The sequence below is a fragment of the Tachysurus fulvidraco genome, chromosome 10 (assembly GCF_022655615.1).
Source record: "Tachysurus fulvidraco isolate hzauxx_2018 chromosome 10, HZAU_PFXX_2.0, whole genome shotgun sequence".
In the NCBI taxonomy this organism is placed as follows: Eukaryota; Metazoa; Chordata; class Actinopteri; order Siluriformes; family Bagridae; genus Tachysurus; species Tachysurus fulvidraco.
In genome coordinates, this window is record NC_062527.1 from 17,578,592 (window position 1) to 17,639,539 (window position 60,948).

The 60,948-nt window shown below is 36.0% G+C and overlaps 1 protein-coding gene across 1 annotated transcript; it reads left to right on the forward strand.

Annotated features, from left to right (window-relative positions):
* Positions 1-16,694: 16,694 nt before the first annotated feature.
* Positions 16,695-49,820, forward strand: trpc3 (transient receptor potential cation channel, subfamily C, member 3). The gene is made up of 12 exons (XM_027165128.2): positions 16,695-16,950; positions 24,988-25,753; positions 30,818-31,003; positions 36,401-36,565; positions 38,646-38,862; positions 40,471-40,704; positions 41,092-41,356; positions 42,409-42,604; positions 43,729-43,938; positions 45,418-45,501; positions 48,361-48,436; positions 48,743-49,820. Exons 1-12 carry the CDS (start codon positions 16,799-16,801, stop codon positions 48,868-48,870), a joined length of 2,679 nt encoding a protein of 892 aa, XP_027020929.1. The 5' UTR covers positions 16,695-16,798; the 3' UTR covers positions 48,871-49,820.
* Positions 49,821-60,948: the final 11,128 nt, after the last annotated feature.

Below are 60,948 nucleotides of genomic sequence, written 5' to 3' on the forward strand. Positions count from 1 at the left end.
AAACTTGCATATCTCTGTTTTTGTGATTGCTGTAACACTTGCATGTTCCTATATGGTGACTTGTGTCTAGGTTGAAATGAGCTGGCATGGACTACTGACCTGACTCAAACTGAGCATGTATGAGATCGGATATTCATGTGCAACCTGTGGGATCCCACAGCGCAAGTATTTTATTTACATTTTATTTAGCTTTTATTGTAGAACAAAAAAAACTGCAGGAGGATTTCCTTAGAAAGTTAGTCTAAACTTAATGCAAAGGGTTAATAGTCAAAATAAAAATATGCAAAATAAATACAAACAAAAAAAACAGACTAATAACATACATGGATTGTTTTCGTACCCATCTGCCTCTCTGTTTTATCTTCTGCCTTGTCTACTCAACTCCAACATAGCAGCAACTACTGAACATATTAGACAGTGCGTCTATGCACCTCCTAACTAAAAGTGCAGAAAACAAAACATCTCAGTCTTCATACCCAGCTCTGTGTTCCAATTAACAGCTCTGTGTTTCCTGCTTTCTGTTTGAGCAAATGTACAAGTAGTGTCGAAATATCCAGCAAGATTCAATTATTCAAACAGAATTATGCATCACAGTGCTGCCTGGGCATTTCATGCCATCTGCTCTGATATACCACGTGTAAAGGAAACCAATGCTGACTGCAGAAAGTGTGAATTTACAACCACAACACAGTATGGAGCCAGAAATAAATCTCTAAACTCTTCACGTACCCAGGGAAAACGTATGGTATGTCCAAGTAAGGTTGAAATGTTCTTTGTTTTCACACACAGCTTTCTTCTGAGTATACAGAAGCGTATATATATAGGGCTAATGATCTAATCTTGATAAGATGCACTAAATAAAACAGTGGTGGCTCAAGTGATTAAGGCTCTGGGTTGTTGTTTGGAAGATCAACAATCAAGCTCTAGCACTCCAACCTCCAAAGTTGGGATATCTGGTGACATTTTTTTATGCTGTAATGTATATGTGAAAAAAATAAAGGCTTTTATTCTATTTTATCATGATGTTAAGAAATTATTCAGAATCTGTCTCACAGAACTTTTCCTTTTGTCATGTTTTCTTATAACTCCTTTGAAATCAACTAAAATTGAGACTCACTGTATGAATTTCCCATGAGCTCAGAGTAATTGGAGATGCTTCATGTGTTTCCTTGCTAGTTTTTCACCTGCTAGTCTCTTTTCCTTCTTAATTTCTTGATGTAGTGTATTGTAGTGTATGGCCTCAGCTACAAATGTATATGTGTAACAAATGAGAAATCAACATGGGTGAGATTCAGACACCAACGGGTCATGTTTATTGGTTAAACAGTGACTGAATTCAATTCAAAACCAAATTGTTCATCGGTTAATAGAATCAAAATTGAAATAAAAATGAAATAAAACTAAATACACTAAGGTTAACACTAAGCTAAGAAAAAGTAGTTTAAATTAAAAGTGTATGTTTTTAAAAAAAAAAAAAAAAAAAAAAAGGTCTCACCCATGTTGATTGAGCTAAGAATGAGCTGTTTTATCAGACACAGGTAGTGGGAAAAATCCAGAAGGATGAGAACCAAGATCTCATGCTAACATCAAAGAGGTATGGCTGGCAAAGAATGAGCATAGCTACTATGTTGGATTTTCTGTTTTCTACTATGTTTGCAAGATTTTGAAAGTTTTGCATCAAACTTCAACCCCATAACACACCCGTCCCACACACACACACACACACACACACACACACACACACACACACACACACACACACACACACACACACACACACACACACACACACACACACACACACACTTTTAACTACAGGGTTGTACATTAGTGGTAATATACTATAGTGGCTTAAAGGTATACTTCTGCAACACACTATTTGATAATGAGAATGCTCATTTTATATATAAAAATATGGGAAACTAAGGATGTGGTAGCTTAGTGCATAAGGTGTTGGACTATTGACCGGAAAGTCATGAGTTCAAATCCTGGGTCCACTAAGCTGCCACCCCTGGGCCCCTGAGCAAGGCCCTTAACCCTCAGTTGTACAAATTGAAATAAAATGTAAGTCACTCTGGATAAGGGTGTCTGGTAAATGTAAAATATCAGTTATTTGCTTTCCAATCAGGTTGAAGCAGCTTCTTAATTAAAAAAAAAATTCTGGGTACTTCAGTGTACTTCAGTTGAGTTCATTACACATTTTTATGACCAGCTTTGTTGCAGTAGATCTATATGTCCACTATGGGGCACTCTTCAGTGTTAATCCTGTCTGTCTCATTCAACAATTTCGCAGACCTATCTGACAGTGTTTCCCTTTGTTATCCTGGGTTTTACTAACTAAACACACCTGGGGTTAGTCCAAGTACAATGTTGTTGGAATCACACAACCTTCTTCCCGCTCACTCCATAAGTGTGTACCAGTTAAGGTTGTGTTTGGTCCTGTGCCATTGTTTGTCTGAAAATCAAAGCCATCTAGGCAGAACAGAAGTACATTCACATCTGTGTGATCTTCAAAAGCTGTGAGGATGCTCACTTCAAAGGATACAGCAAGACAACGCTCCGTTCTATTGACACTGGTAAAATAAAGACAGACATAATATACTGTAGGCTGATGGGAAGTTGTTGTTTTGTTAACATACTGCATATTCATTTGCATAATTCTTATTGTTCATTAACAATACTGTGATATCTTGAACCCCTTAAGCAGAATATAGACTTAACTGATCTTTATTTTCTTTTTTTTTCATGCTAATTTAAAGAAGACTGATATTATAAAACAGATAGTTCTGGTTCTTAAATCTGATCCACATCCACAGCTGTGACCCCAATCCAGTAATTGTTACAGTCATTTTATCAGGGATAAGGAGGTTTTAAGCTTGCTTCTTTGCACAGCTAAGGGCACTTTTACACATGATAACCTAAATGTAAGATATACTCTTGAGTCTCTTTACTATATTTCAGACAATCATAAAGTTGTAAATTGTAGATATCTTATATTTACTGTATATTATACACTGACTGCAATGCTAGCAAGCAACACATCATTGCTTCATAGACACATAATCTGCTTAAATCGATTAACAATTTCTCTTTCAATACTGTATTTACTTCATATGTCTATGACATACAGTAGAAAAATTCCAAAATAGTTATTCAAATTGAAATCTTCTTTATCATTTCACTGGTCAAAAATATCTTTCTTTGCCAAAGAAACTAAGAACATGAAGATTACTTTTGCTTCTGTGGAAAGTGTCATTTATTATTATTATTGTGTTTCTAGTTCGTTCAACATAAGAAAAAGAACTAATTCATTAAACATCATTTTCAGGTACATTGTCCTTGACCTGTTTACAACATGGATATAACTTCAGGCAAATATCTACAAAAATAGTATAGTAGGTTTCACATGAATTACATTTTAAAAGCATTTCATATGATGTTCTTCTTATAGCTTAGATGAGACTTGTCTCTTTCCGATCAGTTTTTGGTGTACCTTGGTTCTCAGAAACTGTCCTGGACTGCTGATGTTGTGAGTCCCAACGATTTTCCCGTCTTTTAATGTTTTGATGATGATGGTGGAGAAGGTGTGCTAACACATCATTTCAGAATCTTCCATAGATGTTCAATCATCAATATAATCATCAGGATATAAATGTTTTAATCACAGAATTATGGTGATTAAAGCCCTTAACCCTCTCTGCTCCATTGGTGGCATATCATGGCTGACCATGTGCTCTGACCGTAGCTTCTGTACATGCTTGGATATGCAAAGAAAGAATTCCACTGTACTGTAATGTACATGTAAAGGCTTCTAAAATATTCATCGAAAAAATGAATTAGGAAAGGTTCATCCAGGGGTAATCCAAATCCTATGAGGCTGGTCACATGATGGAGCATGAGGTCCATCGACTCACAATGCAGTTTGCCTGCTTGGAAGTACAAGAAAAGGGTAATGATGCTAACATGACGTGTGTGTGGGTAGCATATGTCTAATTGTGGCTGTGTTTTTTAAATGATGTCATGGAGTTTAATACGCTTACATGGGAATCCTTAATGCTTGGTACACAGCATAATGTTTCTGTTCTGTTCTTAATAGTTATTCAAATAAGTGCATAGATAGATAGATAGATAGATAGATAGATAGATAGATAGATAGATAGATAGATAGATAGATAGATAGATAGATAGATAGATAGATAGATAGATAGATAGATAGATAGATAGATAGATAGATAGATAGATAGATAGATAGATACTTTATTCATCCCAGTGGAAAATTCAGATTGCTTCTGAAGCTGATCAAACATCCAAATATTCTTGAGAAGTGCAAGCAAATATTTTGTATGCAAATGATGTCCATGATGCTGAATCTAAAGGTAGAACAATAAGGAGTTTAAAAGTGTAACCTTGCAGAACACCATAGTGCACTTTTCAAAACTCTGAAGAATCTTCCTTCCTGCTTAGAAACTGGCAACAATCTGTCAGGGAAGATTTGAACCAGACACGACTTTAGCTTGCACATCACTCAGTCTTGGCCTGGCTGGCGCAGGCCTGAAGAGGATATTAAATCTTTTAATAGAAGAAGGATTGTTTCCATAATGAATAAATACTTCAAGTGATTTGCTTTTTCTAATTCACAGAAATGTCCCCTTAGTCACTGCTGCTTCTTGTTTTAATTTCCTGCGTCCTTCATTTAAAAAAATTGTCTTTTTTTTCTCTCTAATTTCTGTTCTTGACCAAAAACAAATCATTTAATCAGTAAGTTTATTCCTTATTGCAACCTGCCCCATGAATTAGCCTGAATGAAACTAAGCAGCTGAAAAAATCGAGTCTTGAATGTATGGAACCAATTTCCCTTTTCAGATCCAATGTGTTTTTCCCCTCCTGGAGAACAATTCCAGTCAATGTCCACTTTTTCTGAATTATGTACCATGTAATCCCCCGAGGGTATAAACGCAACCATGAAGGGAATTAAGGAAAAAAAAGGAATTTGTTTTATCTATTTGTGTAATATCAATGCATGAAAGGGTGTTGCATTGTCCCTGAAGGTGAACACTATTTGATTAAACTGAAAGTATGTGTCTCTACTGGCTAGTTTACATAAAGAAAGAATGGAATCAGCTTATTATCAGCTTTGCCTTGCTACCCAGTGGACACAGTATGAGCTGGCAGCATATAATTGACTTGACTATAATGATATCAAATCCCAGTATAGAACCAGCATAAACAGACAGTCTTTAGCTCAGCAGTTCATTTAGTAGATCAGTACACTATCATTGGAATGGAAAAACACTGATTTGTTTGACTGAGAGCCATTTTAGACGAATATAGTGTTAGAAATGTGAATACTGAGTAACTATGGCTATGGATGAGTGTAATATAGACTAGAACATGTTTATTGAAACATGGAAATCATACAACATTTTTAATACTGTGGAAGTAATGAGCTACAATTAGCTGAGCTTAATTACACTTTGAATAGAAAGTATTAGTAATAGAGATATGTACAGTACAGTATAGAGGCAAAGTTGGGGCAGATTTCAGGTTCGAACCTGGAGGATTTTTTTGCAGGTGGAGAAAAAGTATGGTTGAACTGGTAAAGTAAACGTGTCTATAAAGTGACTTTCCATCTATTTAAGTAGAACTGTTATCTGGTGCAGTATTTATTTATCTACTAAAGGTGGTAGAGCGTTTCTGTATTTAGCTCTCGAACTTTGAAATAGTCTTCCTGACAGTGTTCACTGCTCAGACACACTCTCGAAGATTAAATGTAGATTAAAGACATATCTCTTTAGTCAGGCATACACATAATACATTTTACAACCATGTGCTCCAGTAGATCCGATTAAATACACATTATCATCTAGTGCTGGTTAATATTATGAACAGCAGCTACACTAATTCCTCGCCACTTGCTTCTCTTTTTATACCCATCCTGAGACATCCAGAGATCGTACCAGCTCCAGTTGAGTTCCGCTTCATAAAGATTTCGGACCTTCAGTGAGAAGACATCAGCCCTGTGAGGATCCTGAGGCATCTATAGATTGTACCAGCTCCAGTTGGATTCTGCTATATGTAAATTTCAGACAGTCAAAGAGAAGATGCCAACTACATGTGGTCTTTGAGGACAACAACCTCCTAATCAATATACAGTTGTCAGACTGTATATGACTGTAGTAAGGAAATCATTTATAATCACACTATCTTGTGTTTATAACAGTTTATAATCACACCCTCCAGTGTCATGAGGATTAGGCTCTCAAGGTTTCTTCCTCTTCCATCTATGTGTTTCCTTACCACAGTCACCTCAGTCACCTCAGGCTTGTTCATTAGGAATAAATACGAGCACATTTAATATGTCTCATATTAATCTTGAACTTTTGTATAATATTAATCTTGTAATATTAATTACTGATCCTAATGCTGTCACTATCATCTACCCAAAATGAGCTTCTCAATGTCACACTTCTCAATTTCACTGAAGGTCATACTGTGATTTTATTTTCTATACTTCCTCATCCCTCCCTGGAATGAATTCCTGGCTACACGACTAGAACTGTAGCATCAGAATTGTTAAAATTGAACGAATTCAGCTTTTGATCAGTAAATCATCCTAATTTCTATTTTGAATTGTACAAAATACGCAACTATTTAATCCTATGTTTCTCACTTAAAGCTATGGATATACTAGAGATTATACTGTATATTTAAACTTTATTCATATAACATAGAGTAAAGCCTTCCTGAATGATTTTTGAGACTAGTTGTGTAGAGTTATTTCTAACAGGGAGAAGAGTTGACCCTATGAGACTTATCCTCATTTTTACAAATCCCTGTGCTGGAAACCCATTGAGCATAAGACAGCAATTGAAGTGATGAATTGCAATTGGCCTGACCTAACTTATTAAAATAGCCTTTAAGCAAGGGTGGAGATGGTATAAAATACAAAAAAAAAGTATTTAAGCATGCTTAGAATTGGGCATAATTTTCTATGGAACTCAAAATTAAACTTAATTATTTTTTTGATTACTGAAAATCTCAGAAAACAAACAATTCTGGGAGAACTGAGTTGTTGTACATTTAGGATAATGAAAAGGGGCTGAAAATGGACCAAGGATGGCAACCTGGTTTTACACAGCTTACGTTGTGCTAGCCAAATTCCCAGGAATTTATCAGCATCATTCCACGTAGTATCCTCAGATTAACGTGGTATTGTATGTTGATCTCAACAACTAGACAAAATGCCCCAAACATTCAGCCATTAGAAAAGGAAGACTTTTTTTCTCTTCCACTGTATGAGAAAATAATGGCACAATTGTGCATCTGCAATTCTGATGGAAGAAAATGATCTATTTCTTAATTCCCCTTTTACTTTCACAATATTTGCAATATAATTTACAAAAGAAATATCAGCCTTGTCTTTAACTGCCCTGTCCACTGAGTTTCCTCCTCTGAAACTGTTCATAGTGTAAGCATGGGGCAGCATGATTCTTAACCCAGTGAGCCTTTATTAATGTTGTTTCAGTCGCTGTTTAAGAGCACTAGATCGTCTAGTAAGTTTGATTGTACTGTTTTTTTTTTTGTTTGTTTGTTTTTTCATTTCCTGCATGTTTCATGTAACATATGCAAATGAATGCTGATAGCCTTGCAATAAAACTTAATAGCCATTTATTCATTTCTGTTATCGTTGTTTTGGACTAAAAATATTAATAAATATTTAAAAAACTATGCAATTAAGATGCGTAATTAAAAATGTAAAAACAATTTCTCAAATTCAATTTTTGCTCTAAAACCATAGAAAATTCCATCAACCAAATTAAACCTATTTGCATAACATTTTTATAAATTTGCATAAATACATGTTTTTTCACTACATAATCTTAATAGTATTTTAGAAATGTAGATGAAATAGATATCTATAGGGTTGATTTATACCACTTTCAAAGATTAAGATTTTACAGTTCTAAGCTAAATTCATCTACGTAGATCCAGATTGTTATGCTCTGTGTGCCTTGGGTTTAAAATCACTCTGTTTTTTATATATTGATTATGGACTTAATCTGTGTTAGACATTGAAATTCGTAAATATATCACTGCAACTGGATCCACACTGGTCTTCTTAGAGTGTTCACTGTGTCACAGCAGAATAATCACTTATTATACCATCTGGAGGTTATAAATACAATGACTGGCTACAAAATTCTTACAATCTGTTGTGTTCTGCATTTCTTTTTTTCACTGAATGTAAGTGTGTGATTTCCTCACACAACCATTTTTCAGTTTTTCTTAATATTGTAGTTTTCATGCTGTACAATTTTTTACAAATTTTTTCAGTTGTTCCTTAGGGTACGTTTCGTATGTCTTGTACGTTTTCACATGTAATCTGTCCCTTTCTCCTGCTGTGTCTCTGTAACTCGAATTCATTCATCAGTCTTACTCCAGAGGCCCAAACCTAAGCCAAATATAAGCCAATGTAAGCTTATAAAAAAGTTATATCCTGAGGTAAAAGCATGGAAATTTTAAGATATTTTTTCCTTTTCTAATGTCAGACCAAAACCTTGCTTGTACGTTTTCATTTATTTTTAACCTGACATGCAGAATTGGAGCTATTAATATCACCATCTCTACCAGCAGATGTGGAGTAATAACCTTGAATTCTACAAAGCTATTGATCATGGAGATTTGAGGCTGCTGTGGTGTATTTGATTATATACAGTCATTTACAGCTCTATTTCTTGTTGGCAGTGACACCTGCATGATGATATGCCACCTGGTGCCATCCAGGCAGGCCAAGTTTGTGCTGTTTACATCATGCATGCGAGCGAAATTTTGTATTCGGTTTTGCATACACTACATTCTCCATAAAAAAAAGTATTAACTACACAAAAGGGTTAACATAAAGCAAATGTTATTTACAATATCATGGTTGCTCATAGTTTGTACTTGCATGATGGCTTGTGTGTTTATTTATATATATATAAATAGATAGATAATGGTGTACTGTATAAGTGTGGCTTGACTGTAGCATCACTCACATGACTCTTTTTTAAAGCACTCGTGTCTTCGAAAGCATAATATTCAATCCAAACTTTGAATAGTTTCGCTAGAATAAATTTTTTTTTTAAATAAATGTAAGGATAGGCTTAAGATGTTCTTTGAATTGTTTATTTACATTGAAACGGGCAAAAAACTGCTGAAATGCTGTAATGAAATGAGAGTATAGTTTGTTTTGTTAATGAGAGTATAGTTTGTTTTAATCTACTTACAAATGAAGCTCTTTAACGGAGACAACAGCAATACAGTGTAGTATAGTCATTGTTATGTCCTTATACATATACTCACTTATTTCTGTTGTTTTTACTCTATACCTGTATACCACAATGATTTATATTCCCACCATCCGAGTTACTCAGAAGAGGATGCTGCTCTGTAACAATGTCTATTTTTATAAGAGGATAAAACATTTTTTAATAAAATAGAATAAAAAACAAACAAAAAAAATGTTGGGATGTGGTAGTTTAGAGGTTATGGTGCAGGACTATTAATCAAAACTTTGTGAGTTTGAATCCCATGTCCACCAAGCTACCAATGCTAGGCCTCTAAGCAAGGCCCTCAACCCTCAATTTCCGTATAAAATGAGGTAAAATGTAATTTGCTCTGGTTATGAGTGTCTTCTTCTACTTTCAGCTTTTACCGTTAGAGGTCGCCACAGCGAATCATCTGTTTTCACCTAACTCTAACCTCGGCATCCTCTACTCTTGCACCATTTACCTTAATGTCCTCATCCATATATCTCCTCTTTGGCCTTCCTCTTGACCTCTTACCTGACAGCTCCATCTCCAACATCCTTCTAGTATAACCAGCATAACAATCTCTCTCCTCTGTATATGGCCATCTAAATGTCCACTATCACAGTCTAGTCTCTCTGTCCTTGTCCCCAAAACAGCCAACCTGAGCTGTCCCTCTGATGTGCCTAATCCTGTCCATCACTCCTAAAGAGAACCTCAAAATCCTCATCCCTGCTACCTCCATCTCTCCCTGATGTCTTTTCCTCACTGCTATAGTCTCTATCCCATACATAATAGCTGGTCACATTAATGTCTCGTACACATTTACTTTGAATATGAGTGTCTGCCAAATGCTGTAAATAAAATAAAGTAGGGCCACTAATGGTAGCTGGAAATAATAAAAATCAAAGGAGTAGCTAGAATTTATGGAATGAGACATACACTGATCAAGCTACATTACTCAACAATATGAAAATAAAATTTGGAATGCTATTTAAATTATTCAGCAGTAATCCATTTTATAAGCATAGCCCATTTTGTTCAACACCAACCCATGACACAAAATCTGTTAATCACACACCAATGAATTTAAATGAACCTTTTCATTATGGAATAATGGTTAATATACTGCCTCCTTTCCTGCACCCCATTCTATCACATTTCCATCTACTGGGAAATCTGTATCACAGGAGAAGGGATAAACAGACTATAACTTCAGTCCTGGAAGAGTCAGCTTTAAAACTAAAATGAAAATCATCTATCTTCAAATAGCCTTGAGCACAGTAAAGCCAATCTAGCAATAAAATGCATGTGAATCGTCTGAACAAAAGAGTAGTGCAAAAAGAAAATGAATATCCATTAAACTATCAATGATAAAGATTCAGTAGTAGCTGGTAATGATGCTTTACTGTAGGTAAATTAGCATATGTACAATAAGATTTGTCAGTGTCACTGTTGCTGTCTTTATTCTCATTAAATCTGGTATTGTTCTGTCAAGAAATCTATATTTGCTCAGTAACTTCATGGCAGTAGTGACATGGCTTTTTTCTTTCTGACAATCTTCTCAGTTTCTCTAACACTTATCCTGCACAGGGTAACAGGGAGCCGGGATAGGACACAGTATACAGGGTGGTAATTACACACACACACACACACACACACACACACACACACACACACACACACACACACACACACACACACACACACACACACAGTCATACACTACAGACAATTTAGAAATGCCATCAGCATACAATACATGTCTTTTGACTGTTGGAGGAAATCAGAGTACCCACAGGAAACCCCCAAAGCACAAAGAGAACATACAAACTTTTCACAGGAGGTGAGAGTAAACTGTGCCAACAACTAAGCTCCAATATTCAAAAAAATCATTTCATCATTGTCCATTAGTGAGGATTGTCAACAGGCATAATTGCAAGCAAAAGCAAGCAAGTTTAGTTATTGAGCTATAATTCCTGGATACAGTGGTCGCAATGAACCAAGTGCTAAGCATTCACGGCTCAACCTTTTATTCTGCTAATGATATACATTATTTCGAGGTGCATCATTGCATTTCTTCAGATCATTGTAAGCTATCCGTAGCTAATGATATTAGATTTGTGATGCTTGCATATGGTTACAAACATATGCACAGATAATGTATACAGTCATGAGCGTGAATACTACAGTGGTTCATTGAAACGACTTATTTTACTTAACTGTCTTATTCTTAATAAACTACTACTTATTCTAATAGACTGTCATCACAAATCATGATAGTATGTGACCTCTGCCATGATGCAATGACATGTTTGAGACTTATGTCAGACTTACAATGCAGGTTTACTGTAAGTGCAGTTTTACTGTGCTCTTAAATCAATCAATAGTTGAGTAGCAAAAAGATCTGTCAATACCCATAACCTCTACTGTGTGTGTGTGTGTGTGTGTGTGTGTGTGTGTGTGTGTGTGTGTGTGTGTGTGTGTGTGTGTGTGTGTGTGTGTGTGTGTGTGTGTGTGTATGTATGTATGTATGTATGTACATATAGATAGATAGATAGATAGATAGATAGATAGATAGATAGATAGATAGATAGATAGATAGATAGATAGATAGATAGATAGATAGATAGATAGATAGATAGATGCATTCTTGTTTGAGATTGGAAAGTTTTAAGGATCTTAAGGACAAAGGATCTTAAGGATCTTAAGGACCTGTCCTTCACAAAACCATACATTTTAATAATTGTCAAATTCCTGTGCTATAATAAGATAAAACCCATCAGGGCATGCTATTATAGAAAAATAGTCCACTTTGAGAAAGGAGTCAAGGTTTTAGCCAAACAAAATACCTGGAAACAGTATAATGTGGAAAATGAGTTTTCATTCCATCAGTTGAAAAAATGATATCCAGTGTGTTGAGTCTGTGTTCATTTTGGGTTGATTTCTTAGACACCTCATGTCATTATGTACTTCAGGTTAACAAAACCAATAGGAGGTTGTTACTTTCTCTTCCTGGAAATCCATGAGGTTGATAACATTGTGCCCCGCTTTTATTTTCTTCTTTTTTTTTAAAGTTTAATTTTTCCACCTATGGCTGTTGCAGGCAGGCAACACACAGGGTTTTGCATCGACAAGGCTGGACTTCTTCACTGGTGTTCCATTCAATACTGCTGAAGAAAACCAAGCCTTACTGAACCTATTATTAGACCTCACATCAGGGAGTTTGTACCAGTCACTGTTATTGAAAAAGATCTTACAGAGACCCAGCACATGGCATATCAACCTTAATAATGTTTGAGAAGTTTCTAACTATAAGTGTTTCCTACACTGTTGAAAACGGAATTTCCCAAACCTATAAATGTCCTTTGTGTTAAAGAGTTTTCACAAACACCTTCTCATGCTGTGATGTAGATGAATGTTCCTGCAAAGCCTGAGGGAGAACTGATTTGAATGTGACAAAAAAAAAAAAAAAAAAAAAAAGTGATAGAAAAAGGGCAAGATAAATTCAGGTCTTTTATCACAAAGCTCAGTTCCGTCTTCTGCTAGCTAAGATTTCAATATTAAAAAAATAATAAATACTATATCCAAGCTGATAGAAAAATCGAAAAAATGCATTGGAGTCTCGTCACAGCTGGATGGCAGTATGTATGAAAAGTTATTATATTATACTATTATTATTAATGACACTTTCACTTTCACTCAAGTCAATCTGTAGTGGCTTTTGATTTGTTCAAGTTTTCTTATAGCTGATCAGTTACACTATATTGTAGAAAGTTTGTGGACATCTGACCATCACACCATATGTGTTTTTTAACATCTTCTTGAAGGTTTATTGCCTCTTTTGCTCTTATAATTCAATTCAATTCAATTCAAGTTTATTTGTATAGCACTTTTTACAATGGGCTTTGTCTCAAAGCAGCGTTACAGAACATAAACATGGAACAGAAGGTAAACAAAGTATACCAAATAATACCCTCTACTATTGTAGGAAGGCTTCAAACTAGATTTTGGAATGTGGCTGTGGGGATTTGTGATCATTCAGCCTCAAGAGTGTTAATGAGATTAGGCACTGATGTCAGGTGAGGAAGTCTGGGGTGCTGTCGGCATTCTAGTTAATCTCAAAAAGGTTCAGTAGGGGTTGAGGTCAAGGCTCTGTGCAGGACACTCAAGAAGCATTGTCATGATTAATCATCTTTGTGTCTCAGGTCAAGTAAAGAAAAATTGTTCAAATGTCTGAAAAACGTTTCTGGCTGCAGTTTGAAGAAGAACAACATATGGATGCACTGGTGGGGTCTCTCTTTCTCTCTCTCTCTCTCTCTCTCTCTCTCTCTCTCTCTCTCTCTCTCTCTCTGGAAAATAAATGTAATCAGGCATAAAACATGGGGAAAAAATGGATATGGGTTTTATTAAAGCTTCACACCATGCACAGTCTAGATGTTAGCACTTCTGAAAGGCAGATCACTTGTTTTCATTAAGAGAAACCAATTTTATGTCATGTTTATTCATTATTCTCTACTGGAGTCTTTGGTTTATTACAATCAGGGTATGTTTTCTGTCACAGGAAAGACTTTTAAATGTAGGGCTTTGCACTATGTCCAGGGAGAGAAATAAAAGGCTGTTTACAGTTGACAATATTCAAGAAGAACAGAAATCAATAAAATGACTAGACTTATGTGAGAAAGTTGACAATCATCCAGGTCTGATTAGTTGGAAAATTCTTATAAAGCAAATGTTGTGTGATGTTGTGTGTGATTAACGTAATGCTAGAGTGTGGAGGTCATTCATAGTATCTGTGACATCATGACATAAACATAGCAAACATGAAAACTACATATATTAATAAATCCTGCACATGTAATGAACATGAATACATGTGTGAAAATGAAAGTTTTCAATTAAAGGAAATAAGCTTGATAATTTGTTTTTATTATGTGGAGGAAACAAGGGCAAATTTGACAGTTTTCCAGCATAATCTGATGTTTAAGGGATGTTTAGAGAAACATTTATCGTATTCCCCTAAGTAAGCAGGTTAGGAATTCAAATCCCAGGTACACCAAGCTGCCACTGCCGGGCCCCTGAACAAGGCCCTTCTTAACCTTCAATTGCTCAGCTGTATAAAATGTAAGTGTAAATGTACTATTATTTGAAAGAACTGTAAATCATAGCATGGATGATTTAATAGAGTTTCACAATGTATAGATTTATTCTTAATTCTTTAGTCAAGGCAGTTGTTAGCTGTTTATACATCGAAAGCAAATTATGTTTCTTTTTTCTTTTCTACGTTTTGTAGTTTCAAATGGTTTACTAAAAATCTGACATTAAATATGCTTATATCATTATACATATATTCACATCTACAATTAAATTAGAATTAAAATCTGACACACAAACACAATTCTTCTGACAGCATAATGACTGATGACCACTGCGTCTCTCCATCATCATCACAACATCTCTTTAGGTTTTGAATTCTCAAAGGGTTTCATGCACACAGTGCAACAAAAATTGGCTGGCTATCTTACCATGTATTGTTTTATCTCCTTTTCTTATTTTCACAACCATTTTCTAAAGCTTTCTTCAGAGGGGTATGTGATCCCCTTTTCCCTGTGGTTTGTCTTCCTTGGTTCTTCATTTGGAAATGTATAAAGCAGAAAGACAGAATATAAGTCAAGTCAACTCAAGTCAAGGGATGTGGTAGCTCAGTGGTTAAGGTGTTGGGCTACTGATTGGAAAGGTCATGGGTTTGAACCCCAGGTCCACCAAGCTGCCAGTGCAGGGCCCCTGAGCAAGGCCCTTAACCCTCAGTTGCTCAGTTGTAAGTCACTCTGGATAAGGGTGTCTGCTAAATGCCATAAATGTAAGTCAAGAAGCTACAGTGTACTTGCTCAGTTATATGGATAGTTTATTATTGGTCTAATCCATATTTTAATAGAAAAGTTGTGACTCTCAATGCTCATTAAAATATTTTTACATTTACAGTTTGTAGCCTAGACCAGTCTAATTCAAGTCTAATGGAATCATTGGGATGATTTTACACAATGAGAAAAAGTTATTCCATTTCCAACCAGTTACTATCCAAGCTCTCACTCACTCTCGACCGCTTATCCGAACTACCTCGGGTCACGGGGAGCCTGTGCCTATCCCAGGCGTCATCGGGCATCAAGGCGGGATACACCCTGGACGGAGTGCCAACCAGAGATGCCAATCAACCTACCATGCATGTCTTTGGACCGGGGGAGGAAACCGGAGTACCTGGAGGAAACCCCCGAGGCACGGGGAGAACATGCAAACTCTGCACACACAAGGCGGAGGCGGGAATCGAACCCCGACCCTGGAGGTGTGAGGCGAATGTGCTACCCACTAAGCCACCGTGCCCCCCTATTGTCCAAGCTTACTAACCATAAAGTGATATATAATTTCTATGTGTATGTGTCATATTTTTACCTCATGTGGAGTCAATCAATATGTCTGCTTTCTGCATTGAATAATCAGACAATACCTCTTTTTGTACTTACAGAAAAACCTCTCTGATGATCTTCTGACTGCTGTAGTAGACAAGGTGCTATCTCACTTGATGCTTCATCTTTTAAATTTGCCCAAAGCAATGTGGTCTTGAATGATAGATCTGACAGATTTCTCCTGTACTGTAGAATTTTTCATGATGTTGTAGAATGTGTGGTTCACATTTTACTTGAAGGAATACTCTTTAAAATATAATACAATCTCTCTCTCTCTCTCTCTCTCTCTCTCTCTCTCTCTCTCTCTCTCTCTCTCTCTCTTAAGGTAAAGTAAAATCAAAATAAAAAAGAGTCTAAAATCTGCAGCTTAGCTTTCACAGCCAGGGAACTGCAGGTACGATCAGGAAGGAGGTGGGACTGCATAGTAGTGATCATGTGATTCTAGTTATTAGAACTGGTGATGATGCTCCAGTTTGAAACTAAGACAGATTAATAGGTACACATTGCCTTCTAAAGTGCAAATGGGGTATGCCTGAGACTACCTCCTAAGTGACAAGAAAATAAAAAAATCAAGCATACAGAAGCTAACATGAAGCTAGAGGGATCTTTACCAGAAAAGAATAAAAAATAACCTAATGCTGTAAAAGGACAAACATGCAATATCAAAAACAGTCTGCTGACCCAGCTGTACAGTAGTTAGTTATATTGAGATCCTGGGACAGACACATACAGTAAAATATATCATTCTATTTCCATTATATGAATATTAAAACTCTATTAGGAATATTGAGGCTCTCCCACTAGCTAAATCTTAATGTATCCTCCCATATTTATAGTAATGGTGACTCTAAGTGATTATGATGATGATTAATGAAAGGTTGGGGGAGGTGCAGGAGTATCACTGTGACTGATGAACTTGCCTGTAGCCTGTCAGACTGCTCCGCTCCACTGCAGTGCACTTCAGCTGAACCTCAGTGAGCGCGCTGAGCTCCGGCACCGGCGTTGCGCGCGCATCCGGTGCTCTCAGGCGAAGAAGCAGCACTCGCCTGTATGTCCGCCAAAAGCAGACTGTCCAAATACAACAAAAGGGTGTCAGTGCCCGAGGATGATGATGAGCAGTGTTGGAAAGAGGAGAACGGCGGTGTGGATGCACGTTACTTGAAATCCGTGAAGAGTGCCAGAGACGCGCCGCACTACAACATGTGAGTAGCTCACAATCAGAGTCTGAATAAAGGAAGTGAAATGTCTAACAGACTTCATAAGTAAGCAATAAAAAGTGTACAAAAGCGTAACAGCTATTCGTGGAGTGTAAAACGTGACTTTATGACCTGACTTTTGATGTGATAACTGAATTTTTGATGAATGCACGTAGTTCACCGAGTTGGTGGGAAAGATGGTGTTAACGGATACAGATGCAGGTATGCGCATCTGTATGTTCATTTTCATTATTATTATTATTATTATTATTATTATTATTATTATTATTATTATTATTATTAATGACGCCGTCCTGAAAAAAATAATGAAATAGGTATTTTGCATCTAGTCTTGTAAAATTAATTATTTTGAATAATGTAATGAATGTCGGGTGTGCATGATGATAATGTAGCGCCACCCTGCGGATATTTACGAAAATGTGCTCTGTGTGTGTGTGTGTGTGTGTGTGTGTGTGTGTGTGTGTGTGTGTGTGTGTGTGTGTGTGTGTGTGTGTGTGTGTGTGTGTGTGTGTGTCTGCGCTCGCGTGTGTGTCGATTTTGACCTTGGGACATTTGAATTTGACTGGTTCCTAAAGGAAGAAAAGCTTTAAAGGGTTAAAGGTTTGTAAAAAAAAAAAAAAAGAAAAAGAAAAAAAAAAAAGGTCTCCTTTTGGTTACTGATTTAAAGGATTTTATATAAACATATAGGCATTGTATTATTTAGCTGCATTAATAATTATGGCAAAAATGTGTGTGTGTGTGTGTGTGTGTGTGTGTGTGTGTGTGTGTGTGTGTGTGTGTGTGTGTGTGTGTGTGTGTGTGTGTGAGTGTGTTATTTTTAATACCATTCAAATCTTTACAATAGATACAAATATATTTAACAGTTATGTGCATGTCTTAGTTAAACTTTATTTTAATGAAATCAGTTAGTTTGTTGGTTAGTCCCTAAGTACAATGACTATAATGATGGTATGAATGAGGTTGATTACAGCCCTCACCATGTGTCACTATAGTTTTTCTCCATTTAACACATCTACATCATGGACCTTCTTATAGCTCAATTTATCTCCCTTTTTATGTGCCTATGTGTATCTCCTTCAAAGTCTGCATAAATTGTGTAGTGTTTTAATGTGTAAAACAACAAGAAAAATTCCTCATATGTGTAACAATCTTGGCAAGATAAACAAGATCCTGACCCTGATTTAATGGTTTCTCTGGCATTGCTCCAAAGAATATCTGTGCTGGAACTTTTAAAGGGTAAAATTGAAAACATTAAATTCTACTTTAGTTATTACTGGTTATACTTTGTTTTGTATAGACAGTCAGAAGAGCTTGTTTGCGTGGCTGTTTCTGAAGGTTTTCAATGATTAACATGAACATTTTAACTGAACACATAAAGTAATTTCCAATGGGAGAGTAAATTAAGTTCACTATTACCTAATATATACTCGGAAAATTAACATCGATAAGAAGGCCGTTTCTCTTCTTCAATGCAAATCAATTGTCTGAATGTTCGCACCATCCCTCTGTGTTTGTCAGTTAATTATCAAAAAGCCACAACACTTAACCTACTAAAGAAAAAACTTTTGTTTATATGTGGGATTTTGAAAGATTTTGCCCTTGGACACAATTAGAAATGGGTTAGGGTTACTTTTACTGAGGTTAGTCTTATTATGGACAGAGATTATGGATAAGTGTGGCTACGGTAACAGTAGCATGAAAGCTAGTAGGAATAACATCCAATTATGTCATTATATGAGAATGTGTGTATGTGTATTTATTACGCTATACTTTCTGGTTTCTGTTTGATGGAAACTCAATGCTACAACACTGCTATTAATTTGGTGCATCGAACAGCCCTGTGCTTAAATTAGATTCTGCCTCACTTGTCACTTTGTATAAAAGCATCAGCTAAAATGAATACATGTGAATGTAAAGCTTTTATGCTGTTAGATACAGCAGAGGATGGGCCACTGCAACGCAAAGGAAATAATGATCACACTGTATCTTTCAGTATCTATGTAGTAGCTTAGTGGTTACGGTGTTGGAAAATTTTCTGAGATTATGCTTGTTGGCTCACCACACCAACTACGCAAAGCCGGGTCAGTCAAGCTATCTCTTGATGGTTCAAATGTTGACTTTCAAACAAAATTGAGGAATCTAGGGGTAATTTTCTATACCAATTTAACATTTGAGCCACATATCCAAAATACGGTTAAAACTGCATTCTTCCATCTCAGAAATATTGCCAGATTGCATCTAATGCTGTCATTTTCTGTTGCTGAGAGACTGATCAACTCTTTTGTGATTTCCTGTATTGATTACTGCAACGCCTTGTTGGCTGGGGTGTCAAAAGCTAACTTAAACAAATTACAGGTAGTGCAAAATTCAGCGGCTAGAATACTTACTAGAACTAAGTTAAAAGATCACATTACTCCCGTTTTGGAGTCCTTGCACTGGCTCCTCGTTAAGTTTAGGGTTGATTTTAAGATTTTGATGCTTACCTACAAGGCCTTACATGGGTTAGCTCCGCAATATTTGACTTATCTTTTAATTACTTATATTCCATCTCGCAACCTTCGTTCTTCTGAAACTGGTCTTTTAAATGTTCCTTTAACCCCTTTAAAACGATGGGTGATAGGGCCTTCTCTTCACTAGCTCCAAAACTGTGGAATTCATTACCAACTGAGATAAGGCAAGAAACATCTCTTGGCATTTTTAAATCTCAACTCAAAACTCAATTTTTTAGGGTAGGTTTTAATTTGACTAACTGAAATTTTACATAGTGCTTATTTTATAGTCTATTTTTGTTGCTTTAATTTTAATCTTTATATTATGTGTGTATTCTTTGTTGTTTTTATTCTGCTTTTGTAAAGCGATTTGAGATGTTCTTTTAAAGGTGCTATAGCAAATAAAGGTTATTATTATTATTATTATTATTATTATTATTATTATTATTATTATTATTATTATTATTATTATTATCTAAAGTTTGTGTGTTTAAATCCTAGCTCCAGCAAGTGTCTACTGCTGTGCCCTTGAGCAACGCCCTTAACCTAAACACACACATTAATGTAATACATAAATTTGATTAAAATGGAAATCGCTCTGAATAAGGCTGCTTGCCAAAGTCTGTAGATGTAAATAAACTTACTGCATAAAGTCACCATTAGTATTTTAGTTGTGTTTCCAGGTATGACTGGACCAATGGAAGGGACACCTTAAGAAACCTCACAAGTGATATGTAAAGTTAGGTGATGAGCAACTATTCTCTAACTGACTGACCTCTCAGGGTGCATTGCTGTACCCTCATAAGTTAGAACATCTACACTTGATTGGGCACCAGAATGATCCAGCAGTCAGTGGGATTGTCAGCATAGTAGGGGGTTAAGTATAGTTTGATGGGACAGGCATTACTGGCCCAGTAGTTTTCTGTTGGCCACTGGCAGAGCAAATGTCTTTGGCAAATGAAAAATGATTGGGCATGTTTTTTTCAGAAAATGTGTCTTAAATATGTCTTCAGTTAGAGCAGGTGACCTTCCTGCCTTTGGCTAAGCAAGAATATTATTGGTCTTTGTATAACTAGGCATCTAGTTGGCATTTGTTAGAGCCGGCATTTTGTTAAAACCCGGAGAAGCTGTTTTCAACTTTTGGAAGTTATATTTGGTTAGAGCAGTTTTACTGACATGGAACTGTTTTTGGAGCAGGTGCCTCTGAAATCTTTGTGGAGATGGTTTCCTGGTGTATATGGTGGTGGATAATGTTGCCATAAAGACCTTTGGATGTGCCCTTGCATGATAAGGAATCTGGAGGTGTGCCAGAGAAAGGGGCAGTAGCCTAGTAGTTAGGACTAGTATTTGGACTACTGAGTCCACCAAACTGCCACTGCTGGGCCCCTGAGCAAGGCCCTTAACCCTCAGTTGTATAAAATGTTGTTCTCGATAAGGGCGTCTGCCATTAATGTAAAACGTTTTTAATGGGACTGGTGTCATGGAAATTTATTTTATTTTATTAAGTGAAGTATTTACGCATGTAATTCATGCAAAAGCAGAACTTCAAGACTATAAGACTACAACAAAACAAAACAAGATACAGGTAAAACCCAAGGCAAACCGGAAGTAAGCTTGTTATTCTGGCAGTCTCCTCACTCTCCTTTGGGACACTATATATCTCTAGCTCTTATCTGTTCATCAATTCATCTTCACTGTGAAGGTGTAATATTGTTTCTCATGTGAGCCTGCATATGATAAATCGGAAATGGGAACACAGTGTCTTGTAATACATCAATATATCAAATTGCTATTAGTATTATTCCTACATCTCACTTGGCAAATATGGATATAAATGATTGCATTGTCTTCGTCTTCTTGAATGTAGCCTACATCCTGACCTGGGTTTGTAGCAAAGTAGCAAAATTAAAACTCTAGTCAAACTTACTCATGTCAGCTTATAAGACTGATTATATTTTAACAAATAGCAGGTTGTAGTGAGTAATGAGCTGGATCATTAGCTTCAAACAAATAATTTTTCACTATAATGAAGTCTGGGTTTTTTTTTGGGTTTTTTTTGCCTGTTTTCTCACAGTTACGTTGATTTATAGCTGTACTGAAAGCATTTTCCCCCAAAGTCCGCAAAGACTCGTGTTTAGGTACGAGCTCATGGTTTTATCTGTTTTATAAGAATGCTGTTATTTAAGGGAATAAAATTGTAGAAGAATAAATAAGGAAGTGGTGGTGTGATAATGTGGAGTACCCATGATTACGAGTTATTACTTACAGAAATGAAAACAAAGTATTAGAAGTGCAATAATATAAAAGTGTGGTTTGAGTTACAGCTGCTAAAGTCAGAGCTGATGTTTAATTAACACCGTCTGAGGTTTTAGCAGGGCTGGAGTAGTACGCCTACTATTATTTAATGACATCTAGCTATGTATGTATGTTTATGTTTTGCTTATGAGGATAAAAGTCTTTTACTGATCAGAGTTAGGAGTTAAATGAATGTAAACATGGGTTAATACCCCTAGCTGAGGCCTGCGAGGTGCCCTGATTATTTTCATTATTGATTTCATCAAATACCTGACTTGTACAAATCCATTTTTGACATGTTACAGTAAACTACCATTTTATTTCTATTATCACATCAGGGGTTTGATTATGTGTGTGTGTGTGTGTGTGTGTGTGTGTGTGTGTGTGTGTGTGTGTGTGTGTGTGTGTGTGTGTGTGTGTGTGTGTGTGTGTTAGTGTGTGTGTGTGTGTGTGTGTGTGTGTGTGTGTGTGTGTGTGTGTGTGTGTGTGTGTTCATGCTTGCAGAGGGGGCAATAATATATTTCTTCAAGTATGTTTTCTGCCCCGTGACAGAATGAACAGCAGCAGTTTGTTAAGATGTTCACGTTTCACTTCTCACATTAGAGTCTTCACGTTTCAGAGAGAAAAATCCATTAAAAAAGGTAGAAATTACACAAATAGATAAAACACTTTTTTTTTGTTAGTTTTGCTTTGTGTGGAATAACTAGTGAGTACATTTTTATGTTTTCTGTAATGAAATTACATTCTATTATTTAATTTAATTAATTTAATTAAAAGTTATTAAGTACATTGCACAAGTTCTGCATCCCACATGTTAAAAAAATAACAAACAAAAAAAATTACTAACCAAAATAAAAATAATCAAACTTACAAAAATAGAAACGTAAACACAATGGGTAAATAAATAAATAAATTTCATTTTTTAAATTAATTTTTGAATTAATTCCTAATTTAATTATTAAGTATTGATTGAATTTCTGCCAGTCAATCCTAAATTCCCACAAGGCTTCAAAATGAATATATATGCAGAACAGAAAAACAGTGTTTCAATCAAACTGTGCTTTTTTTTATTATTATTTAAGCAGTGAAACCAAACAGGACACTATTTGCAAAATGCTGGTGATTTTCTCAACCCAGCTGAAATCAGCTTCTCTACAAATCGGGTTGTGGTTTAGACTGAGAGCATATCTTAAACTCTTAAACTTAATACTGGTCCAAATTGTCTGTGAAAAGCACTGTGGGTGTTTACATCTAGGAACAAGTTAAGTAAACCCTTTTGTCTTAAGCACTCTGCAGTGAAGAGGCTGCAGTCTGGAGCGAGTGTTTGCAGTTCCGCTCTCAGAAATATCGTTCCCTGCTCTACTGAGGCTCTTGTAAAGGGGAACTGATGCACTGTATTTATTATTACAAGCAACTTTAATTCATTAGGGTAAGAAACACAAATGCTTATAAAAATGATACAGATATTATTGGCAGCAGATATTATTGGTGAGGTCCAAAAATCTGAGCCTATTGAAAAATCTTCTAATTATATATATATATATATATATATATATATATATATATATATATATATATATATATATATATATATATATATAAAAATTGTGGTTTCTGAAATTATTATTATTATTATTAGTAGTAGTAGTAGTAGTAGTAGTAGTAGTAGTAGTATTTGGAATTGTATAAAATTTTATTGGATAAAAATCAGGAAGGTTATTCATAAAATCCAGTCCTGAAAACCTCTAACACTGACATTTCTAATTTTGTGTATACTTTGTAAGCACAATTAATTTTTTATTACATACAAAAATATCCATGTAATATAAATACCAAAAATAATTAATCTATTATAATAAATAAAAAATCTATATATCACTTTATATACATTATACATTATATATAATGTGATTTATAATGTGAGTTATTATATGATATGAAACATGGACTATTTTGTTGCTTAGTCGACTCTCCACTTAATTAGCTCCTTTACTTCGCTGTCACATCAACGTCAAGTGCTGTTATATGTGAGTTATAAAGTTCCACAGGTTTACATGAACTGAAAAATGTTCAATCACATGTAGAATTATATACTCAAAGAAGGATTTAAGGTTTTTATGGATTTTAAGGTGAAGAAGGATTTAAATGCCTACAGGAGCTGGCAGACAGTTCAGTTACAAATTAAATTGATTTGGCATATATCTATTTCAATATAACATGTAACTATTCAACAACCTTATCAAAACCTTTGTGAGAAAATCACACTTGGATAACGAGGTTTTAGACATGGCTCAAGCATGATCTTTGCAGGCTAGTAAACAGTAAGGTTTGTAAATGGCATAAATAATAATATTTTTGCCTTGATTTCTGTGTTCCTACAGTTTTGTTCTAAACCTGTCTTTTTGTCTATTTGCCAGAATTTTCTATGATGACATCCAGTGTTTTTTCCATGACATATAAATATACAGTAGATGCCAATGTAGATATCATCTAAATCTCTGACACTCTTTATGGAGATACAGATGTCATCTAGATCTCTGACAGTCTTTATGGACTTACAGATGTCATCTAGATCTCTGACAGTCTTTATGGAGATGTCTTCTAGATCCATCGATAGAAGCTAGTTAGATGTAGAACTTAATGTATATTGTAATTATTTATAATTCCCCCTATCACAGGTTTGTATAATTGGATAATTTCACTTCTGAGTCTGTTTCCTTTCAAGGTTTACTAAGAGAAACACAGAAAGTGTCTTTGACACTTGATCAAAGAAGTTCACATTTTAAATGCCGAATATTAAACTAGATTGTGTTTTTCTTTCTTGTATGACATAACTGTTTCCTAAAATTGGCACATAAGAAGCTGTGATGAGACATCCACCTGTAGCATCTGTTGTGTTTTATTAAAAAGCTATTAAAACCAGGATGAGTTCGCACTATCCACATGGATCTTTCCCAAGATGGCTGTTCTCACTGTGCTCACTTCATCTGTCACTAGACCTCCCTCGGAGTTAATAGTTCAAACCAAATGTCAATCATCTGCTCCTTCTCAGAGGTGGCTACCTGATGGGACAATGTCAACATGGATTAGCATATTAGACAAAAGCAGGCAGGGGATACAGTGCTGTTTCCACTCACATGAGTTTGGAGGGTCTGGAAATGTATTCTCAGTACAGCTAGAGTCTTTAGTCAGACTACCTTTTCCTAGGTGCAAATCCATTGTTTATTTCTTTTTCTAGGAAAACTCTGGACTCTTTTCCGGCACGGAGGATGACGCTGCAACGTGAGAAGGGTCGTCGGCAGGCAGTTCGTGGCCCGGCATTCATGTTCAATGCCCGTGGAAGCAGCTTAACAGCCGAGGAAGAGCGTTTTCTCGATGCAGCCGAGTACGGCAACATCCCGGTAGTGCGTAAGATGCTGGAAGAATCAACCACCCTTAATGTGAACTGTGTGGATTACATGGGTCAAAATGGGTTACAGTTGGCTGTGGGCAATGAGCACCTGGAGGTGAGTGAGCTGCTCTTGCGGCGAGAGAACCTGGCACGTGTTGGCGATGCCCTCCTGCTGGCCATCTCAAAGGGCTATGTGCGTATTGTGGAAGCACTGTTAGGCCACCCTTCATTTGCTGGTGAAGAGAGGATCACGCGCAGCCCATGCGAGCTGCAGGACGATGATTTTTATTCATACGATGAAGACGGCACTCGTTTCTCACCTGACATTACGCCCATCATCCTAGCCGCCCACTGCCACAAATACGAAGTGGTGCACATGCTGCTGATAAAAGGTGCACGCATTGAGCGGCCGCACGACTACTTCTGCAAGTGCGCCGACTGCACGGAGAAACACATTAAGGACTCATTTAGCCTTTCCAGGTCCAGAATCAACGCATACCGTGGTCTTGCCAGTCCAGCATACCTCTCGCTCTCCAGTGAAGACCCTGTTCTCACCGCCCTGGAGCTCAGCAATGAGCTCGCCAAATTGGCCAACATCGAGAAGGAGTTTAAGGTACAAGGGGTTGGGAATTTGAATTTACCTATTCATATATATGAAACCTTATTATGTATTGTGAATTTAAACAGACAAGGGAAATGTAGGAGGTTTTTTTTGATAAAGAGTTTATCTTAAACAACTTTAGCAGTGATCTCTGGAAAATTGTCCGTAGTGTGTGAGTGTGTGAGTGAATGAGAGTGTGCGTGTGTGCCCTGATGGGTTGGCAATCCGTCCAGGGTGTATCCTGCCTCAATGCCCGATAATGCCTGAGAAAGGCACAGGCTCCCCGTGACCCGAGAACTTCGGATAAGCGGTAGAAAATGAATGAATGAATGAATGAATGAATGGATGAATGAATGAACTTTAGCAGTGCTAATTATTAAACATTTTCCAGCATAGTTATAATAGTAGAAATAATGAAAATAGTAAATAATAATAACAACAACAACAACAATATTATTATTATTATTATTATTATTATTATTATTATTATTATTATTATTATTATTATTATTATAGAATGTTTTTTCCACTTCAGTACATGACAAACTAGGCTCATTTTCCTTAATAAAAATATAACATCAGTTTAAAAAACACAATGTTTCAGTCATTTTGCCTGAACAAAAAGCTTTCATTTGCTTTCTTTTCATCTTTTATTTACATTCCCATCTGTGCACACACTATTACAACAATTTATGTGTCTGTTTCCATAAATATTGTTATCAATAATAAACAGCATATATTTTCCCTATATTTGGGGCATTGTGCATGAGGTTTTGGCCATGGCTTTGAAGAAACGTGAAGGTTCTTGTCACTGTTATATATGGTATACCGTTGCTAGTGGGCACAAACGTTTGAAACCTTCAACTACATACTGCAGTAAATCTGTACGATTGTTACTGCGTTTTATTCATTAAATACATTTTTTTGGACAAATGTTAGTTTAACTATGAGTCTATGGTTGTTTGTTCAACATGAGAAGTGTTATGACCCTTGCTGAGAGCAATAAACTTGAGATTATCATGATCTTGGCACAGATGCTCAATAGCAATGCATGCTGGGAGAATAGACTGGCATTCGATCAGCGGAAATTACCTGGGCAGAGCTTTATTGGATGATAGAGACACTTGGGTTTGATGATTTAGCTGGTGATTTAATCCAAAATGAATTACTATGACATTCAGCAGATGTTAGTAAATCACTTGAGCTGATTTGTCAACAAAATGCTACAAAGAATTCAGTGAATTTTATTACCATTGTTATCATTTGTGTCTGTTCAGTTTCAGACGCATCTTACTTTGTATTGTTCGTTCATTCAATAAGGCTTATGCATTTCCTTACAATATACAGTATAATGTGCATTTCTCATTTTGCAGTTCTGTGTGATTTTGGATATTTTATTACTTTAATATTCAAATACTTGCTTAACTATTAAATTTGAATATTCTTTGGTTTACAGTTACTGATTTCAAACTATAAAATTTGAGAAAAAATGACAGGTGACACAATACAGCTTTTTCTTTTCCGATACTGATGTTCTGCGAGTATGATAGATTACCTATATGATATTTTTTTTCTTGTTTTTTAAACTATGATGCTTTAAAATGACTGTTTTTTAAATGTGTTTTACATTTACAGGATCTGACAGATTTTTTTTTCCTTAGATATTGGCCTGACACCAATTCTGGTATATGGTCAGTGCCTTCCCTAGCTAACCTAGTAAAGATGGAAAGGTCATTTCTCTCTCAGCAGTGTATTACTAATGTATGACCAGCTTATGTAATGCAATGCTTGAGTGACAGAATGTGACAACAGTTTCAGATATACTAATGTTCCATGCAACATGTCTCTCAAGCTTATGCTCATCTTTGTGCATGTACCATATGAAAAGGTTAACTTAATTAACTTTAAACATGAACACCTTGCTAAAGCCTTGAAGGGATTCTTTTAATTTACTAGATAATTTTTAAAAAAAAAAACCCTTAGGAAATGGCCACTTGGTTAAAAAGGTTTATTATTAGCATTAAGATAAATGTGACAAAATTTCAGACACATTTCTTCCCAAAGTTCTGTTGTGGTTCCTGACTGGTAGTTTGTGAAAAAAGAATACTTTGCTTTATACACTAGAAGAAGATCCATTTACAGTGTGTTGACGCTGGAGAAACTGTCAGCAGACCATTTGACTATCTGTCAACAAGCCATCAGGTGACTGCCGAGAACAAGCCTATAATCCACTTCTAAATAATATGCTGAAGGTTTATGGTTGGTGATGCTTATATACGCCAACAAACCTTTTAAATGTGAAACACAGTGGCTTCTATCGCAGATTCTAATTGCAGACGTTTATGTAAATTAATTAGCTGAACGTGAAACAGTTGTTACAAACATTACTACAAAGGCTAAGAGGATAAAAGGGCAGGTGAATATTTTACTATGAACGCAATGAACAGTCAATTAGCAAACTGGTTTCAGGCAAGAAGAGGCAAAGTCTGAATGAGACGCAATGAGACTGCTCAAATAAACTGCCGAGAAGAAATGAAACACGTTGGGTTAAATGAACAGAGTAATCAATATGTAAACTCCAAACATTTGCGGATAATAAGGACACGTACTGTAACAAGGCAAACAACCAATTACAAGACATAGGTGGAGACACAATATGAATATAAAAAAAATGCATGATGATGTAAACAAACTCATAGCCATAATGCTACAGAGCGGGCTGGGGGTTCCTACAAGCCACGGCCTTAGATTTAGATATAGATTTCTTATATTATTTACTTTTTCTGATTTAGACTAATTAGTGGAATTATGACAATGCTTGTTATTAAAGAAAAGTTTAATTTTACAGCTAAATGGTCTAATATATATATACATATATATTAGTAATGATGCTTTACTTGCAAATCCTGATATGCAAACCCTGATATGCTTTTTAATTTAACGTTGCTCCAATGCAGAGATTTTTTTTTCCTTAGAAAAAAAAATGTATTCCATTTTATACTAGTTAAGAATTTTAATATTACTTCTTTAAGATTATGCAAAGAATTATTTCTTTCTTTTTTTTTTTTTTCTTGATGTTTTAATTCATAGGAATGGATAAGACCTTTAATTAGTATTCTCAGCACATACTGTTATCTCGCTCTCTCAATGTATAACAAATATAAATGGCAGTCCTGGACTGAATAAGGCTAGCTTTGATGGGCTAAATGTGCACAACAGTGCCCCTTATATCAAATCCCTTCAGACAAGAATTCTTCTTGACTCAATGTTCTAGTAAGCCATAATTTAGATTGACAGCGTGGTTCCTTTGCTTCTTTTAGGAAACAGACAAAGTATTTTGCCAGCACTAATCCATGTAGAAGCTTCAGGATATTAAGGGTCCGCAGCTCTTGGTCTAATATTCTGAAGCAGTTGGTTCAGACTTAGAATCATTGGTCTTATTTCGGTTATCATTTATTTATCTCACAGACATTTTTAATGCTAATACAGAGGAGACACTTGTCAACAGGCAGCCAATCACAATGAATGACACAGTCTCACTAGTGCTGAGAAAAAGGAAACCTCTTCTATGATGATCTAAGACAACAGTAGCATCCAATTAAACCTGTCACAATGATTACATATCTCAAGATAAAATCAAATGCATTATTATTTGTTTATTCATAAATGTTTTGTCATCTAGTCTAGTTTTGCTGTCGCAGGCAGCATTGCATATCCTAAAGGGGATCGTTTGTTAGTATTTGCGATCGAAGGTCTTAAAAATGTAAACATTCTCACTGGCAACTGATTTAGTTCCACTGTGATCGAAGACAGCCGGTGATAAAATTCTTGCAGTCTTAGAAAAGTTTTATTTGATCTTGTTAAGATACCACTGCTCTTATGCTGCTGTAAAATCCACCAGTAGGAGGAAAGCTTAGGCATCTCTGTAATGTCTAGTCACACGTATATAATGACAGGACTACACGAAACATAAGGAAAGAAACAAGAAATAAATTACAGCCTCCGGTTGTATAGATGGCTAATTATCATTATGCCGTGTTCACTGAGTTTATGACAAGGTTTCTAGTTGAAGACAAACTGATTGTGGATAAATTGTTGTTCCAGTTTTGTATTCATGCACTTGTCCTAATATCTCATTGTTTCTAGTTACAACTTCCAGGTACATAATGTACAGTATACGGCAGATGTGTGTTTAACATTTTTTGAAGAAGCCTTCAGTGTCAACTTTGTAACTTTGCTTAGTCAGATGTAGAGCTGTATATTTAATTTTTTGTTATAAGTGGGATGATAATGGAAAAATCTTTAGAACAGAGGAAACTATGGATCTTCTGAAATATGACAAGCTTCACTGAGAATATAACGTACATTTGTTGTTTTGGAACGATAACAGGGATCCTGCTTTCCCTCTCCCTCTCCCTCTCTCTCTCTCTCTCTCTCTCTCTCTCTCTCTATCTATCTATCTCTCCCTCTCTCATCGTCTTTAACTGATTGTTGCTGTCTTTCTCTCTTTCGGTCTATCTGTCTGTTTTTGTTTCTATTTCTTTCCATTTGTCTCTTTCTCTCTCTCTCTCTCTTTCTCTTTGTTTCTCTCTCTCTTTCTTTCTTTCTCACAGCTATTATATTCATCACCTTAATTTGGAAGTCAAGTATCATTTCTATTTGGCTTTAGGTTTTGACACTTTTTTTTTAAATGTATTTATTTATTAAGCCAGCACACTGTGATGCATGTTGATATATATGTACGTCCTTAAACCAATGAACTGTATAGTTAATTGTTATACATGTAACAAGCAAATATGTCTGTATGTTGACTGATCTAAAGCAAGTACTTGTACATACAGAAGAACTTATTTAAAGGAAGAAAGTGCTGCTGTGTTTTTTTTTTTTTTGCTGATTCTCTGAGTAGCCACATTGATTTGATGTTTCAGGAGATCTTCCTGATTTTCCCATCTGAGGGTTTTTATCTTGGTTTGTCCCATTTCAGTTATAAGCTTTATGCTTTGTGCTCTCCCTCTTTCACTCTTTCTCTGTAATGATCTCTCTCTCTCTCTGTCTCTCTCTCTCTCTCTTGCTCAGAATGACTACAGAAAATTGTCTATGCAGTGTAAGGACTTTGTGGTGGGTGTGCTGGACCTGTGCAGGGACACAGAGGAGGTGGAGGCCATTCTGAATGGAGATGTATCTGCTGAGCTGGAGATGGGTCAGCACCATCGCTCTCTCCTCAGCAGAGTCAAACTGGCTATTAAATACGAAGTAAAGAAGGTAAGTTAAATAGTGCAGTTTGCAGTCTTTGGCTGTACATCACACGTGCAGTATGTGTGCTTTCCTCAGCATACACTCAGCTGAATATATAACAACCCCATAAAAAGCTAATACCACTAATTGCACCCTCCATCTGTTGTTGTCTCTGAAAGCTCTAGACATATAACAGGATGAAATACAGTACATTGCTCAGTGCTACGTATTTCATAATGACATGCCCATGTTCATTATTGTGCATTAGTTACACATGACTAATACTGTATATGTTCTTAAACACACAAATAGAAATCCTTCCAGGTTAAATAAAGGGGTTAATCAAGCTAACAGCAATGAACCAGACATGAAATGCAATTTCGAAATTGGCTTTTGAAGGAAAGGATTGCCAAAAGTGTTTCCTGTCGTGGACAAAAAAAAACAAGCTGCTTATTCATCTCTGACATAATTGAGATTAAAATGGATGGCAACACGCTTGGGCTGTAATGAAAGAATATATGACCATGTTAGATTGTGTGTGCGTGTGTTATGTAATGCTGTGTGATGTATGATCGATGGAAGACAGGTCACAAAATACTGGCTTTAGATAGATAGATAGATAGATAGATAGATAGATAGATAGATAGATAGATAGATAGATAGATAGATAGACAGACAGACAGACAGACAGATAGGTAGATAGATACGGACGGACGGATGGACGGACGGACGGACGGACGGACGGAGAGATAGATACTTTATTCATCCCAGTGGAAAATTCATGTTTTTTACTATATATCATCTTCGAACGATAGTATAAATTTCTATAGTGTAGATATATATCGAAGTTTCCTGAAATGTAGAAAAAAAATCTTTCTTTTTCATAGAAAGCATCATACAAAATAATTGCAATTACACTCAAGAAAAGTGTTCTTTATTACTTCGACAGTTAACCTTATTAGATTTAAAATGGACTTGCATTTGTTATCGATACCAAACATAGACATTTTTGGCCTTGTTCTGAGAAATTCCACTTTCTTTACAGTATATTAAACAAACATGTTTTTTAGGAATAATGAATAGATGTTTTGACATTAGCAGAGACCAGTATTCCTATTTTCAATCAAAACCAGCATGTTTAATTCACGTGTACTGATGCATTGTCCTAATATGTAACATCTATGTGGATATACAGTATATCACTCTAATCGTTCCGTTTATATAGAATGTATGCTGACGGCATTTTTAAATATTATATTCAGCATTGTTGCTTGAATAATTTAGTAGTAGAAATAAGTTTCAGGAACTGAGTTTATATCTTACCACTATGAAGACAAAGAAGCTTAAGCAACTACCAAAAAATGGCAATATGTTAGCATAGGTGAACATTTTATTTTTATAATAATACATAAAAATAAAGAAATATATATAAAACTCAGTCAGTTTATTTTATAATGCTAACCTCAAATAAATAAGCAAACAGAGAAGTTATTAGATATGTTACTTTTAGACTTTTTCAGTTTTTAATATTCTCCTGTTTGACCCATTTATAATTCAGCTCCGGTGCCAGCTTCATGATCTTATGTAAGATTAAAAGGGAAAGAGATTTACGTTGTCCAACACTTGTTTAGCACTTTGCGCATATTTTCTAACCGCTGTCAGTGTGAGATTTAGTCTTGAATGTACTTCCCTGTTACCTGTAATTAATGGTGCTTACAAACTGCGTGTCAGTCACGACTAAACAGATAGATGCCTGGCTGCAATCTTACAGCTTTCTGATCAGCTTTTGAAAACTATACAGCTTAAAAGATATTTAAGTTTTGTTTCACACAAAGCTAACAATAAAGAACTTTAAATACGAATGTGTGAAGCCCATAATATTTTAAATATGTAGTCATCCAAGTGTGTGGGTGTGATGGTTTTGTGATAAAAATCTGATGTGAATTAGATATTACTGGCCATCTCATTTTAGTAGCAGAGTTAATTGAGGTCAGCTGTGCAACATAAAACAGTGTTATTATTCATTTCAATATATTGTGGCTTCATTCGTTAAGGGAATACTGTATAAATACAGTATATATAAGATGGTTATTTTCCTCTTTCCTATTCATTCATTACTTCACTTGGCTTCATATTTTCAGGATAATTATACATATTTTGAAACACTTTATTGATATAGCAAGCAGCAAGTTAACTAGGGCAGGTATGAAATTAACACCTATAATTCCCATGAGATAGATGCAATTAACCTAAAGTACAGTACACCAGAGAACAAACTTACCCAACCTCTGTGTATGCAGTGTTCTTAACTTTGGCCCAGAAACAGTGATTTACCTTTTTAGCATGTACTAAGTTTTTGCTTGCAGTAGAAGAAAGATGACTCTCCTGTACATAGAGAACTGTAGTCATATCTGATTTAAGGAGGTGATGAGGAGAAAATATAGTTTTATTGATTAATTGATATAAAGGGCATGGTACAGATCATAGAAGTCTGTTATGGCAAATTAATAATATATTTCATTGATTTTAGTCAGTACTATGTTTAGCTACAATTATAGCTAAGTAAGGATTGTTTAAACACATTATGGTACATTGTTTTAAACCACCCCAGTGGAGCTTTGGGAAGGTCCTGGAACTGGCTTTCTTGCAATATACTTGCCACCAGTTTTCCAGTCCCTGTTGATGAAAAGCTTCCACACACCTTGATACAACCACCATCATGGTTTACTTTGGGGACGAAGTTCTCTCAGCAATATCAGTTGTAGAAATTTGAACATGAATTTGAATACAAAGCAAAAAAAATTCTCATCAGACTTGACAACCTTTTTGCATATTTGCTGAGGATCCATCTTGCCTTACGTCAAACACCAACATGATTCCATATGGTTCTTCATGGCCCAGATTTGCGGAGTGTCCATACTCTGGCTGTGCTGTGTACAATTTCTTCTCTTTGAGATTCAGAGCTCCAAGATAGACAGAGCCACAAGCACAGATTGAGCCAACCCACCGTCCCTCAAAACACAAGTAAGACATTCATCAAGACCCTTCTCTGATCATGCACCCAGGTGGTGTAATAACTTTCCCCGGCTGTCCAAACATCTGAGTTACTATCTGTCTTCAACCAGAGACCGGAGACCTCTTCAGCTAGAACTTAAACAAGCACTAAATCAACGTAACTTATTGATGGAAACTAGCTCTCACAGCGTATTCTATATAACACGGTTTTATTGTTCTAACATGAAGACAAATTTTGATTTTGTCAATTAGGACAGGATGCTGACTGTGATGATCTTTACTGTGCTGATGAAGATGATGAGTCTCATATTGACGTTCCCATTGCTCTTAGGCTGATCGATGTTAATAAATGCCTTATGGTATATGCGAATAATCTGTTAAAATACTTCACGCTTTCTCACTAGCATAGACTAGCTGTGAGTCTGAGCACTGTCCAAGAACAAACAGCCAGATGCCTCGCCTGGTTCCTAGATCCACCAGTGAATCCATCACTCCAGAATTAGGCTAGATCTGTTAATGGGATTATTATTACTGCTATCTGTTTCTCTGACATTCTCACTTAACATGCAAATGTATGTCTATCCTTTTAACCACAGCTTCACCGAACTGACAAATAACTGTTTAGCTTTACACACTCTCCTTGGATCTCCACCTCTTATTGTTGTTACTGAGAAACTGAGTCAGAATGCCATCATCAGACAAAAAAATTTATAAAGAACCAGGACTAACATTTGCAATGATATAATGGACATTATATGATTAACTGTTGACAGATTCCATGGAGGGTTGGGGAAATTTGGTAAGGATCTCAATACTTGGGGATTCTCTTTTGTTGGAAATTAATCAGCGATGGGTTTGTATGATATGGCACTATGCAAATCTGAGGTACAGAGTCCACACAGAAGATTCATCAATTCATATCCAATAAAAAATATACAGTTTTATTTAAATTTTACCAGATATATTGCCAGAGCTAATACTGTTTTTATCTGCTTGTTGTTACATTTAATGTTGGAGCATCTGTGAGTCAAGTAAAACCTCAACCATAACAGTAATAAGATGTAACAATGCAGACATTTGTTAGCCTAGTGGTTATGGTGTTATGGTTAAGGTTGTGAGTTCAAATCCTAGGTCTACCAATCTGCCACCGCTGGACCCCTGAGCAAGGCCCTTAAACCTTGGTTGTTTGGCTGTATAAAATGAGGAAATATTGTAAGTCACGGAACAAGTACATCAGAGGGACAGTTCATGTTGGACGTTTGGGAGACAAAGTTAGAGAGGCCAGATTAAGATGGTTTGGGCATGTTCAGAGGAGGGAGAGTGAGTATATTGGTAGGAGAATGTTGGATATAGAGCTGCCAGGCAGGAGGCAAAGAGGAAGGCCAAAGAGGAGGTATATGGATGTAATTAATGAAGATTTGCAGGTAGTGGGTGCAAGTGTTGAGGATGCAGAAGATAGGGATAGGTGGAGAGAGATGATTCTCTGTGGCGACCCCTGAAGGGAAAAGCCGAAAGAAGAAGAAGACTCTGGATAAGGGCATCTTGATAAACACTGTAAATGTAAACATGCAGACGTTGTCATTTTACGCTGAACCTCAATTCACTCCATCTTGAAGACTCTGGTGTTGGAAAACCTCTGACTTTTTTTAAAACGCTGAAACTGGAGACTCCTTTTACAAATTTTACAAACAAAAAAAATGCATATTTTCTGTTAATGTGGAATGTCATTCATACAAGTGCCTGTTTAAGTTAATATTGTCAACATCAGCTCTGTGGTGAAACATATACATAGAACGTAGGACATTGTCAAAATATTGGTGTTATTGTGGTCTAAACTGCACTTGTTGGTATAAAAAGCAGTTAATGTAATGCCAACGAATCTGCTGTGTTTTAAGTTTTAAATATTTGTAATGTAATTCATGTACTGTAGTTAAATCTATTCTTATGGTCTATTATTAATCTTTGTGACTAAACAGTTTTATAAATGTATAATAAATAGGCTTGCTCTAAAACTGTAGTTTCCTCAGTAACGTGACAGTACAATATGATGATATTTATATTGTTATAAATGGTGGTATTATGGATGTTTCACAATATATTTTCATAAAAGTTTTTAAATATTTGTATAAAATTGACAAACTTTAAAAAATCTTTAATTTGTAAAAAGGCTCAAATGTACTTGTTTTTTCTTTTTTTTCTTTTTAGAATTTCAATGAAATTATCATCATAGGTTTTCCATTTTGTGTATTATGCTGATATGATATTTTTATGCTAATGTTATTCTATGTTATCCACCAATGAATCAAATTTTGTTTGAATTGCTGTTCAACTTTTGTCGTACTCTAAAACTCTGTTCTAATTTATACATACATAAAAACTGAAACAACGGCATATTTCTTACCTCTCCAGTTTGTGGCCCATCCTAACTGCCAGCAGCAGCTGTTGACTATCTGGTATGAGAACTTGTCAGGTCTCCGAGAGCAGTACATCGCAGTGAAGTGTCTGGTGGTGCTGGTGGTAGCTCTAGGCCTCCCCCTACTGGCTGTGGGGTATTGGTTTGCACCATGCACCAAGGTAATATCCAATTATAAATTTTCCTAAAAACAAAACCTTGTAAAATTGACAAATACACGAATTATTGTGATTATGATGTTCTGTTCACTACTTAGGATTGGTTTTGCACATTATCCCAGACCATCTAATTGTTGTTGCTCTTGGTTTTAGCAGACACATTATACAATATGATAGTCAAGGTTAGAGTCAGGGCTAGTATTCGTTAGTGCGACAAATTTCAAGAAAAATCATCTTTATAGTTAAAAGTTTTATTAAAAAATATTACAGGCAAGCTGATAAGGAAGGGAATGTGGCTAAAATTAGCATCAATATTTTATTTCATATTTGATCATTTTTTTACTTTTGTTTAAAAATGCATAAAACATACTTCTAATAATATTTAAAACATCCCTTTAAAATGTTTTGAATATATTGGAGAATCTGAGCCAATTGCATGAGAATTTATTCAAAGAACTTGGCTATCAGAACAAATGTAAAATATTCTGTATATAAATAGCTAAAGCTGAAGCTTGATTCTAATTTTAATCCTGATAGCATAATTTACTTTTTACAAATTTCAGAGCACAGCAATGCAGACAGTAGTATCATGACCAGTAACTTTAATTTTAGAATTAAATTCTTCGGTTTAATTATGAAGATCCAGTGGAATATACATTAGTGTTGACACAGGGAGTGCTTTTTATATTTTTTATACAGGCTTAATTTTTTTCATGTTTCCAGGTTCAAATGGTGATGTTTATATCATAGAATCAGAAAAGAGTGATTTTTTTGATGGGTAGAAGCAGATGGTACCAAATGAGCAACACTGTTAGATTAACCTTTATTTTTAGCCTGGAAATCACTGGTGTGTGTCAGCTGATTTCTCGACAAGGTCAGATGGTCAGATGCTATGTATGAAAAAGAAGAACAGAATGTATATGAGATGAGCAAATTAGTATAATGTAATAAATGAAACAGACAATATAGTATTCCATGTTGTCCATCGAAGATCTGCCTTTTCTGTGTTTTTGACAGGCTTAAAAGCTTTCTTTACATTTCCAAAGCTTATTACTCAGTAACTTTATTGCTGTTCAAAGTAACTTCAAGAAGTGGGAGGCAAAAATGTGTGACCATTCATGCTTTCTTGGATTCCGATAGCTTAACTCCATTAAGCAGCCATGGGAGCTTGGATCCCATCCACTTGGATCACAACATGAGTTAATGTAATCCTCTGCTTGCAAATGATCCATAAATTGTTTTTTTATTGTTGCAAAAAAGGTCAACGTTTCAGTCTAATGAATTCCATCTTTCTACACTTTCCAAATTAGAACCAACCTTCACTAAAAAACCTTTAGTTGTTTTTATTCTTAATTCTCTTTACAATGTTTGATATTTAGAGATGAAGGAATTGGCCTATAATGAATACCTAGCCAAGTTCATTATACATCTGTAGCATATGTATGATTACCACAAACGATAATTTCAACACATTGCACAGTTTGAGGAATCAGACCAAATCCCAGAATAGAGGTTGAAGCCCTTGTACTCAATAGAAAGTGATGAATTTACACATGATTACTCTTCTTTCCAGTAAATGTATGAAGCAATTTTAATGCCAGTTGACAAAGATACAGCACAATGAGTGAAACTTTGCTTGATTTTCTCAATTCTATGAGCAGCAAATTAGTGCATTTTCTCAGACGGTATATAAATGCTCCACTCATTTCAGTTGCAACTTTCCTGCTAATTCCCACCTACCACCTACCTATAGCATATAACAGCTACCTACTTTGGAGGGGAAGCCAGCCAACCTCAGTGCAATGTAACACACGACATCCAAGCTTTCTGCCCCGTTCCACATACATGAGCTCACAGTCACACACTATTGGCTGATCTTGCTGTGATTGACAGGGTAGGGAACCAGAGCACGGTTGCTTTGTTCTCCCCACACTTGAGGTAGTGATGTATATCAATGTTGTGTATATATATATATATATATGTGTGTGTGTGTGTGTGTGTGTGTGTATGTACATATATGTGTGTGTGGAACACCCTGCTATCCATGAGCGATTATCTAACTTTGCTATGTGAATGTTTCCAGCTGGGTAAAGTTCTCCGGAGTCCCTTCATGAAGTTTGTGGCACACGCAGCATCCTTCATCATCTTCCTCTGCCTGCTGGTTTTTAATGCATCTGACCGGTTTGATGGTATAAGCACTATGCCTAATGTCACGGTCACAGACTACCCACTGCAGATCTTCAGAGTGAAGACCACTCGCTTCTCATGGACGGAGATCCTCATCATGGTGTGGGTGGCAGGTAGGAGAGTAACTCAATAAATCGCATACTGTTTAGTGTTCTTTGTAGTATAATTATAAGTCTACTTTGACATATAATTGTAAATTATGTATATTTTAGACTCAATGAATGGTTAAAATTGATCTAAATCATATGGCGTAACATTTAGCAGATCCAAACCAAATTCTGAACACCTGTTGGAGATTATGGAACATTGTGCTCTCACTTAACATCATCAAAACACCAAGTGAGTTCATTTCCTTTAGGTAAAAGGTTGCAAAAAATATTTCTATAAGACTTTATTTTTCTTTTCCTTTTAATAAAGGAATAAACTAGATGTTTCATAATTCATCATAAAGCTTTCATCAGTTCCCTTACTAATAATTATCATTAAAGCACAACCTGGTTGGCCTTGATTTTCTGCTTTTAGCAGTCAGTATTTTAAATACATTTAGAAATAAACCCTGTTCACTCCCCCAAGTCTATTACACTGTTCACTGTGCTGTGACAAACTAGTGCATTCATTACATCTGGCAGCTTGTGTACTGCATGGAAATGATAATCCATTACAGAAGTCATCATGTTGAGTGACCAGCACTGAACATACTCTGCTCTAATTCCATTTCCAGCCCTGTTGTGGTTGGCTTGTCCTTGAGTGGTTTGTGAATGAATGGGTTCTTTTCTATTACATGTTCAAGGCACTGGCCTTGAAAGTGAGCGATTTTTAACTCTGTCTTGATAAATATTGGCTCACGAGTCAATCGGTATATTGGCTGAATGCAAAATATGTCGATGTCCTTTGCGATTACTGTTTCTCAGTGTCGGAGGTCCATTTTAGTCTAGTTTACTGTTCTCCTCTTGTAAAACAAATTCCTCCTGTTATCATTAGATTAGTACTATTAGAATTTTGCTTTAAACTGACTTTGCCTTCAACAGTTTTCTTTGACATTGTACCTACTCTTTAATATTAAGTATTAGACCGACGATCCTCATTAATATTCAGTGATGCTCATTAATATTGTAGCCAAGTGAGAAAATTTGCTAAATCAAATTTTTTGTTTATTTATTTTACCATTATTTAATTCAACAAAATCATATGATCCTGTTATTCTAACCTGAGAGTGTTGTGTTTGTTAAGTTTGAGGATAAGCAGAAAAAAAAAATATTTCAGAGAGTTTGTGGAGTTTATCCATTTTCACCAGACTGCTGATCAATCCGTCATGTTCGGAATTACACATGCTTTAATAGTAAATAACCTTTTTTTTTTACTTGCTTATAACATTGATAATAATACTGCACATTCTTGTGTTTTGTATATCTTGGTTTTGACTTTGTTCCTTCCCGGTCTTTTTCAATAAACCTCCACATATGCCACCTGTTCATTTCTGATATAGTTCTGTTATAGTCTTCTTGTAAAAGACCTCAAGAAAGCATTAATCTAGTATCAAAATAAATAGCCAGTTAGAACTGCATAAAAGATATAATCTTTTAAATAAAGCACAAAACCAACTGCATCATTTATCTACTGAGTCTCAGAGAAGAGAGAGATAAGAGAGAGATCGATGGACTAAAGCAGTATTTTATTTATTTAGTTATTTGGTGATTTTGAAGCTGTTTCTCGCCCTACAGGAATGATGTGGTCAGAGTGTAAAGAACTATGGACAGAAGGGCCGAGGGAATATGTACTGCAACTGTGGAACGTTCTGGACTTTGGCATGCTGTCCATCTTCATTGCAGCGTTCACCGCACGATTCTTCGCCTTCCTGCAGGCCATGAAAGCGCAGGAGTATGTGGACGAGAACATCCAGGCTGCTGACCTCTCTCTGGTCACACTACCACCTGACATCAAGTACTTCACGTATGGTCAGTAGGAGAGATGGTTGCACTTCAAAATGACTCTGAAGTTTTACATTCTTCCTGATATATATATTTGTTATGTGGCCTTAACAAGCTACAAGTAGGTTAGTTTAGACTATTTTGGTAAATAAACTGTTAAATAAAGGTACATTTTCTCATTTTTTTTATCCAAAATAGAGCTATAGGAAAGCTCAGTACAGTACTGTATAGCTATAGCTGTAGAGCTATAGTCTAGGAAATGCAACGATTTACTTACATACTACTGACATTTAAAAGATTTACTTTTGGTAACAATGCAGTGTTTCTTCACATTTTTTCCATCTTCTATCTAGAAATGTACCTACAAAATAAAGTGATCTATAATATTTGCTGTATAATATTGTGCTCCTACAGCGAGAGATAAATGGCTTCCCTCAGACCCTCAGCTCATTTCAGAGGGCCTATATGCCATTGCTGTTGTTCTGAGCTTCTCTCGTATTGCCTACATCCTCCCAGCCAACGAGAGCTTTGGCCCACTGCAGATCTCTCTGGGACGCACTGTGAAGGACATCTTCAAGTTCATGGTGCTCTTCATAATGGTCTTCCTCGCATTCATGATCGGCATGTTCATCCTCTACTCTTACTACCTTGGAGCTAAGGTTAACGCTGCCTTTACTACGTGAGTTACAATCAGTTAATCCTCCTCATATACTGGAGCATTGATATCTAGGCAAGACCAAAAGTTCACAAGTACAACTAATTAAAGTTAATATATAATAAGTTAACTTGTATTAGGCTGCACGCTCAGTCAATAACAGAATAAAAATGTAAATAATGAATAAAATTGCTTGTTTGTGTTGTTAAAAAAGAAGCATACTTATTTTTTTAATGGACAAGCAAAATATAATAATTTACAGTTATTTTCCTTAGTATAGTAAAATTTACATTTATTTTCCTTAGTATAAATGTGTTTATTGGTCCAGTTCCAGGCCATGAACTATACACTGTAATAATAAATACAGGGTTAGAGCAATAAATTAGGTTGCATCCCAAGGCAATTAATTAGTCCTATAAGATAATTTCCGTTCAGTTTATTCAAACGGTGCAACTATAACATCTGACCAGTTTCAGTCGGAGGAAGTCAGGGCATGAGGTTGGCCAAGCAAAGAACTCATTTCATGCTGTAGGTCATCTTCTCCAGGGACACAGTCAAACAGTGCAGAAGGGAATGAATCACGTTCTCTAGCATGACTGTGTTGGTTTGCAATTTTCTCAGGTCTAGTAATTTCATCAAGAGAGCTCAAGGACTCCAAACAGATTTACTTCACACTCATTTCCTGTTACTAATTCCTCAATACTATGTGTGTTAGACTTGCTTTAAACTGAATCCTGGCGTTCCTGGTATTAATGTCACCATGAAACAAGAATTGGTTCATAAATGTATTAGTTTTGTCTTCATACAGTACATGAAAAGCAATGGGGTAAATACTAAGCAAGGGGGATGTGGTAGCCTAGTGGTTAAAGCATTGGTCTACTGACTACTGGAAGGTCATAAGTTCAAATCCCAGGTCCACCAATCTGCCACTGCTGGGCCCCTGAGAAAGGCCCTTAACCCTCAATTGCTCAGTTGTATAAATTTAAATAAAAAATGTAAGACACTCTGGATAAGGGTGTCTGCTAAATGCCAGAAATGTAAAATATCCATCTTTTTATTTCTCTTTGTCTCTGCAGAGTGGAGGAGAGTTTTAAAACTTTGTTCTGGTCCATATTTGGCTTGTCTGAAGTCTCATCTGTGGTTCTGAAGTACGACCATAAATTTATAGAGAACATCGGTTATGTCCTGTATGGGATATATAACGTAACCATGGTGGTGGTTCTTCTGAACATGCTTATCGCTATGATCAACAGCTCCTATCAGGAGATAGAGGTGAGTCCAAAAAAATCTGATGTCTGTAATGATATTCAGTCGAAAGGAAACATTTGAACAGCTTAGACATAAAAACAATTTTGAGACTAAGAGCCAGGGTATAAAGATAGCCTGCACACTCTATAGTCTAAATATAACCTGAAAACATTCAACTCTGATTGTGAATGCAAAGACAATAAATACACTTAAGACAATATAGATTATATAAGGAAAAAAGTTTTAAAAAAACAAGCTTAAGGGCAAAAAAAATAGACACGTGGACATATCAATAAGCAAAGTAAAGCCATGTGTAAGTCCTGGGCTCATGAATAAGTAAAAATCACACTGAATTGGTCTTAAATGATTACATCATATATCACTCACTCACTCATTTTCTACCGCTTATCCGAACTACCTCGGGTCATGGGGAGCCTGTGCCTATCTCAGGCGTCATCGGGCATCAAGGCAGGATACACCCTGGACGGAGTGCCAACCCATCGCAGGGCACACACACACTCTCATTCACTCACACACACACACACACTACGGACATTTTTTTCCAGAGATGCCAATCAACCTACCATGCATGTCTTTGGACCGGGGGAGGAAACCGGAGTACCCAGAGGAAACCTCCAAAGCACGCAGAGAACATGCAAACTCCACACACACAAGGTCGGAGGCGGGAATCGAACTCCCAACCCTGGAGGTGTGTGGCGAACGTGCTAACCAATAAGCCACCGTGCACCCCCCATCATATATCAGTATAAGAAATAATTCCTCAGTTGATCTGAGAAATGAGACAATGATGAAGAGAAAGAAGGAAGTTGGAGGAAGTTTGGTTGTAATGATTTATACACAACACTGTTGAGTTCTCCAAACTGATTAGTCAGAAGATGATTAATATTCAGCTCTAAAAGCAATTACAGGTTAATATAAATGCACTCATTCATATACGTTATTGTTTCTGTAGTAATTAATCACAGTCACTTGTATGGCAGAAGCTCTATGATAAATGCAAGCTAATATTAAATAGATTAAAAGTGGTGAAGATTTATATAAAGAGATGTTTATGGAGCATAAATCTTATTTATAGATTTAAAGGTGTGGTGTAATGTCTACTGGATTTAACAGCTTCTGTTTTCTAGGATGACTCAGATGTGGAGTGGAAGTTTGCCAGATCTAAACTCTGGCTGTCATATTTCGATAACGGTAAAACCCTACCACCTCCCTTCAGTATCGTGCCCAGCCCCAAGTCCTTCGTTCAATGCATAAGCAAAGTCATTAGTCTGTTGCGTTGCCGACGGCAACCGCTCAACAAAGATGTGGAGCTTGGCATGGAGAACTCCAAGTCTAGAGTATGTACATTTGTCTGTATGTATTTATGGACATGTGTATATTTGTTATAACGTATGAACCTTTTTCTCATCTATCATCTGGACCACTGTGTCTTTCATCAATCTTTCCTTCAATCCTTCTTTCTTTCACCTTCTTTCTTTCAGCTTGGCCAATTAAAAATTAACATTTCTACAAGCTATCTAGGTTGCACGATTGTCAATCGTGAATCATTCTGTCTCTCTAATAATCTTAACATAACCTTTATACCTATATCAAATTTATCAGGGCTTCCCCTCAAGGACAGAGTAATAGAATTAGTTTAAGACAAGACTTTATTCGCTTTGACCCCGCACTAAGAGTGAGAGCTGATGAAATGTTTTATGTGTTGAACAGAAACAATCCTTGTTCATTATTCTGGCACATAACATTTATCTTTTCATAAACCTTCAACAAGGTGTACACAGGACACGAGGCTAAATGCATTACAGTGATACAACACATTCAACACATTTCTTATGAGCAACTAATCCAATCTGAGCTGCTCGATCTCTTTGTGTGGTGAGATTTGAAGTGTTGGTGTCAGAAGGCATCAGAAATGTATTTTCTTTTTCTTACTTTTTTAGATTTTTATATCTAAGTTGAGTTGTTTTATCTAATTAGGGTTAATTAACTCATCTTATTGTGAGCTTTTGTCACACAGTTTAACAGTTATATATAGGTTTGTTTAAACCTTTTTAACTATTTAATAATTATTATTATTATATAACTCAAATTAAGGCTTCATAAACTATATTTTTATATTATATTATATTATATTATATTATATTATATAATATAATATAATATGATATAATATAATATGATATAATATAATATTATATCATATTATATTATATTATATTATATTATATTATATCATATTATATTATATTATATTATATTATATTTTTTATTATATTATAATATTTCTGTTATTTAAAAATATATATTTATTAATTATACATTTATAAATAAACAATTTATATATATAATTCATAGTTAATTTGTATAATGGTCCAAGTGCATTCTACTTTACACGTATTGTATCAGAGAAGTTTGGATATTGTTGGTATAGTTTGGAAGTGAAGAAGATGGAGATGAGAGACAGGAATAGTCGTTTTCTTTACATTTCAGCAGCGACACCTAGTGGATCAACATGTACAGTACAATTGATAGCTTGCATTTAATTTAAAAGAAGCCTTTATTTTATAATTACATATAACCTAAATTACTGCATATTTGGTTGTAATAGGAGCATTAGAATTTTTTTTCTGAACTACAATGTCATTAAAAATTCTAATGCCTAATATTTTGCATACCTGCATATTACATGTCTGTTTACAAATGACACGTTTGTCAGCCTACAGCATAGCATGAATCTCTGTGTGTGCATTTCCCTTTAATCTGCATTGGTACCTTTATAACTGCTCCTGACATACTGTGTGTTTCACTGCTTGCAGCTAAACCTGTTTACACAGTCCAACATGCACATGAGTGAGTCACACAGCTTCAACAGCATCCTCAACCAGCCCACACGCTACCAGGCAAGACACCCTTAACTGGCATCTTTATTTCCTGCATTCTGCTCACTTTTTTCCTTTCTCGTCTCCTTACATGCCCATTATATTCAGCAGGCTCCTCTGAAAAAGTACCTTGAACTTTTAACTTGGCAGTTTTAACTTTGCATGTTTTATTCTTATTAGGTTATTCATATTTTATATTATTTATGCTATTATGTTGTATCTCATTTCTTATTAAATAACAACTAATAATATAAAAAACTGTTATAAGTATTACTTTGTTTGTATTATTTGTTACTATAGTTTCTAATTGAATGTTTAGTAACCTAAAAACAAATACTGGTGATGTCAATAAATGCAAAGTAAATGCATTGGTAAGAAAAGAAATTGGCAATATATGTTTTATACAGAAACATTACACACGATAATTTGTCCAGTTGGAACTTATTTTTTCACAAAAAATCATATAACAATAACTTTCTTGCTACTTTTTAACGATGCTCTGCCATATTGTTATGTGAATGTTTGTTAAACTGCACAATACACTTAATGTTAACCTGCTATTAAGTGTAATCAGGCTCATTAAGTAATGTTTCATCCTTTTAGAACAGATGAAATTTTACATAATGAGGAGGATAGTGAGGCAGCGAAGTAAGATTTAAAACCTTGTATAACATTTGTTCCTTAAGCACACAGAGAAGAGGAACAACACACACAATGAGACTTTGCATAGTCTCAGTATAGCACAATACTCTGTAACCTTACACTACATGTATAAGGTGCCATCTCCATATCAACAAGCTGTTCAGAAGGCATTCGAGCTTCATCAAGCAAGCTACGTTGGAACTACATGTGAAACTGTGTATTGTTGTCAGATGAGACTTTACTGAAACTGCAAATCAACCCAAATATTTTGCACTAACCCTCTCACTTTCCTGAAAAAATGAGCGTATTATGCATGAATGAGTTGACCAAGATCTCGCTACCGTGAACAGACAATACAGTAAAAGTTTCTGCTGTTATTTTTCTCCTGGGAAAGATTCACAAATTATTAATTGTTATATAAATTACTGATCCCAAGAGTGTAACTCCAACATACTCTATAGTTCATTGCATACTCATTAATTTTTTATTCATGTTTGAAAAAGAGCACCAGAGTTTCAGTTTGGTTAGATAAGGTTCATTATTTTACTGTGTGCTGTTATTATTTTACATTATTTCTGTGCTGGGACTGTAAGGTATTGAAACGTATTGCATTCACTTGAGGAAAAAAATCTACTCTGTTTTTCTGAATTAACAAGTTAATTATCTCAGAATTATGAGATAATTTTTCATAAAAAAAAAATTAATTGTTCTGTTTTTCTGAATTAATGAGATCCCTCAAAATCCTGCCAGGAGCTCTATTTTAGGTGGGTGACATTGGGGGATACTGCTGTCTTTAAGTAATATAAATGGTATTGTTATTAGTGCGTCAACTTTGCGCAGACACCTCATGACTTTGCGCCTGTTCAGACAAAAAGAACATTCTGATCTGCTTGATCCCTCAAAATCCTGCCATTGAGCTCTATTTTAGGTGGATTGCATGGAAGTAAACATGTCCCACCTTTCAAGTTTAAGGGATCTCGTTAATTCAGAAAAACAGAGCAATTCTAATAATTTTGAGATAATTAATTCGTTAATTCAGAAAAACAGAGTAAATTTTTTTTCCTCAAGTGAATACAATACGCTTCCGTAGTAAGGTGATCCCTTTTTTTGTTTGTTTTTTTTCCACCAGATATATAAATAAATGAGGGTATGTGCTTTAAATTAGTCCTGGCTTACTTTTAAATATAAAAAAGGTGCTATGTAGTGTAGTACAGTATATTATTTATACCACAGTGCTGATAAATTCTCAGTTCTGATTGGTTAGTAGACAATGCATCAGAAATAGAAACAAGCTTGAGACTGCAATATAGGTGAGTGTTTATTAAAGTCCAATGCAGATCAATTCATATCACAAGGACAAGTCAAACAACAGGCTGTGATCAAGTTATTAGGACTAGTTGAGAGACAAAATCCAAGAACAGTGCAAAGTTTGAAAAACCAAACAATCAAACACAATGTCGAGTTTGGCAACGTTACAGACTTAAAAGAACAGCACAAATACATTGCAATATAAAAGTTAAAATAAAATATTAAAGAGCGGCTATGATTTAATGCTGATTGCAGACAAGTGGAAGTAATTGAAATGAAGGTGACTGAATACAGGAGTGAAAGTGTGTGTGGTTGTTGGAGCCCGGTGCGGCCTTGTTTGTAGGCCGTGGTGCATTGTGGGAAATGAAGTCTGTGATGTTAGTGGACGTGACTTGTCGTTTGTCTTGTCAACAGCAGTTTATTTATCATTTCTCAAAGGAGCCTCCAGTGTCAGCACTTTGTAATTTCAAACATAAAGCTGGAAGATTTCCACCGATGGAAAGTTTAAACGAAGGCATGTAATATTAACCATAATTATAAAGTCATTGAAAGCATAATGTGACATTAGTTAATAAATAAATAGTTTGCAAATGTCTGTGATTTAAGTGACACAAAACACAGCACATGCACAAGTGTGTTATTCATTGCTTAACTAGAAGAATCCTCTTACCAATCTTTACCTCTCCTCTTCTCCTTTTTTTTATTCATATGATTGACAGTTATAGCAGATTAACATGATTCTAATATTTTTATGTTCATCCTATGATTTTAATATTAATGTACTGTATTATATATTTACATGCTTTTTATTTTACTCATTTTAAAAAGAATGTCAGTACTGCTCGCGTTGTAGTCGACTATATCATGGGACAAATTTGTCTAATTTGGTTGATACTTTGTCTAATAGTTAAATCGTTGATCTTCCCACAGCAAATTATGAAACGGCTCATAAAACGCTACGTCTTGAAAGCACAAGTGGACAAAGAAAATGATGAAGTCAATGAAGGTAGGGTTTGCTTCAAATTCTTTCTTGAGCCAGATAAAAGCACTGGAGCAGATTGTTATTCTATAAGGTTAAGACCTTCAACTATTGAATAATTTTGTGGATATTTAACACATTAAACTCTCAGAAGCAGGACCAAGTAAAGTTTAAAGTATTTAAAGTAAAGTAACCACAGCCTGCAGACAAATGCTCTTACAAACTGCATTGCTGGTTTACATTTTAAATGCATGCATCTATGTGGGTGTGGGTGTGGGTGTGGGTGTGTGCGTGTGGGTGTTTTATATGTGTGTGTATATTTTTGTTTTCAAGGCGAGCTGAAAGAGATCAAACAGGACATTTCTAGTCTGCGCTACGAGTTGTTGGAGGACAAATCCCAGGCCACAGAGGAGCTCTCAATGCTCATTCAAAAACTCAGTGAAAGAATACGCACATCTTAATCTCACCCTGTTACAGTGAGCGTCTCTCCAACAGCCATGACACTGCGGATCATCATGTATGAGATGAGATGATTAGATCAGTTGTGGCTTGTTGCCAGTGGAATGTGGATAGAGTTTTTGTTGTCACCTGCAACAGCATACTGGGTGTGTCAGAGTGTTAGTGTTTTAAAATCCAGCATGATGTTGCTGAAATTTTTTCCCTCACACACACACACACACACACACACACACACACACACGCACGCACACGCACATACACACACACTCACACACACATGCATACACACACACACACACATGCGCACACACACACACACACACACACACATATATATATATATCCACTGGATTTAGCTCTAGGTTCAATATGGAAAGAATAAATATATCTATCACTAATTCATTCAGTTTAACTTTCAATAATTCAAAAACCATCAATAAATAAAACAATGATGTGTTTATTTAGCACAGGGGTTCCCGAACTACATTTACAGCAGCATTTGGCAGACACCCTTATTCAGATTAACTTACATTTTGTATTATTTATTTATACAACTGAGCAAATAAGGGTTAAGGGACTTGTGAATTTCTCACTGGGACGGATAAAGTATCTGTCTATTTAGCTCAAGGGCCCAGAAGTGGACCTGGGATTTAAACCCATGACTTTCCAATCAGTGGTCCAACACCACTAAGCTACCACATCCCACGTCTCCCAGTCCAGGAGTCAGGAGACCATTTGTGGTCATTTTATTTAAAAGAATATTCCTCAAGTTATTTTATTGATTATATTATTAATTATATAAATATATTATTAATTTCAACCTTTTATTATGAATATCACTCTTACTATGTGATCACTGCCACATTGAAGGGTAAATGTGATATTTCAGCAATAAAAATGGACATCTACCTCCAATAATTCATTGACAACATTGACTCATAAAAGAAAGAAAGCAAACACAAACACATGTCGAACATACAAACATTTACTGCATTTGAATTTCTATCGAATTACAACTCTGGAATAAAAAAGTTTAAAGGAGTCAGGGCTCGGCAACAGAGAAAAAACAACATAAAGTCACTTTCCTGTCTTTTGGCCGAAATATTTGGGGACCCCTGATTTAGTGATTTACTGACAGTATAATTCATTGTGCATGCACACTGCCAGTCAAAAATATTTGTACAATATTTTTGTGTTCTGTAATAATATTTTTGGTTTAAATGTTTAAAAGTGGGTCGATCTGAATTGCTTTATTATTAGAAATTCTTAGTATGAAATAAGTTTGAGAAATGAGTAATAATGTGACTTTATTCTGCTGAATAAGAACATCTAGATGACAAGGCTTATGATGGAGCAACTTTTTTCATTAGTTAACTGCCAATAGAGGGAAAACTGCAAACAATAAATAAATAAATAAAAAATCCCATGTGTATAACATGTGTATAACAATTATAAACTGACCGTATATAAATGTATTTATCTATTCATTAATGCATTCATTTCTCTTTTACTAATATTTCAGCATTTATTGATGGAGATGGAATGTAGATATGTTTGGCCTTGGCCATTAAATCTGCTCCACTACTGCTGTTTGTTGCAGGGAGAGTGCATTGTGGCTGCCAGTAGTGCCTGCTGAAACCTAGAGATGTTGAGAAACATGCTGGTCTGAGTTAATAGCAGGTCTAATCAATGTGTTTTGGGAACATTGAGGGTGAGAAATGAATTCTCTTGCTGCAAGCTGGGGCTTATACTGTAGCTCAGTGGGGATAATAAAGGGTTAAAGAGATGTGGGAGTGTGGCGCTAGGCCATGGCGAGGGCATTTAGGGAAGCTATCAGTGCAGGAGAAGGAGATTCACGGCTGAACTATTCATTAATTATTAGTTCAATTTAGCTCAATTTTAATTGTAAAGCAATTTAACAGTGGGCATTATTTTAAAGCAGCTTCACAGAACATAAGAATTATAGTACAAAAAAAACTCAGGATTATATTATACAAGAGTTCAAGATTAATATTAGACTTATATTTAAATGTGTTTGCATTTATTCCTAATGAACAAGTCTGTGGTGACTGAGGTGGCTGTGACAAGGAAAAACTCCCTCAGATGGAAGAGGAAGAAACCTTGAGAGGAACCAGACACAAAAGTGAACCTCATCCTCATTTGGGTCACACCGGAGGGTGTGATTATAAATTGTTATAAACACCGGAAAGTGTTATTATGAACAATGTTCTTTCTACAGTCAGATACAGTCTGATAATTGTGTATTGATTAAGAGGTTATTGTCCTCAAAGAACACATGGAGTTGGTATTTTCTCTTTGAAGGTCTGAAATCTTCATGATGCGGAATCAAACTGGAGCTGGTACATCTCTAGATCCCTCAGGATACTCACAGGGTTGGTCTCTTCTCACTGAAGGTCCGAAATCTTCATGAAGCGGCACACAACCGGAGCTGGTACATTTCTTGGTGCCTTGGGATACTCACAGGGTTGGCCTCTTCTTATTGAAGGTCACTGTTACAGTAGTCGAATTAACCCCAGACACCTAAACCATTCCCCATTTAATCTACATGAAATAGACAGACATTTCATCTCCTCATGATAACACAAAAATCATTGTGTTTTTTCCTTCTATTTTAGCTTTCTGTTTGTGAAGGGCACTCAGTGTGCAGCACCGCTCAATTACGTCCTGCTCTAACATGCCAGATCTGTTTAATTAGCTAACTAACAGGCCCATCCTGATTCCACATGCTTGTTTTAGAGCAGAAATATCACTCAAATATAGAGAGCATGAGATAAGGAACAGGACTGGGAGACACTGGTATAACCTATAGCACCACGTGAGGTGAGAATGACTCTATTTGAAATGAATGACAAAACTGACAATAAATGACAAAAAAATGACATAAAAAAGAGATGAAAATAGATACTGGCTTGGGCTAAATGAGACAAAATATATAATACTTATCTATTTTTGTTTTGATATATTGTAAAAAAGACGTAGAATTTACTTTTTGGCAAAACATGTCTGGAGCTAATACAGAACGCGATTTTTTTTTTTTGCACTTAAACATCTGGTATCATTTTATTTTGATGTTCATAACAGTGCTACAAATCACCCATGGTTTATTAGCTACGCTAATAAATCACAGATGACTGTGAGTTCATGTATGCTGAAGAGAACAGAAAGTACATATATCCATGTATATTATGCTTTCCTTGTGATGCAGCAGTTAAAGAAAATGGGATTGTCATGCTAGTAAAAATACACTGAGGCAACATTCGCTAAATGACTCACTGAACAAATTATCTGACTCATTTGAGCTAAATGTAGATATATGCTAGCATGCACGTATGCTATAATAGCATATACAGTGAGCCAAATGGTAGAATCAGTCAGTTTATGCTAAAGAGATATTCCTTGGCTGGAAATCATCACTTCCAGCAAAACGAACTGATCAATCTGGTAAATTTATTCTCACAATGGAAATTCCAGCCATGATTAGTTCAGATTACTTTCCTCCCCAACAAAACATGTGATCAATTACCACGTACAAATCACAAAATAGACCCATGAATACTGCAAACTTCTAATTTTACATTATATGAGATAAAGAAGAAACAGTGACAGACCTGATACAATGGGTGAGTACTGTACAACCATCCATGAGCACCATGGAATAGTGTTGTAGCTCAGTATGGTCCTGTTGCCATGTATATTTATTTATTAATGATCTATTAATAATTTATTAATTATTCTATTCTATGCCCTTTTTGTCTTAATTATTCAATTTGTTTATAGTATTTTGCAGTAGGTTGGTAGATACTGTTGTCAAGATGAGTGTATGTGTAGGGGTGTGCAGACATAGATATAGATATTTTTGTATGAAGCCAGGTACATTTACAGGTGTATAGTAATTGAAACAGTATTAAAATGTACTATTAAAAGATAACTTATCAAAACATTTTACTATAGCAGTCTGGAACAAGGTGCTGAACTAATGACAGGAGCCAGTTTCAAAGGTCAAAGTGAAGCAAACTAAGGCAGGATGGCACCACCACTGGGCTCGTGTGTCATACTTGTGTAAAATTGTGTGTTTGTGTACTTTTGGCCCAGTGCCAGATTGTGTGTAGTTTTGTGTAGGGGTGTTTAGGCTTGTGTATGATTGTGTGTAGTTTTGTGTAGTGGTGTTTAGGCTTGTGTATGATTGTGTGTAGTTTTGTGTAGGGGTGTTTAGGCTTGTGTATGATTGTGTGTAGTTTTGTGTAGTGGTGTTTAGGCTTGTGTATGATTGTGTGTAGTTTTGTGTAGTGGTGTTTAGGCTTGTGTATGTTTGTGTGTAGTTTTGCATTGGGGTGTTTAGGCTTGTGTATGATTGTGTGTAGTTTTGTGTAGTGGTATTTAGGCTTGTGTATGATTGTGTGTAGTTTTGCATTGGGGTGTTTAGGCTTGTGTATGATTGTGTAGTTTTGTGTAGGGGTGTTTAGGCTTGTGTATGATTGTGTGTAGGTTTGTGTAGGGGTGTTAAGGCTTGTGTATGACTGTGTGTAGTTTTGTGTAGTGGTATTTAGGCTTGTGTATGATTGTGTGTAGTTTTGTGTAGTGGTATTTAGGCTTGTGTATGATTGTGTGTAGTTTTGTGTAGTGGTATTTAGGCTTGTGTATGATTGTGTGTAGTTTTGTGTAGTGGTGTTTAGGCTTGTGTATGATTGTGTGTAGTTTTGTGTAGTGGTATTTAGGCTTGTGTATGATTGTGTGTAGGTTTGTGTAGGGGTGTTTAGGCTTGTGTATGATTGTGTGTAGTTTTGTGTAGTGGTATTTAGGCTTGTGTATGATTGTGTGTAGTTTTGTGTAGTGGTGTTTAGGCTTGTGTATGATTGTGTGTAGTTTTGTGTAGGGGTGTTTAGGCTTGTGTATGATTGTGTGTAGTTTTGTGTAGGGGTGTTTAGGCTTGTGTATGATTGTGTGTAGGTTTGTGTAGGGGTGTTTAGGCTTGTGTATGATTGTGTGTAGTTTTGTGTAGGGGTGTTTAGGCTTGTGTATGATTGTGTGTAGGTTTGTGTAGGGGTGTTTAGGCTTGTGTATGATTGTGTGTAGGTTTGTGTAGGGGTGTTTAGGCTTGTGTATGATTGTGTGTAGTTTTGCATTGGGGTGTTTAGGCTTGTGTATGATTGTGTGTAGTTTTGTGTAGGGGTGTTTAGGCTTGTGTATGATTGTGTGTAGTTTTGTGTAGGGGTGTTTAGGCTTGTGTATGATTGTGTGTAGGTTTGTGTAGGGGTGTTAAGGCTTGTGTATGACTGTGTGTAGTTTTGTGTAGTGGTATTTAGGCTTGTGTATGATTGTGTGTAGTTTTGTGTAGTGGTATTTAGGCTTGTGTATGATTGTGTGTAGTTTTGTGTAGGGGTATTTAGGCTTGTGTATGATTGTGTGTAGTTTTGTGTAGTGGTGTTTAGGCTTGTGTATGATTGTGTGTAGGTTTGTGTAGGGGTGTTTAGGCTTGTGTATGATTGTGTGTAGGTTTGTGTAGGGGTGTTTAGGCTTGTGTATGATTGTGTGTAGTTTTGTGTAGGGGTGTTTAGGCTTGTGTATGATTGTGTGTAGGTTTGTGTAGGGGTGTTTAGGCTTGTGTATGATTGTGTGTAGGTTTGTGTAGGGGTGTTTAGGCTTGTGTATGATTGTGTGTAGTTTTGTGTAGGGGTGTTTAGGCTTGTGTGTGATTGTGTGTAGTTTTGTGTAGGGGTGTTTAGGCTTGTGTATGATTGTGTGTAGTTTTGTGTAGTGGTGTTTAGGCTTGTGTATGATTGTGTGTAGTTTTGTGTAGTGGTATTTAGGCTTGTGTATGATTGTGTGTAGGTTTGTGTAGGGGTGTTTAGGCTTGTGTATGATTGTGTGTAGTTTTGTGTAGTGGTATTTAGGCTTGTGTATGATTGTGTGTAGTTTTGTGTAGTGGTGTTTAGGCTTGTGTATGATTGTGTGAAGTTTTGTGTAGGGGTGTTTAGGCTTGTGTATGATTGGGTGTAGTTTTGCATGGGGGTGTTTAGGCTTGTGTATGATTGTGTGAAGTTTTGTGTAGTGGTATTTAGGCTTGTGTACTGTATGATTGTGTGTAGTTTTGTGTAGGGGTGTTTAGGCTTGTGTATGATTGTGTGTAGTTTGGTGTATTAGTGTTGTGTCACTAAGCAGGTAAAAAGATTGGTAGGTGTGCAGTTACAGTAGGTAACACTGGAAAAGGTAGTGGAATCCATTCGCAGATGTTTAATAGAGAACAATGGCAGCAAATAAGATGAAATGCTGAGTCATTAAACAGGGGTTAAAGTCCAAGCAGGTTTCGATAACACAGGTAAGCAATTTGAACAATACACAATTCAAACAGTAATCCAGAAATCTGTTGTCCACTGCATCAGCCAACTCATTAGCCTGTTTAACAAAGATGTGGCACTTGGCATGAAGATATCCAAGTCTAAAGTATGTACGTGTGTGTGTGTGTGTGTGTGTGTGTGTGTGTGTGTGTGTGTGTGTGTGTGTGTGTGTGTGTGTGTGTGTGTGTGTGTGTGTTGCACAAACCCTTTTCTCATCTCTTATCTGAACCAACAGTGAGGCTAGAGGTAGCCTAGTGGTACTGATTGGAAGATCAAATCCTACGGCCACCAAGCTGCCACTGTTGGGCCCCTGAGGAAGGCCCTTTACCTTCAATTGCTTTGCTGTGTAAATGAGATAAATTTAAGTCGCTCTGGATAAGGATGTCTGCCAAATGCCATGAAGCTAACATTTGCTTCTCTTTTTTATATTTTCCCTCTATCATACCTTCTTTCTTCTTCTTTCTCTCAGCTCACTTAAGCGAAGTTAAAAATTAGCATTTCTACTAGCTACCAAGGTCAATCAGATGGTGTTTCATTCACCCTAATAAATCTTAAATTAACCTTTTTACCTACATTGAATTTATCAGGGCTTCCCCTCAAGGACAGTTTGATCACATTAGCTTAAGATGCTTTGACCCCACACTAAGAGTGAGAGCAGCTGAAATGTTTTATGTGTTGAACAGGAACAATCCTTGTTCATTATTCTGGCACATAACATTTATCTTTTCGTAAAACGTCAGAGAGGCGTACACAGGATGCATAGCCTAACTGCATTACAGTGATGCATGGGGTAATTTAGTTGGGGTAAAAAAAAAAAGTGTCAAAAAGAAACAAAAAATGGCTTTCCTTTGTCTCACTTTCTCTTTTTTTGTCTTTTTTTTTTTACAATGAATTGAATTTTCATATCTCATTTGAATTTTTTTTTACATAATTTTATCTTAATCCATTTATTTAATAATGTATTCTTGTTGAAGGAATATACTTTCAAAAACTTTTAGAAAGTACAAGCTGCACATTGAATTAATCTATGAGTAATGTATAATAAATAATGTATAATTATGTATAAATGGAGTGTTCAGTTCAGCCTGTTTTTAAGCACATTTCAGCATTGACACCAGCAGGAAAACAGTGAATTGTCCCAGTAGTTCCTGACAGCAGTTACGGCTTGTTTCAGACTACTTTTTGAGGCAGATAAAAGCAATGGAACAGATGGGTTTTTATAATTATAACAGCTTCAACTAAACTGCGATTGAATAATATTTACGTGTTAATCTTGCACTCCCGTTACTTATTCTTATGGCTACATACTTTTCTTGTAAAGTCCAATGTAGATACTGGATAATAGCAATAAGATGAATAAACTGAGGCTTTTTGGGATGCAAATAAACAGCATGCATATGAATGCAATCTCTTATAATGTGCATGACTGGTTTTTCTCCTTTCTTTGTCTACATGCATGCATTTGTATGGTTGTTCATGGCCCTTTGTGCTTGTGGATCAGTTTTTTTATGTGTGTTTGGATTCTGTATTTTGTTCGTCTAGGAAGAGTTGAAAAGAGATCAAGCAGGACATCTCTAGTCTGGGCTACAAACTGATAGAAAACAAATCCAAGGCCACAGACGAGCTCTCTCTATGCTCATTCAAAAACACATTGAAAAAAATGTACATATCATAGTCTGGGATAAGGAGTGTTTCTCAAAATGCCAGGATTATTGTGTCCAAGATGAGCTGATTAGTTCTGTTGTTGCTTGTTGCCAATGGAATGCAGATCAAGTTTTTGTTGTCACCTGCCACAACATGCTGGGCATATCAGTGTGAAGATCCAGCATGACATTGCTGTGACTGTTTCCCTCAAACACACATACACACAAGTAAATCCGAGGTTTGGATTTAGCTTTAGGTTCAATATGTAAAAAGTGCGATAAGCAGAAATATATCACAAAACCAATCAATTTAACTTTCAGTAATTCAACGAGCATCAATATCTAAAGCAACGTTGTGTTTAGTGCCGGGGTTCCCAACCTAGGAGTCTGGAGTCCATGAAGTTAGGTGTGTTTGTGTATGGGTACGAGAGTGGGTGGTTTAATACATTGGTTGAAAGATAGCGTGTGAAGATGTGTCAATAGCATGATGACAGGTAAGTCTCCTAAAGCTAAAATGGGGCAAACGAATGGAGGACAGAACCACCACAAGGATAATACCAGTGTGTAATAAAGTGTATGGAACCCTCAAAAAGATGTGGTTTACTGCATTCGGTGGCAAGTGGCTGGATGTATGCGTATGTGTGCACGTCAGCTCCAGATGTAGCTAAGCAGGTGTATACGTGTGTGTATATGGTCTGTCACTAAGCAGGCAGGTGGATAGGTAAGTAGGTAGATTTCGGGAAACATATCAGTTATATGTGCTTTTTGATTATAACAGTTATTATAATGATTAAAGCATTTTAATGTAACATTGTGGAATGGGGTTCTGATCCCATGATATATAAGACCCTCAAGGCCAAAGTGGGGCCACCTAAGGCAGGATGGTACTGCTAGTGGGCTAGTATAGTACCACTGTGTTAGAAGTTGTCAGTCCCATGCTGGGTCCCAAGACACCCAAGGTCAAATGGGTAGTAAATCTAATGCAGGACTGCACCACCACTTGTCTAGTACCATTGTGTGATGATGTATGAATCCCATGCCGATTAGTATGGATCCCGTGACAGGTAAGACTCCCAAGAACAAAGCTGGGCAGACTAAGGCAGGACAAAACTGCCACTTATCTGTAATGATGCATTGATCCCATGGCAGATAGTGCCCATGTATAATGTTGTGTGAATCCCATGATGGGTAAGACACTCAAGGCCAAATTGGGCCAACCTAAGGCAGGACGCAACATAGAATACTGTTCCTGAACCTCAGTTTGGTTCACAAAAATGTAAACTTGATCAATTTAGTCATCCTTTTTAATAATTATGTTTATTTATAGCCAAGCCAGTATATAGGAAGACATATTTGTGTAAGTGTGTGTGGGTGTTTGTGTGTGTTTGCAGTTTATTTTACTTTATTCCATTTATGCTATAACAAACCTTGGCACAGACAACTGCTCCATTGAGACATTGTTTTTGTCATTTTGCCATTGTCAGTTAAATCTGAAAAATCTTTGGAAGTCTGAGAATAGACGTTTTTCTGACCTAATATCCTGAAGCTTTTTTAATCTCTGATTTTTAGTCTCTGATTTGATTACCTTTGAGTCTCTAGCTAAAGAATTTGCATAAATAAATGTGATCTGCTACAAAAGCCATCCTCATTTCAGATTAGAAATCTAGACTAACTAAAATAAAGCCATTTTGAATAAATTTATTGGCTCCCCTGCAAAAATTTTATATTGGTCTGTGAAATACTGTGCCATGCCTGTATCTGGGCTGTATATGTTCAAGGTAACAAATAAATGAAACATACCTGCCTTCACCTGTATCTTAAAAATCAACTCATTAAAGCATCAAGGCATTTTAAAAACCTGAGTGCATGTGCATGTGCAGTCCATACTGTAACTGTTCGTGCTTTAAAGGTTTAGGCATTTGTGTTTGTTCTCATAGCAGACTGCTAACTAGAGTCTAACAGTGTACATTAGTAATTCTTGTTTCTTATCCTCTAGAAAAATCAGACTTATCTGCAGACAGCTGCAGACACTAACACACTCCTATATCCTTGAGGAATGTTTTTGTAAGTATTATGCAATAAGCATTATGAATCTATATGCCTCTGTAAGCCCTTTCTGTAAGATATAATCTACTTTTAAACAAGGGTAACATTCCAAAAAGTCTCAGTCTAGGTCAAAGGAAGTGGATCAGGAAGTTACACCCTCATCCAGTTTGCAGGCCCATGGACCAAAATTATGCTTGCTTATAGTGAAGCAGCACATGTACATGGGGAGGTGTTATTATTCAATATTATTTGCAATATATGCTAGGATGAAGACAATAATTTCTAGTGGATTAAATTCCAGAGGCAAATAAACATGACTATGTAATGTTCATTAAACAGTAAACATTTTGTTTCTGTGATTCAATGAACAAAAACTTTGGTCAAAAATAAACAAAAAAAAAAAATTATTTCCCGGTTTTCACTTTGCCGTCTCTGTTTTTATGTTTCTGTGCGTCAATGTATATTCTATTTTATTCATATGTCAGTAAAATAAAAATATTTTTATTAAGCAATGACTAATTTAGAGCAGACAGTGATGGACAACTACTAAAGTAATATGTTTATCGGACTTAAAGGTGGGGTGTACGATGTTAGAGAAATGCTTCAGAAAACTGAGTCAGGCCGAAAAACAAAACAAACGTGTAGCCAATTAGCAGAAAGGGGTGTGTCTTGTCAATTTGCTATGGAGAGAGTGTTCAGTGCACATGTGTGACATTAGCAGAAAGCGATTGAAACATTGACATGGCAGATAAAAATGAAAAGCGAAAAAAAAAAGCTAACGTTAAGGCAAGAAGCAGGACCCGTGTTAATATAGGATCAGCTTTCCAGAGAGAACTGAACGTCTTCCGTGTGAAACGGAGCTAAACCTTTCACGGTATAACACACACAAACAAAAACACATTTGTATTACCATAGTATTACTCATTGAGTTCATTTATTGATAAAAATATTCCCTCGATCAGCTGCCCAGATAGTTCCGCCATAATACTTGTCTGGGTTACGTATGTATGTGTGGGGCGGAGCTATCAAAACAGGGGTGACACCCATTTGGGTTAGGGGCGTGTTTGGTTTGATGATTTCAAATGTCAACATTGTACACCCCACCTTTAAATCTTTAGGCTATTTGTGTATTAAATGTGTTGCTTTAGATATTGTGCTGATATGAACAAACGGATTTCATTTTTATGCGTTGACATTTCTGGAATCAAATACCCTTCTGGACAATATAAAAATAGAGATATTTAAGTTGTTAAAGATATCAAAACTGAATCAACCCTTTTAAGTGAATATTGGGAAACAACTTGCAGTTCTGGAGAGTCGTTTTTGATAATTGGGCAATTGAATGCAGAGTCCATGGAGCAGCATTACAAAGAGCTGGCAATGCATCTTCAAACCACTGAGCCTTGTTTGTGTGTATGCATTTGGGTAGCAACAGAATCTAGTCTCTCATGCTTAGTGGTAATACTCAGCTGGGAAAAAAATGTGGAATAACAAGCTCCATAGAGAGAAGGACAAGTGAAAAACATGCATTAAAATGTACATGGGATATTAAGTCTGGAATCATTTTTAATAAAATCATAGCATAGAAACCTGAGTGTGTGGTCGCTTTTTAAGTGTTCATGCTCAAAATTCCATGTTATATCATATGATGTTGCAATGGTTTGTTGCACTGTGGTATGTATCAAACAATGTAAGAATAAAAATAAGGTTTCTATTGTTTTATACAAAAATCGTAACTTTGGTATAATAATAAATAACAATATGGTGTGATGTGACCATGTGCCAATGTGTATAAACAAAACAAAGACAAAAAATGTGATGTCATATTACCAAGAAGTCATCTTCTGTCCTTCCTTCAGACCTTCATGTAGCAGAACAAATAAAGCTGCCTTTATTTAGGGTTTACTCAGCATCTTGACAAAATAAAAAGAAAGCTCTTGATTGAACACAATTCCAAAAAGCCATGCTCCAAAATATAGTGGACAACCTTTCCAGAAGTGTGAAGCTTATTATAAGAGCAAAGAAGAACCAACTC

What these genes read in the sequence shown, in the direction of transcription:
- trpc3 (XM_027165128.2), top strand. Translation starts at nt 16,799, where the DNA reads ATGTCCGCCAAAAGCAGACTGTCCAAATACAACAAAAGGGTGTCAGTG. An exon ending in CATCAAGTACTTCACGTATG is followed by an intron (nt 40,705 to 41,091) that starts GTCAGTAGGAGA and finishes GTGCTCCTACAG; the next exon opens with CGAGAGATAAATGGCTTCCC. An exon ending in GTTAACGCTGCCTTTACTAC is followed by an intron (nt 41,357 to 42,408) that starts GTGAGTTACAAT and finishes TTGTCTCTGCAG; the next exon opens with AGTGGAGGAGAGTTTTAAAA.